Consider the following 68,145-nt stretch of genomic DNA (forward strand, 5'->3'; position numbering starts at 1 on the left):
CTTTGAAATGTTTTTGTGTTCTCGTGATATTTCTTAACTACACATAAAACTCGAGATCACTGGTATGGATGACATAACTATTTTTATTAAAATGTTTTCGGCATGAGCCCATTGAGTACAACAAGTACTCAGCCCTGTATGTGTTTTCCCTATGTGCAGGTTGAGCGGGATGTTGTGGTGGATGTTGAGTCGGCATAGGGAATATGGATGCGTTGTGTCTTCATACATAGGCGTCATCCTTGACTCTCTTTGAAACCTTATTTCCGCTGCTATATTTTTGAACTAAAATACTATTCTTTTAAGCTAATTGAGTCTTTCTTATGAACTGTTATTCTTAAATGTTTGTCCCTTGGTCACGATCGCCTCGTTTGTAACACCCCTAGTATGGGCGGTCGTGACAAATATAGTCCATTACACATATTCATTTGGTGCATTATTCGTACGACCTTTATTCAGTATACTATGTACATTGGACAATTACGTGGTTTATTTATAGGTCAAACACACACTACTCTTAAACGTTGTTATTACTGTTTACGTACTATACCCTAGCCCCTAGGATTATTAAACCCTTAGGGAAAACAAGAAACGTACGCCAAACATCGAAACGCAGAACAAAAATGTAGACCTTATACATTGCCGCTCACGAGTTATGCATTATATAGGCAGAAATATTCATTATACGTGATCAATTTGTGCATTACAAGCATCGTTGTACCCTAATACCGTAGATATGCCGAGAGCGAAACCCTGAAGGAAGGTTTCAAATTCGTCGCTGATTAATTACTTTATCCAGAACATTGCTGTTCATATATTATGCGGTATATAGTCTTAAAAATTCACAGCAAGCGACCATGCTATACCATGATAACACAATACACGAAATTCTTGCTGATTAACTATCAAATAATCAGAATGCTACAACTGGTAGTGAAACATCCGAAACATAAACAAAATAATGCTAATTCGGGATTACCTTCTTCCATTATTAAGAACAAAAACGGTTGCTACAACGCCAAGTAAACAAGCTTGAAATACCGAGAATTGATTAACTTCAAAATTGATAATTGTGCGAATTGAAACCTTGCTGCAAATTTTCGAAATAAAAAAACCTATAAGCCTGAGTAAAATCCCTTCCTTCTTCGACGTGAGATGAGAAAAGAAACGTGAATATCTTCCAAGGAGAGAATCATGGAATTTCCATAACTGCCAAATAATTAATTACCAATTCTGCCCTTTTTGTAGTTTTAATTGATTATAATTAAATGGGATCAGCGAAATTTTTCATCCATCGGATGGAAGAAATTGACGGTAGAGATTAAGAAGGAAAAAGGAGGAAAATTAGGAAAAGGATTTGAATACAACCCTATATATATATATATATATATATATATATATATATATAAAAGGATATGAATGCATCCCTATATATAAATACTCCATTCGTCCCATCTCAAGTGATTGACTGTTTTTCGGTATGTGGTTGAGGAAAATGATACTTCCTCCGTCCCACTTCATGTGAGGCAAAACTTTTGGGCATAGATGTTAGGAGCGAAAAAAAGTAGAGAGAAAAAAGTATGAGAGATGATAAAGTATGAGAGGGATAAAGTGTTGCTTTTTGCAATAAAAGGAAATGTTTCACTTATAGCAGGAACGTAGGATGGTCTAAAAAGGAATACGTCACACTTATAATAGTAAGAATGGAGTAATAAATAATTAAAGTAGTGAAAAAATAAAGTAAAAGAGAGAATAACGTAGATGAAGATCATCTAATTTTGACCCAAAACCGAGAAAAATAGGACATGGAAAACCATCCAAAAATTTACTGGAGTACAATTTATGAACCAGAACCATCATTTTCCTTTGTCTTAGTCGATTTCGATTCCAAATTTGGATTTAGCGGTTTGATCCGGCGACATCCCTAGTGTATGCGATTTTGTATGTGGTATCACTCCATGAAATAGTAAAATTGAGATATCATGATATCACCTTCTACAGGAATTTGTATACGTTGCAAATAATAGAGTATATTGAACCAATCACATTCTTAATCCATCTACATATATTCCAAACAAATATTTAAGTCTTATTATATTGTGATGTCAGACAAATAAGTTATGTATGTATAATCTAATTTTGAAAATCTCTAATAAGATGGGATTTATTATTCACTAACAATATTTTAATTATTATTTTTATTTCTATCTCTCTTACATTACTAATTATATATTAAAATCAGTGTTTAACTAAAAATACATATTCTTGTGGGATAGAAGAAATATATGTGAAAATAAAATGCTGGAGTACACAATTTTCTTTACTTTAATACACTACACCAATTCATCTATATTCCACTAACATCATTATATAAGCATTTGAATTTCGAATCGCGATATAATTTTTAAAAAATTTAATAAATAAAGTATTAAGATTTGAAGCCGAACACATAGATTTCGCATCTGTTATTTGTAGACGTTTTTCTAGATGAAGAATGGGTTTTCAAACTGCATTGAGTTTGCTTCGTAAAAATTGCTAAGTAGTCTCTTTCTCTACTTTTTTTCTCTATTAAGTTACTAGAATTATTTAATTCATCTAACAGATGAGGTATGTTCGTATATATGGAGCATGGACCACGACATATATAAGCAGCACTTAGGTATTTAATACGGAATAATTTATTGTTTTTATTTTTTAAGAGATACGGTAACATGTGCTTTTCCAACTTTGTAGGAGTAATAACCTTTTTTTATCCTAATAAAGTAATCATTTTTTAAGAGGAAAATCTAAGTTACCAACATTACCTAAAATTACTATTTATCCTAATAAGAAGTCGCTTTGTGCTTGTATAAAATGAGAAAAAAAATTCAGTGGTCAAGGCATACCATATGTCAGTGTGACGTGGTATGCCTCGCTAATAACTTTTTGACATGTGGATTTATAAAAGCCCCACTAAATACATTCATTTCTTTATAAAAATAGATATTATTATTAAATTTGGAAACTATTCAAAAATTTAGGAGTTCCTATAGTAACTTATACTCACTTCTAATTTTGCACTATGAGTTATAAATTGTTTCGTCCTTTTAGTTATATGAATTTAAAATAAAATACATGAAATATTAATATTTCCCGTATATTTGTTTTTAGAATTTACTCATTATATTAGACAGATGAGTGCCTAATATAAATAGTTTTCAGATCATTTACTAATTATTATATTAGCTACCTTTATATTTAATGGAGTATAATTATTCATATATGTAAAATGGTAGTAAAATAATACTACTATAAGAATGAATTTATATAATCACTCATAATTTCGCAAATCACTGCTATTTGACAAGGGAAAAAAAGAAAAAAAGAAATTTAAGTTATCAATAAAACAAAACATATTAACCATAAGTAAATCATAAATTACGTTAACTATGGGAAATTATGAATTACTCCTATATAGTTTCATTCTTATATTATTTTACCATTTCATATATATGAATAATTATACTACTCCGTATTAAATATAATCGTAGCTAATAATAGTAAGTAAATGACATGAAAATTAATCTTGTTATATTAAATCTTCGTCTGTCTATAAACAAAATATAATCTATATAAATTTCATGTACAGAGTATTTTATTTTGTTAAATTCATGTTCTTATTGATAGCTAAAAGGCTGAAACAATTTATAACTCACAGTGCAAGAAATTTGGTCATAAAAAACGTAAAGTATATTAAGTTATAGTAGTAGTATTAAATATAGGAACTCCTAAATATTTTTAGATAGTTAATAATACCTATTTTTGTAAAGAAATTAATGTATTTAGTGAGGTCTATATAAATCCACCATGTCAAAAAATTATTAGTGGGGCATACCACATCATACTGCTATTTGGTATGCCTTGACCACTGAATTTTTTCTTAGTATAAAAGATGAAGTTAGATGGATTTCTTTGTGCTTGTAAAATGGAAGTTTGTAAATTTATGGAATTTTCCCGTGATATGGAAATTCAATTTAGGATTAATCTTCGGCACTTATAATAATACGCTTTTTCTATAAATAAAAAGTTTGTCTGAAAAATATGATCTAACAATTTAAAAATAGAAAAGTTCATAGCCTAGCACAGCCCAAATCGGCATGCGTTTAATGCACCACAAAGATTAACAAATAACTAAAGGAGGACACACTCCTTCAAATGAAGCACACACAACATGTAACAAATTCACAAACCAAGCAAAACCAGGAAACAAAAACACTGAACAATAAAACAAAAGTCACTTTTTCAATGGTCACTGACTGCACACTTGGTCCTGTCCTTATCATCCGACCATCTTCTTCAACTCCTCATACATTTGCTTAAGTAATAGAAAAGAAAATCGTGGACTGGATACCACCTATCCATGATCCTAGCCTTCTGATACGGGCATTATTTAGTTAGTTAAATTAGATATTTGCGTATCTTTTCCACATTTTTGTTTATTTGCGTATCTTTTCCATATCTTTGTTTTCTTGTTAAGTAAGTTAGTTATTAACATTATAAATAGGAATTATTGTAATCATTTGAAAAATCAATCGAGAATATCAATATTATCGTTCATTATCTTCTCCGAGTGAGAAAACCGTCATGCTCGACGGGCACTCACCCGCGGCAAACATTTATCGATCGCCAATCTACGGACGCCGATCAGCCCGATAGGAGGTTTATCCTATCAAATTGGTGCTTTCATCGCGATCTCACCTTCCAACACGCCGATCGAATCACAGCTATGTCGCTGCCCGACGGGAATCCACCGCGCACAGCAACTAGCCACACCGATCGAATCATAGCTACGTCGCTGCCCGCAGGGAATCCACCCGCGCACAGCAACTAGTTATGCCTTCCCACCATCTCGAACCAAAGTTGCGCCGCTGCCCGACGGAAGATGTTCCGCGCACAGCACCAGATTTGGTTTCTGATGTTTTCGACTCTCTTCATTGTGTCGTAGTTCACACCTTGAGGACAAATTGAATTTCAACCGTGGGGAAGTTGATACGAGCATTATTTAGTTAGTTAAATTAGAGATTTGCGTATCTTTTCCACACCTTTGTTTATTTGCGTATTTTTTCCATATCTTTGTTTTCTTGTTAAGTAAGTTAGTTATTAGCATTATAAATAGAAGTTATTGTAATCATTTGAAAAATCAATCAAGAATATCAATATTATCGTTCATTCTCTTCTCCAAGTGAGAAAAACGTCGTGCTCGACGGGCATTCGCCCCATTTATCGATTGTCGATCTACGGACGCCGATCAGCCCGATAGGAGGTTTATCCTATCACCTTCAAAGTAGTAGCCTTTTCTCAACCTTCAAGTGGCAGATTTAGATGGAGTTGGGGTTGGGGTTGACTGACAAGTAATCTGGACAAAAATCTCCACAAAATTTTGTTTCACCGTCAATCTTACGGGGATTGTAATTAACTTCGGTTTTTCATTCGTCATCTATTGACAATGACGTCCGTTGCATTGTTGCCTTTCGACATCGACAACAATCTTGCAAATTTTGTTTCCTCACTTTGAACCAAGACTTGTCAAACCTATAGGCTAATACATGGAACTTACTATATACAAAGTCCTAATCAATTTTATTGGGCCATGAAAATCGAAGATCCATTAAAAGGATGTAATAAATTGGGCTTGAAGCCCAATTATCCATTATCAATGCAATCGAAATTTAGTTAGATCCAGTTTCTCGCATCGCCACCATCCGCCGCCGTGATCAGCTCGTACCACCGGTTAGGTCGAAAGCAGACTGTCGAGTGATTGCTGTGTTAAAAAAATTCTCATTCTCTCCGATTAATGGCTGCTTCTAATTCTTCTAAATTGTTTCGTGGTACGTATGTTTCAGTGAACTCGATTCGCTTTAACTCCGTGCGTTTTTTCTCAATTATTTTCCGTTTTATGTTATTTCCATTACGTTCTAGAGTGAGAAACGCCGTGGAACTTGAATTAAGAGTAGAAAATGAATTTCATTATACTTTGTTCTGCTTTTTCTGAAAGAGTTTACCTTCAGTTATGTGCAACCTGTTATCATGTTCTATTTTGTTGATTCCTTTCATGAGAATTGGCTATTGGAGGTGAAGATTTTTCCCGAAGTAGGTTTCGTATTTCCCTAATGACATGAATAAGCAAAACAGAAATGAGCTAGCTCAAAATTTAGTGTAAATCTGTCAATGGTGAGTTTAGATCGAAGCTATGTCGATAGGCCAAAAGATCAAATGAATATTAGTTCAGCACGAGTGACCTCCTTTAGGCACATTTTGATTGGAAACATCTGATTATTAGTTTAGACATTGATATTCTCTGGTAGATTTGGTGTGCAGACATCTGCTTAGCATTTGATCATGAGTTTCGAAGTTGCAATCTTGCCAAGCCCTAATATCTAATCTTCTTATCTCATGTGTTGATGAAACATCAGTTGGCCGTTCAATCCTGGGTGGTCTGAGCAACAATGCTCTTGGGGCGAGCAGGCCGTCTTCCAAATTGGCAGATATGGATTTCTTATCTCAAGTTAGTTTCGTTGTTCCCTTGTTTTTTTTCACATGAGTTTGGGATTTGTTCATGGTGCATTCATTATCTTTAGCTTAGAATCTTAGATCAGGTATCTATTTGCTAACGTGTTGAAGATTATAAGCCATGAGGTGAATGTAACCCCCGACACCTGTGACCGTGCTATTGCTAAGTATCATTACAACTTCTTGTTTTAAATCTTGTGGATGTTTGTTGGTTTCTGGCTAAACTAATGTGCCAGAAGGTGTTTTGGTTTAGCATGTGCATGTGCTATTAGTCTGTAGTCGAATGGGATATGTTTAATAAATCATGTCTTATAAGTTACAAGAATGATCATGTCTGGGAGATTGATTATGTGACTTTGAATATGTGATTCTCCAGCAAACAAGAACATTCATACAGATGAGGACAAACCTTAAAGTGGTGGACAATTCTGGGGCAAAAAGAGTGATGTGCATACAAGCATTGAAGGGAAAGAAAGGAGCTAGATTGGGGGACGTAATAGTAGCATCTGTCAAGGAAGCACACGTTGGTGGGAAAGTGAAGAAAGGAGATGTTCACTATGCTGTTGTAGTTCGCGCTGCAATGCCACGGGGCCGTTGTGATGGGAGTGAAGTCAAGTTTGACGACAATGCTGTTGTACTCATCAACAAGCAAGGCGAGCCAATTGGCACCAGAGTGTTTGGCCCTGTTCCTCATGAGTTGAGAAAGAAGAAACATCTCAAGATTCTAAGTCTTGCTGAGCAAATTGCCTAGAGCGTTATCACAGGCCTGCTTATATCTGTCGTTTTATTCTCCCTTTTAATGAGGTTATGAACTATTGTAGTGCTCGAATATATCAGTGCGATCTGTGTGAACTGCGTTTCATTATTATTATTGAATAGTAATTTGGTACTCCATTACAGACTTCGGAAAATCACTGAAAATATTTATGGAATTTTCCAGTCCTACTCCTGGACAAGCCTATCTTTTCATATTTGCAGGTTGTGCTTCGTTGAATCAGACCTTCTCGCCCAGAATTTCAACTGTAGAGCTCTCCCCTCCAGCATCTTTTCAACTTCCTCGATGGGAAGGCCCTTCGTTTCAGGCATGCAAACCAGCACAAAGAGCAGAGCTACAACTGAAATAACTCCAAACAAAAGGAATGTCCAAGAAGTGCCGATTGCTTCTGTTAAGGATAGAAAAAACTGCGCAACGATCAGGTTAGATATCCAGTTTGCTGTTGCAGCAATGCCTCCACAGATGCCACGAAATCGCAGAGGGTATATTTCGGAGTTGACAATCCACGGAACTGTGCCCATTCCAGGTGAGAAGAATAAGATGTACAGGGATAGTCCAACTAGGGCTAACCAGCCAAAGCTGCTCGGGCATCCCCTCGTGTACCATGCCTTGCCTTCTCCATGGCAGACATTGTCCCTGACCGTGTTGTTCGACAGCAAACATGCTCCGGGAAGCATCTGCAGGATTTAAAGTAATGAAGAGGTTAGAATAGTGACTCACTCACTCTACATTGTTTTCTTGGATGTTTTAATGAATGCTATCTCTACCTTGTCCTTAGCTGATCCACAGAACCCACAGCTTGGGGACTCTGCTTTCAAGCACTTCATGCAGTTCCACAAAGGTTCCGTCCCTGCTGACTGATAGTCGGGGCAGGTGTATGGAGCAAGGCTTGATGTCTCTGCTGCACTGACGGCTGGTGAATGTGATGCAGTCTCATGAAACACGGCTGATAGAAGGCCAAGTGACACGACAACGCCACATAAACTTATGATGAGCAGCTTCTTCCTTCCTGTTCTGTCGATGAAGTATATGCTGATGATGGAGCCAAACGCGTTCATCCCTGCAGTGACAAGCGACAGCAGGAGTGCTGTCCGGTTCGATGCAAAGCCAGCCAGCTGAACTATCGTGGGGCTGTAGTACATGACCGTGTTTATGCCCACAAACTGCTGGAACACCTGTAGCCCTACTCCGGCCACGAGCCCTCTTCGAACTGTTGTCGTCCGCAGCAGCTTCACCATGCTGATCTTCTCAGACGATGAATTCTCCACCGCCTCTTTCTCAATCGACTCCTTGAGATTTTCCATCTCAACAAGAACTTGTTCAGGCGAATATATCTTTTTTAATATTGCTTCAGCTTCGTCCTCTCTCCCCTGCTCTCAAAAGAGCATATTTCTCAACATAACACCAATCATACTCACAACAGAGATTTGGTTTGCATTGGACCAACCTTTCTGTAAAGCCAACGGGGCGATTCTGGGAGGAGCAGCATCAGTATGAACTGCAGGAGAGCCGGCAATCCAGCCACTCCGAGCATCCACCGCCATGTCCCGGGTGCCTGCTCCGTTTGAAATCAAACTGTTATTCAGAGCCAACAAACCTTAAACTAGCCGAAATGGCATTACCTTGGTGAAAGCAAGGTTGATTAGGTAAGAGAGGAACTGGCCGCCGGTGATGAGAAATCCGTTGGTGCTGACGAGGGCGCCTCTGATCTTTGCTGGAGACGCCTCGGAGATGTAGAGTGGCGAGGTCATGGAAGCTATCCCGACACCAAGGCCGACAAACACTCTCCCGAGTATCAGGACGGCAGGATTTGGGGCTGCAGCCATCAGAATGGCTCCGACGAAGAAGAGGAAGTCGGCGACGAGGAGAGCGGTCCGGCGGCCGTATTTGTCGTTCAACCAGCCGCCGGTGGCAGCGCCTATGATGGCTCCCGCTACAGCCATGCTGACTATTGATTCCTGTTTGATCTACCACATCAGAAACAGAAGTACATAATAAAAGTATGATGAATTAATAATGTGTAACCTGCAGCACTGTTTTTGTATCGACAGAGCTGAAGTCATCTCTGATATAGAGAAGAGCTCCTGATATCACACCTGCACATCCATCCAAAAAAACCATAGCAAAAAAATCATAAATGGCAGGCTCTCTGGTGAGAAAACAAAACCTGTGTCGTAGCCAAAGAGGAGGCCACCGATGCCGGCGGAGAAAGCGAGGCGGAGCACAAAGGGATTGTTGGATGCGAGGGAGAAGCAGTCTTTGAAAGCGGAGGTATCTGCTCCGCCGCCGTGTATAGCTTCTCCTTCCATTTCTACTAATAATTCTACAATTCAAGTCTCTGTCTATATATGTTTATGGTATATGTTTATGGTGGGAGAGATGATCACTAGAAACTCTGAGAGAGAGGAGATAAACAGTAGAACACTGGGAGATGAGATTTGATCATCAGACAAAATATTCATTGTGGTTTATCTTTTTCACTTAATTATGTTGAAGATAAATATTTTGTAGTATCATATTAATATGGCGGTTACTATTTCGGTTCAACCTGCCAGTTTTTAACGATTTTTTAAATACGGTTAACTATAGTTCACCCTATATTTTATTTTGTGACATTTGGTGGACAAAGTGAGTTTTCTTTTCCAATTACATGTATTATTATGAAAATCACTTCAATTTGTTATCTAAAAAATAGAGAACTGGTGAACTAAAAGGTTTTGTGTAACTTTAACATTATTAAGTTTAAGTCATGGATGTAATTATATATGTAGGCAGATCAGCACTTCCGTTGCCAAAAAAGGGTGAAATTAAGTCCAACTTTTATTGTTGATTTTATTGGCTGGTAATTAAGTGAATAAGAAAAACTAAGTTTGTAATAAATGTACAGATTTAGTATGTGCATATGAAAGAATCAAACTTAATTATGCACTCTAGCTGATTCTTTGATATATGTACGTACTAAATTTGTACATTTATTACAAACTAAATAAAGGATACATGTTCGTTTTTGCAAAATGACTACATAATTCAAAACTATGATGATGTTAGTTATGCCCACAGGGGCAGTGCAATTGGCAACGGAGGAGTAGATCTTGCTGTAATTAGTCTGAGTTCAAATCTCACTGCTGTCGTATAGTTGCTTCCATCTCCTTTAACGGGTTGTTGTGTAGTTGCTTACATCTTTCACGTATAAGTGTGAGGCCTTGGGAGATGGACTTCCGGCAGCTTGTGGATTAAGGCATCTCCCTTAATGGGCTATTACGTACCTCGATTGAAACCTCTCACATGATGTCGGGTCAAAGTGTGAGGGCCGCCAAGGCAACGAAATCGGCTTTTTGCTTCAATGATGATGTTAGTTATGACTCCTAGAATACTTGGCCCAATTATTTACTAAATCAATTATTTTGAAGAAACGTGACGTGTTTGTGCATTTCTGTTCAATTGAAATTTTGTGATTCATTCTTTTTATTATTCTATTGTTCTGACTCGCATTGCAATTTGGATAAATTATACTAGTACTGATAAATGGCAATATACATAGTAACTATTCCCATTAGTAAAACACTCAAACACACACATGTGTGTGTGGAAATGAACCTTTGCTTTAACACATTATGTAAATTATGTAATTACAATAACATTACTCTCCATTGATTTTCGGCATGTGAAATTATTCCAAGTTATAATTCATAGGTGGAAGTGATCGTCAACCCACTAAAGTCGGAAACTCAATTATAAAATCAGCATCTGAAAATATCACCTACTTATGAGTTCACTTAGATTCACCAATGTCTAATATCTATGCACAAACTCAATTAAATCCAGATTCATAACATTTTCATTCAATAATTAAACTTACCTAATTGCATGCTAACAACATGAAAGTTATCCCATAATTGATGATTTAAAACTTTATTCCTTTAAGTAGCGAAACCTTTCTCGGTTGGCAATGCCCATCATGCCTTGGAATAAATTAAGTAACACTTAATTAGATGAGAATATATGTTACGCCTAAACATACTTATTAATTAATCAAACAATGATAGAAGATTTTAGGTGTACACTTTTAGAAGACAAATGCATGTTGCATTTAACAAAAATGTTACAAGTGCTTAGTTGTGAGCAGTGGTCCAAGCAAAAAGGTATGCCTAATCCCACATTCACATAATCGTATCAATATTTGCTTCTACCATGTTTAATCAGAGTGTCCATAATAGAGCCGCCACCGCGGCCGCCCGTGTGGCGGTGGTGCCACAGCCGGGTGGGTGAGTGGCGGTCGCGCGGTTGTTCCGCGCCGGCCTATTGCACGTCCATAATAGAGCCGCAGCCGCCCGTGTGGCGGTGGTGCCACAGCCGGGTGGGTGAGTGGCGGTCGCGAGACTGGCGCGGCGGCTATTTTCCAAAGTTTTTTTATTTGTTAGTTTTTATCTATAAAATACATATTTCCAATTATTTTTTTCATTTCATTTCAATCTCACATCTCAAAATTTTCTCAAATCTATAAAACACCTATGAATGAATTACCTTTTTAAATTATTTTTATCCAATTAATTTTATTATAGTCCAATTAAAATATATCAACAATTGATGTGGTTGTGACGTTGTTGGACATGTTTTTTTTGTGATTGTGGCGTAGCTGTGGCACTATTGTGGACACTCTTAGAGTGTACATAATAAGGCGGAACAGCCATGCCATAACCATAAAAATTTGTCCGCTAGTCAGCACAGCCAAAAAAACTCTTCCACCACATCATCACAAAATAAATTAAGAAAATAAAAAAAACAAAAGAAAAAAACATGTACACATATAAATAAAAGTATGACTATTGTGGACACTCTTAAGTCTAATATTTTTATAATCACAAATAGTATGACTACATCTCATATGTACACAAATAAATAAAAGTATAATCTACAAATTTTCTATTATACTTTGATTTTCTATTTCATTAAGTTCTCATACAAATTTTTTGTTTTAATAACTGTACAATTTTAGGAAAGGTTTTACTTACAAATTTCTAGAGGAGATAAAAATGTGATTGTACGTACATGATACATATGATAAGTATTTTTAGTTGGGTGAAGAGGATGTCGAGGATTGAATTCTAGGTTATTTTTGTACTATCATTAAATGATTTGGATTTTGGAATATATCGCATTCGCATTGATATTAAAACATTGATATTCGCATTCGATTTGATGTAACATAAATAAGGAAATAAAATACTAACTTCTACATTATTCTCGTTAGACAAATGTCCCTGTCCTGAATCTCCCGTGACACCCATTCCTTCATCTTCTTTTACTATTTATTTTAATAATTGGCAGGCCCAAAAACCTATTACTGGGCCAGAATTGTGAAAGCTAGTGGGCTCAGATACGGGCCGGGCCTTTCCATTTAAACCTAGAAAAAAAGGACAGAAATTTGATCTTTGCAGAGAAAAAGGATATATGGTCAGACGGCGTTGGTGTCAGCTATGTCGTCGTCCTGCAATTAAACGACGGCGTTTAAGGCGGTTGCTGTCTGGTTGTCGGTGCTTTACTATTCAATCGCGGCCGTAACGACCGGTCTCCCCCTCTCTCTCTAGTCTATACACTACACTATTCATTTAATGCGTTTATTTATTACTCCCACTTCTTTTTTTTTTTTTATTATTCTTCATGTTTTTCTGTTGTAATTATGAGGATTATCTTGGACTGGTGGGCCCCGCTGTGAACCGGAGTTCTTATTGCTCCATGCTAAAACTGAATCAATTGTAGGGGGGTTTTGTTTGAATATAGTTTTTCGATTTTATTAATATTATCTCTACTGCAGCTATGCGGCATGCAGACGATGCCCGATGCATCGTCCGCGGACAATAGGTCTTGGAGCACGCATCGGGCGTGCTATCGTCGAGCGGACGATAGCACGCCCGATGCAACGCGTTTTACATTTTTGTTAATTCTTCAAAATTTATATGTATACATCACAATTCTATTTCTTCATTTCCCTCTTCCATTCACTCTTTCATCTCATTCTCTCTATTTCAATTTATAAAAAGAATCCCGGTGATTTCCCAAGTCCGAATAGTCCCGACGGATTTCTGATGTTCGGTGGTGGTGCACGGTGGCCGGATACAGACCCTGATGAATACCGGCCCTTCGACTCCAACACCCAGTACGATCACTATTTCAGCACGGATTCGTACGGCCTGTCAGACATGGAGTCGTCTCCTACCCGCACCCCCGCCCTACCCCGCGGCCGCGCCTCTGCCTCCGCCGCCGCCGCCTCGGGCTCCGCCACCAAGAAGAAGAGGAACAAGCAAAGAGCCCAGAAGTTGCCGCCTCCGGAGAAGAATGAAGAATTCGCCCCAGGGAGGACGAATTACAACCTGGATGAAACCATTGTCTTGACGAAGTGTTGGGTTGATATTTCAGAGGACCCGGTGTTTGCAAACAACCAAAAGCAAATCGCGTACTGGAAGCGCATCACTGATCGCTACAACGAGGCCAAGCAGGCGGCCGCCTACAAGCGCCATTGGGAGCAGCTCCGCAAGCACTGGGATCAGGTGAAGAAACATGTCAATTTGTTCTCGTTGGAGTACGAGAAGTGTTTGAGGGAGAAGGGCAGCGCGAGAGTTTGACGGATGTGCGCGATAAAGCGCTTGCGTCGTACATTTCATTGTACGGCTATTTCAAGCATTACAACTCCTGGCTCATCTTGAAGGACAAATAGAAGTTCCAAGTAGGGATTCTGCCCATATCGCTTGCGGTGAAGAGGACGAAGAACACCGCTGCCGGTGATTATACGAGCAGCGACAGCACCTCCGATGGACCTCAACCAGCATATATACGAGGATGAGAGTTCCGGCACACCAATGTCCTCCCAGCGTCCCATTGGCAACAAGGCTGCCAAGAACAAGGGCAAGGCGAAGGCAACATCCTCACAGAACCCGACCCCGATCGCGACCCTGACTTCGGTTGTGGGACATGCCTACGCGGAGTTGGTGGCGGCCGCCAACCAGAGGACGTTGTTGGACACGCATCACGTCCTCATGCAGTGCGAGGGCCCGGGCGAAGCCGAATACCTCAAGTGGATGATCGATGATCTGCGCCGCAAGTTGGGAATGATGTAGAGTATGCTTTTATATGTAGTGCACTTGTTTTTTTATCTCCACTCTTGTAACTTTTTTTTAATGAAGTAAATGTAGGATTTGCTTTAATTGTGGTGCTTTTTTTATTTATTTTGCTTGATATATTTGTAAACATAAAAATTTAATACAAAATTAAATTGTGATGTTATAGGGCGGACTATAAGGCATCCCACTGCAGGTGGATGGATAGGAGGATAAAATGTTGATGTGACGGAGGATAGGGCATCCTATAGGGTGCGTCCCACTATTGATGCTCTTAGTTTGGTTGCAGTTGGGTGACTGGTGAGTATACGAGAGTTATAAAGAAAAGAATGGGACGTGATGAAAATGCAAAAGAAGAATGAATATATGTTGTCACCTTCAAAAGCATATCCTAACAAATTTTGACAATACGAACAAAGAGTTGTACGTTTATCAATCCGTATGCAGTACTTTATTCATCCATACTGAATTTTTTTGGTGATTATTTTTGCCCCAATTCTGCTTCTTAATTTGTTTAGTTTAATCTTATTTGATTTGTTTAGGTTACCAAAATAAAATCTATTTTTTTTCATATAAATATAAAAGTATAAAACTACTGACGGATTTTAGAAGTCCCATACTTTGCAATTGGATTCCACCCTCATGAATAGGCATTGTGCTTGTTGGCACGGCTAGCTAGTCCTATTATGCCACTACCTTATGGGTCACCATTTCAATATAATTGTTGGTCATATGGCTAATTCTAACAAACCACCATTTCGATACACGGAACTGAACTTTTACCTCCGAGAGATAGTAAAAGAAATTCATTCCAAATTCCAAAATACTACTCTCTCTGTCCCACTCCCTTAATAGGTTAAAGTTGAACTGCCACATCATGGTCGGTGGTAGGTAGGAAGGTCGAATTTAATAGGATCACACCATTAAATATAATATAACTATTATCATCTCGGAACATTCGACCCGCTCAAAAGACCAACGTCCTCATTAATCACATCACAACTAGTCCTAGCAAATCATCAAACAGTTGGGTTGAAACTATGAGATTGGTGACACATATAATAAGTTTGTTTTTTTTTGGAAAAATGGTTAGCATGATAAACACAGATATTAAGGTGGTTGAAGCAAGCACAACAGAATTCTCGCATTTGGTTGTGATATAATGGTACAATTGTATAGTAATCCGCAAAATAGTTGAGAGATAAAGCTGAATGCAGAAAGCATGAGATTTCAAGGCCGCCAGACACTTCTCCTGTGCTACTGTACCACCTATATGCCTGCCTCCACTTCGTACGTACCCTTCTCTCTCCCTCCTCTCTTCTCTCTATATGTGTGTATATATATATATATATATGCAAGCCCTAGCTCTCAATTCATCTTCATCATCTGCTTTTCATTTCCAGATCTCTCTCCAAAACCTTCAATTACTTGCAATCCATACACATACCTGCATCCAATCGCAGATCACAGCAATGGAGGTAGCGAAAGGCGTCCGATCTGCGGTGAGGATCAACGGCGGCGCGGATCAGCACCGCGCGGCGGCGTCGGACTTGGAATCGGTGTGCGAGAAGGTGAGCGCGCTCGTCTCCGGCAACGCGGTGGTCGTCTTCACCATCAGCGGCTGCTGCATGTGCCACGTCGTCAAGCAGCTCCTCTTCGGCCTCGGCGTCGGACCTACCGTCGTCGAGCTCGACCGCGACGCCTCCGGCGGCCAGATCCTCTCGCTGCTGCACCGCCTCTCCGGCAGCGGCGGAGGAAAGGCCGTTCCGGCGGTCTTCGTCGGCGGAAAGTTCCTCGGCGGGATCGAGACGGTTATGGCCTGCCACATCAGCGGATCGCTCGTTCCGCTCCTCAAAAACGCCGGTGCTCTCTGGCTCTGATTTCTCCTCCTTACTTTAACTAACTGCTTTAACCTATTTCTGTTTCTGAGATATGCGAGCCCTACCTCTCAATGCAAGCCATACCTCTCAATTCATCATCACATACGCATGGAGAGATTTCATTTTCTGTTTCTGAGATTTGCGACATATTTCATGTACATAAATTATGCTATGTTACCAGAAACTCTATCATAAAAACTGAATTAATTATCATAGCTTTTCTCATCTTCCATCTTTTATCTTCATCTTCTTCACTTGAAATAAATTTAAAAAGCAATATTAAATTTACACTAATTGATTACATTTTTGTATTCATAACCATGTGCGATTAATTAACCAAAAACAGAAAATCTAGCTCCGCATGCCTATCTAGGGCTGAGTTTTTTGTGCCAATTATGCCCTTGATTAATGGTGGCTGACGAAAAGTGTAATGCAGTACAAAATTTCCAGAAAAATGCCTCTGAATAACCGACCACGGTCATGGAACATGATAAATTTGTCTCTTTATTTTCTGGTATAAGGAAATATATAAATTATGAAATGAAATTGTGTTCTATTTTTGAGGGCTGCTGCTGCGATCAGCGTGAGTTCTCTACATTTATTTTTATCCCATTTGCGTAGTCATACATGTTTGATTTCTCCATACAGAGAGAGGTTAGTTCACTGCCAAAAAATATGCAGTGATCTCACTGCGTTATTATATCTCCAGTACTATCAAAAAACATAAATTCTTTTAAGTGGTCTTTTCTGTTTAAAATGAAAAGTTAAAAAGACATTTGACGACAGAAAGAAACAGCCAAAATTTTATTCAATTCAGGTTGGAATTGGTTTGTATTGGCTGCGTTCTTGTCTGGAACAATAAGTGACAGATGGTCTTTGCTTCCTTGATAGTAAAATTGAAGACTGACTATTAGAGATGTAAAAACCAGCATAATCATAACTGGTCGGTTAAGTAAATTCACATCTCGATTTTGAACTGGTGGCTAGTTTTCTTTAAACAGTTTTCGACGATATGGGTTCCGCCTACGAGAAACGGATATGGTTCTAAAATTGGATCGCCGGTTTGGTTTCAAGTCGAACCAATGTTTTCAGCTAACTATGCATAGTAAAAGTGGATGAGTATTAACGAAAACATTTAAATATTAGTACCCGAACGAATAAAACATGACTTGTTTTCTGTAACCCTTCAATGCATTTGAGTTTCTTCTCTAAAATCTCACTCTAAAAGGGTAATCAACTAAATCAATATGCCAGCAAAAAAATTTATTGCTTATGAAAAGTGAAACATTGCATTATAACTTTATAAGTCGAGGTTCTTTTTTTAGACAGCCATTAACCACGTTTTCATCTCGACAATCTATAGCTGTGAAAATAAACTAACTTTAAGAAATCATTTACTTTCAGAGATTAACTTAGATAAAAATAATATGGACCAATCCATTATTGATTAAGATGAATTGAAACTTTAAGCTTTCCCAGATCTCTAGATAATTTCTATCATTTGAACTAACTTTGCTTGATATATTCCATCAAAAGGATAAGATTGCAGAAGTCCTAGTAATAACACATCAATTACCAACTCAAACCAAAACAAATGAAAGCTCATGAAACTTCTACAAGAACTAAGGACGGTCATTGCTAGAGAGCATGATGCACCTACCAAGTAGGACCAGAGTAAGAAAATATCAGCAATTTATTCAATGCCATCTTAAACTGTTATGTTCCTTTTTGAAATTGGTAATGGGATTGAGATGAAGAGACCTTGAACTCATATTGACACCTAGCGGGACTTCTTGACTCGTTTGGCAGGTTTTTGTACTTCTTTCCTTGGCTCCTCCGGAAGTTTTATGTCTGTAAATGGCTGCATTTATTTCAAAGAAGATATTAATCAAATGAGATAGGATGGGAGACTATTGAGCACTATGTCTTCCAAAGGCAGAGTGAATGGTTGGGAGATGTTCTTGCAAGATTCTCTCAATGTCCAAGTTTTCATACTCATTTTCATTGCGAGTGAATGCAGGCCAGAAAAATATTCGCTTCACTTTTTATATCCACAAAATATTGAGGTTTTAAGACTTGTTCACGGTTGAAGCGGCTTCTTTCACCTTGCTCATAATTCAGCCATTCTATCACAGCCGATGCACTTGGGTGTCAATACTTTTGACAAAGATTTCTGTTTAGTTATTCAAAAGAACCAACAGCCGAACATAGTTCCCTCTGCTAAAACTAACTAGTCCATCACTAGATACATATGCTTTTATAAATAGCATTGGAATCATCTTGGTGCCTGCTAGTCTTTCTTACTTTCCGGGTGGAGGTATTGAACTACAAGTGGTTGGTCAGAAACCCTTGGTTTACGTTGATAACAGTTATCGCACTTGGAACAGTTTACCGTATAAGCATCAAAAGGAATAAATTCATCTGCTAATGGTTCCTCTAGTGATAACTGTGGCATTACCCTTAGACACCCATCTATAGTAACATAAATAATGAAAAGAGCACACAATACAGAAAATAGCACGAGAACTGTGAAAACCACTTGCCTCGTCGATATTTTTCTGTAGTTCCAATAGTTCTTGGCAGTAGGTGAGGCACTCAGCATGATATGCAGCTGCCAATTCTTTGATCATGGCCTTCCTTTTGATGATCCCAATCACTTCAAGAACACAAAACAAGCTCATAGATAACAAAATGGGGTATGATTGCACCCAAACATAACCATAGCTTGATTCAAGGTGTTTCTGCAACCAAATTGCTCAGCAGAACTCCATACTACCCAAACAGTGTTCACACCTAAAATCTACAATGGCTTCCTAATAATATACACAAAATGCAAAACATTTAGGCAAAATTGCAAATTATTCATCATTAAGATCCGGTTATGATCCTACGCCAAAGAATTAGGTATCGATAATAGAAATTGAGCACAATTGATTTTACACAGAGCAGTTTAAGATCATAACAATACAATAATTCAAGAAAATCACAAGCCAGAATGTAGAGAGAGAGGGTTACTTCGGCTAGGATCGAAAGGAGGGGCAGGAGGAGGAGAATTGTCGTCCCGAGATGTGGGTTCAGGCGGAGCGGAGTCATCGCGTGAAGGAGACGGCGGAGGAAGAGGGGGCAGCGGCGGAGGTGGAAGAGAAAAGGGGTGTTGAATTTGGAGTTCCCCCATTTGCAATCGCGAAATTCAATGGTAATCAGAACTTCCTCAATTGAAGAATAGTGAATCTTAACAGAGACTTGATTCAGCTAAACAAATTTTGAAAAATGAAAATAAAAATGTTTGCTTTATTCATTTTCTACCCTTCCAGAATATGGTAGGGCCCTTCTTCATTGGGCCGTTTCTCAGCCCAGTTTATAATCCTAAACCCTGCTAAAAACCCTCATTCTCTCTCTTTCTCTCTCAACTGGTTTTCTCCAAAGATGAGTTTGGTGGCAGGGTCATACGAGCGTTTCATTTGGGGCTACAAACTGAACCGTTCACTAACCCTAACCCCACTCTTTTCCTTCCCCTCCCACCTCTCCACCATCAAAACCGTCGCCGTCGCCGGCACCGTCGCGGTCTCAGGCGGCAACGACGACTGCGTCAAAATCTACGACCTCGCCTCCTCTTCCGAGGTAGGATCCTTCCACCACTCCGCGTCCGTCACATCCGTCGCCTTCTACTCCCCACCTTCCCTCTCCTCCCTCCCGCGGAACCTCCTCGCAGCCGACGCCGATGGCTCGGTCTCCATCTATGACGCCGACCCCTTCGTGCTGCTCAAATCCGTCAAAATTCACAAAAAATCGATCAATTCGATGTCCGTGCATCCCTCGGGTAAGATAGCGCTGACCGTCGGCCACGACCAGTGCATGGCGCTGGTCAATTTGGTGCGAGGAAGGCGGAGCTTCTACTGCAAGATCGGCAAAGAAGCGTCGCTTGTGCAATTCGATGAAAGCGGCGATAGATTTTCGATGGTTGTCGACGAAAAAGTCAGTATTCATGAAGCGGAGGATGCAAAGTTGATTGTCGAGCTGGATAATACGAAGAAAGTCCTCTGTGCTGCTTCCGGCGCTGTGAGCTCTCTCTCTCTCTCCCTCATTTTTTTTCATTTCGATTAAAGAGAAAAATTGGTTATAATGTGAGGGGAATTTGGATTTTGATAAAGATAGATATATTATTTGTTTAGTTTAACTGTGTTTTTACTCAATCATATTTCATTCTTCTTAATTATGCAGACGGTTTGCTGTAAAATTTGTACAAAATACCCTAAAATCAGTCAATTACAACTTAATTTTTTTAATCAAGCCTTTAATCATATCTAATCTCTTAAGAATTACATGATCAATCATCAATTTTTGGCAGAATGGCATACTGTATACTGGTGGGGAAGATAGGAACATCTCTGCCTGGGACACAGCCAGCGGAAAATTGGCTTACAGTATTGAAAATGCTCACGCAGCTCGTGTCAAAGGCATTGTTGTGCTATCTAAGAGCAGTGCTGATTCAAGGGCGGATAATCCTTATATAGTGGCATCTGCGTCATCTGATGGTGTAATACGCGTCTGGGATGTGCGAAAGGCTGCTGATGGAAAGCCCTTGAGTGAGGTCCATACCAAATCAAGGCTCACTTGCCTCGCTGGATCATCTATTAGATGTGAGTCTGCATTTTGTTAGTTGGTTTTTTACGAATTCTGACGTTGGATGTTATGCTCTCATTCTAACTGCAGTTTAGTAGATAGCTTAGTGAGTAGAAATCATGGTTAGTCTGACTTGGTGCCACCGCGGCCCTGAATTTTGTTCGAAATAATTTGTTGAATCAAAAACCATATGCTTAATTCTTTAGAGTTGAACCTAAACTTGCACTGTTGTATACACTATATTAAGCAAGAAAGTAACCTTTTTAGCTTAAAAATGAGCTGCGTAATTCTAGGCTTAGATACCACCTACACCCATCAGTCTCGAATAGATCACACTATGTAGTTTCATAATGCATTTGATAATTGATAAATAGAAGTTCATAAGTTGTTATGTATTGATGTATAATATCTTAATAAGTCTCACCTTTTGAGCAGAAGAAATGGTAGTCTCTTTTTGTTGAATGCCACTATATGCTTACTGCTTTAGAGTTTTAAAACTTGCACCGCCGTATATTAAGTAAAAAAAGTACTCCCCTTTTTAGCTTAAAAAATGACCAGTGTAATTCTAGGCTTAGATACCAGCCTAAAACCATTGGTCTGGATTCTGGAATAGATCACACTCTGGAATATGCATTTGGCTTAATGAATAGAATTATAGAAGTAATAAATTGTTGTGTATTAATGTATAGTATAGCTTCGCAAGTCTCACCTTTTGAGCAGAAGAAAATGGTGGTCTCCTTTTGTTGCGTGCCACTATATGTTACTGCCATTTATAGCACCGAGGTCACATGCTTTGTTTTGTTGTGTTTTGTGTGACCCTTTCTTCCCCATTAACAACTAACAATAGCATATGGCCATCACTAATGGGTCACACATGGAGTACTCAATAATGTGAATAGTTAGTAGTTTTGGGAAGAACTCCAATTCCAAAAGAGTATTGCCATTCAACTTCAAGAACTCATCTAGATAAACAAAACTAATATGTAAAAGACAGTTAGCTTTAGGTGCTGCAATTTTGTGTTGAAATCAAAAGTTGAATCAATACATTATATTTTGACTGTGAATTAGGATTTGATATACTGAATTTTAGTGAAGTTGCATTATTAACATGGACGCCATATAAAACGGCTCAATGTTAGCTTAAAAAGAAAGCTTGTGACACTATTTAAGGTGTTTGATTTGGACAGAGTTTTTGTTGTTCAATTACTCTTCTGAACAGTTTATTCTGCTTAATTTTATTGGTTATATTGTGCTAATAATCCGTTATCTTTATTTCTTGTCTCAGCTTTGAAACTGCCGCCCAATGAAAAACCGAACACGGATGAAAATCTAGATGCAGCTGTAGAATCATAGTTGAATGTTTACTTTCATTTATGTTACCTCCTCTCTCTGGTATGATTGTATGGTTAGTTTTTAAGACAATCACAGGAACATGAGTACCTCAATTTTGCAGTTGAATTGGAATATTTGTGTATGTATTAGTACATCTTATGAAATGTGATGGTCAAGTGGTGCAAGGTAATTTCATATTCTTGATAACAATAGTGGGTTTTTACACATTTACTGCTGTAATAAAACTAAAAGCTTCACTATAGGAGGGATGAAATAAACACTCCCACCCCCTAATTGTATGTAAGAAACAGTTCTTTACAAATAACCTCAACCCTAATTCTTGATAATCCTATTGTGCCATCAATTATATATGGATAGCCAATTCTTGTTTCACCTCTTCTCACATGAAAAATCTCGAGGAAATGAATCTTTTTTCTGTTTTTGATTCATTGCAATTTCCCTACATTTCTCCACATTCCTTTCTTCAACAACATGCTTGAAAATCCCTTGATACATGCATTATTGTTGGTTGTTTCACCCCTTTCTTCCCTCTGTTATGGGATTCACAGCAGATAAAATGTGCCATTTCGTGTGAGTGGGTGATGGCTGTTTTGCTCGATGGGTTGTCAGACGACAGTGAGTCTGCTCATGAGCATGTAGGTGAGGAAGGAGAGGACGACGGGAAGGAGGTAGATGGCCTTGACTTTGGCCACGACCTCATTCTCCGGTCCAGCTTCTTCGAAGATGGTCTCGAGCATCGGGGAGTGCGACACCTTGTGGGGATGAATCACCGGTGAGGGCGCTACCGCAATCAAGTTCAAGTGGTGCATGTAGCTAATTTGCTTTCCCATGGTTGGTGGTGGGGAAAAGGAGTTATTTTTGTGAGAGAAAGAGAGAGATGATTTGAAATAGAATGTGATTGAGAAGTATATATAGTAATATGTATATTATGAAGATGATGTTTTCTATAATATTCGAAGCCATGCAGTATATATATAGACGACTTGGGAAGGGAAAATTAGGGGCTGAAATAAAACGCAGAAATTAATGGTAGAAGAAGAGGCCAAGTGTTTGGTTTTTTAAGAAAAAGGTTTGGCGTTAAATTAGCACTATATTTCTTAATGTTATTGTAGCCGGCCAGCCACTTTGATGGAATTAAAGTCAGATTAAGTTATTTTAAATAATATACTTATGTGAAAATTAAAACAGATTTTTGAGTCGTACAAATTATTTATAGAACTAAGCAGTTCCATACGACCAAAGATGAACATAATCCACATGTCATTCAACAAAAATCTCATTTTTTATTAGACCAAAGGTGTTTACCGGCCGACTCCATAATTATTTTCCGTACTAATTTATAGGCACTTTGAAAGATGACAACTAGTCCAAGGATCTAAAACTGTTCCATACTCAAATGCAGAAAACGATGCCCTACCATTTGGTTAAAGATGAATAAGTCTCATATCACTTAATGATACTCTTTAGATTAAATTCTCATTCTTAAATGTCGTTGTATATAAAATTATGTGTATATTTTTAGGGTTATTAAATAAAGGTTTTATGTTATTAATATTTTAAATTTTAACCAAATTTAATGCTCCCTATTTTTTAAATAAGAAGTCATATTGAGTAAATTGGAAAATATGAATTGAATTTTGCTTATGCTAACTTTAAGAGATCTGGGTTTTTTAGGCCCAGTACATTTAATAAATCAAGTTATCCAGTATTTCATTTAGACGCGATAGAATAATTTTGTATTACTCCTATAAGATTCAATTTTTTCAAAATGCAATTGTCTTTAATACTATATAATTTTTTTTAATCAAAGACGCCCTTGTGGGCGGGGGTTTAGGCAGACCCCCAACCCGTAAATAAGATCAAAATATAATATTCCAAAACATGATCATTAGCCCAAAAGTGACTAAGATCCAACACTAGAACATGGAAACGCAAATCAGAGGTCCCACAAGCCGGGATCCTCCGTGCTATCAAGGGAAAAAACAGGACTAAATAAACAAAAGGAAGAAAAATGAATACGATAAAACTAACTATCATGAGAACAAGAATAACCCACATCTCTACGTCGGAAACGGAAGTTAGGATATCCCAACTGGTATACTATGTAAATTTAGAATACAAATAGTGCACTCCATGTTAGTGTATTCAGTTATTGTAGGCTAATTTATATATTTGAATCGTCTTGCATGTATCTCCATTGTACAATATATACAAGAATGTTAAAATGAGAACACTTATTTTCACGGTGAATACATATACTTGATATGCATAAATGCAGTTTATCAGTTTGAATCTCAAATAAAGCAAAATTTGCATATGTTCTTGCGCACTTAAATTAATTAATAATATTACAATAACTTTATAATATTCTCACGTTCTCACGACAACTAATATATGCTTTTTATTTTAGCCGATCCACACATGCATGTGTATTATATGTTGTGCATATTTCATTATTTCTATTTGTAAATATTGATTTATCTTCGTGTTTAGGAGAATAATATACATGTATAAATTCTAAAATTTATCATTTTAAAATTATAATTTTATTTGTTCTATAAACATGGAAATTTTAACTTTGTTGGTTCATAACATCACATATACTCGTAAATTTCATTCATCGTGTTGTGACAGGATAGAGTGATTGTGTACTCGAGACAAACAGATAACGTAAAGAGACACAGATTTACGTGGTTTACCAACGTTGTGTTGGCTACGTCCTCGGACAGGAAAGGAGAATAGATTGTATTAAGATTGTTTTCAAGTTACAGAGTTATGCGCCCTACTTCTATATAAATAGATAGGCACATAGACGACAGGTTAGACCCAATAAAACAATTAAGGCCTAAAACAGAAACATAGACCTCGTTTAGCTAGCGGCAAACAATAGATTTAATGTATACTAACCTATTGTTTTAAACCTTGCGTGATAGATTCGATTTGGGGAGCTAAATTCCATATTAGTAATAACATATTTAATTTAATACTTAGAATATTAAATTCGAACGATATATAATAAATACGGTTATTTCAACATTTTCTTAAATATAATTATGTATGCCGTACGTTGCATATAGACACATTGGGTTTAATAATTTAATTGGATAAAAAGGTCCCTGGAATTGATATAAGTATGGAATTAAGAAGGACACAAACAGTTGAAACCTAGGATTAATTTATTAATCTAATCCTACTTGGTTCTAGTATATGCCAATGCCATAACATCGTTGATTAATTTAATATATCAATATTTTATTATGTTAAACGGAGCTTTCTCTTCATAATCATGTATTCACATGGTTTACCCCACTAATGTTTGTGTAGTTAATGGGTAATAATTCATTTTATTATTGTCGTGGACTATTTTTAAAATGAACAATAAAATAGTTTATAATTATACCGCCCAGTTGATAGTAGAACCATTAGAAAATAAGCCTAATACCAATTAAATATATATTATTAAAATTTTAACTAGACATCCATTTCCAATTTTTAAAATCGAAATCGAGCTTAACCAAAATCAACATATCGGCCCAATTCAGTTTTATTAAACCGATATTTTGCCCTAAAATCGATTTTTTTTATGACAAATTCGGTGAAAACCATTAAAAAAAATAAATGATTTTGAATCTGGTGGTTCTTGAATCAACGTCATCCCTACATTGAAAGTTGAAAATCAAATAGAAATAGTCGTAACTTCTTCCAAGCACTACTCGTATTATGCGAATCTTACTTATTTAATTATAAACATCAATAATGTCAAGATAAATTAAATAAACATAAAGTCATCGATTAATTTGACACGTAGTATTTCGCTAAGAAGGCGTGAAAGTTGACCACAATTTTCTATTTTTATAATTTCAACCTGATTTGCCAATCAGCTAATTGTGTGCGTTGAGGTGTGCAACTTTATAATGTGCTATTTATTTTTTTTAAAATTCCATGTAATGTTTATACATATGAACTATTTATAGCTAATATTTTGGTATTGAATTCAAAGCACATATATTAAATAGTACGTAGTAGTATTTTTGACATAGTCACGAGATACTACTCCTACTATATTCGGATAATAAGATCAGAGAGTAAAATGGAAAACCATCATATCAATGAAAATTGTTTGGTAAATTAAAATTACTAGAACATAAGAAGTATAACGTGAAATTGTATAAATAAATATAATCCCCGTGGAATAGAAAAAACTGGTACTTACATAACTCAATAACACATAAATTTAGGGATTAAACTTCACCATTTTCTCTTTTCAAATTAAAATGCTAGTAGTATCTATACATATATAAAAGAGGAGTTTTGGAGAAATTTACAAGAGTGATATTTGAATTAAAAAATATTTATTAAATGAAATTATTTTTTCTTAATAGACAATAATTTGAAAGGTCAAGACATTTATCATCAATTTAATTTATGAAATGATACAGAAGAAGGCCAACGAGCAGAATTCCAAGGGCTTCTAATATTATATGAATTTGGCTTTATGGTGATACTTTGGAGTTTTTGTATACATTTTTTTGGTGATTTTATCTTGAATTTGTATTTTTATAATTAATTCATATATTTAGTATTTATTTATTAGTTTAATTCTACCAGCTCAGTGCATTTTTATTCTGTTAACTTTTTTATTATATATCTTCAAACAAAATATTTATATGGTAAATTAATTGAAAATCTATATATACATACAAGTTTGGAAGAAATAACAATGTTATTGGAGTTATTATAAAATTGTTTCATAAATTTTGTTTTTTAATGCATAATATGAATTTTTGTTTTTATCTTTCCATATTAGTTATGACATTGTAACAAATGATAGATATAAAGTGATTTTTAGAAATTGTCACCTACGAATATCAAATTAATCACTAAATAATTATTGCAAACAAGTAAAAATCGTGTCAAGTACATTACCACTTTGAAAAGTTTTTAATGTTATTTATTACTATATTGAATTCACATTTTTTATAATAATTCTTGCGTATCTTTTAGCATGTAAAAGGTGTGTTTAACGTGTTTCGTGTATGAAGTTTTTAATAGCTAACATAAATTTTGAAGTGTTTTTTTATTCTTATGATAATCAGAGTAAGGGAATGTGTAACATCAAAATTCATGATCAAATATAATTGAAAATTGATAAGTCTCATTAATCTCATAATTATAATTAACAATACATTAAAAGATACTCCACTTAGGGTTGGCTATATATACCGAAATACCGCAGTTATCATACCGAAAAAATACTAAAAATACCGAATTTGTGGTATACCGCAAGTTGCGGTACGGTATGATACCTTACCGATAGATTTCGGTACGGTAATAACGGTATAGATTTTCCTATACCGCAGTATACCGCATTTACGATATTTGCCAAAAATTTGATATATATGTTGCCCCAAACCCCAAACACACTAACGTTGAGATGCAAATCATGTTCACTGTATAGATTTGATTGTGGCGTTGTTTTAATCTTTTGGACATTATTTAAATATGTGAAATTTTATTTTAAATATTTGGCTATAATAGAATTTTTTTGGTATCAAACACAGGTATAACGGTATGCCATACCTTATTTCGATATAACGTAAAAGTACGGTATACCGCAATACGGTATGGTATACCGCATAGACGGTAGGTAATGGTATCGAAAATAATCATATCGAAAAATTCGGTAAAGTATAGGTATGACATTTTCTCATACCGCAATTTGCGGTACGACATGTGGTATGACATTCTTGGTGCGGTATACCGTACCGTGCCACACCTAACTCGACTAACATAGTAGAGATCCGACCTTTAAAGTATATGTTGAGAATGTGCGTCTCATAAATCAATAATTCAAGATGCAATGCATGCATGAGTAAAGGTTGAGCCGAGGGTGCACGTAAGCGTACGAGAAGGACGCGTGCATGTGATCTAACTCACTCAAGATTCGGCTAGGAGTTGGGTATAAGAGGCATCACTTAGCTCATGTGGGATAACAGAATCAATTTTTGATACACAAGAAGAAAAAGTTCGAGACGTGAGATAAGAAAGAGTTTGAGATACAATTGTTCAATCCAAGTGAGAGATTGAGTGGGGATCTTTGTGATCAAGTTTGCAGTGTATACTCTGCTATTCTTCGTGGTGTTTCGTGGTCTTCTTGGGTGTGGATTGGCGAGTTGCGTTTCTTGTATGATCCATTAGAGAAGAGGTTAGTTCTTGTGGATTGATTCTTGTAGTTGTGAAGCTTGTATCTCTCGAATCCATAATCAATACAATCGCTTGAGTTCTCCTGTGGACGTAGGCTGATTTTGGCCGAACCACGTATATTGTTGTCGTTTTGTTCTTGTTTTCTTCGTTCACGTTTACAATCGGAGCTAGAATTACAAATTGGTGCCGTCTGTGGGAAATTGATTGAAGAAAGGCGTGAAGTTTGCGATGGCTGGAAACCGGTTTGATTTTGAGAAGTTTACGGGTAAGAATGATTTCGGATTATGGAAGGTGAGAATGAAGTCCATGCTCGTGCAGCAGGGTCTCTGGGAGGCTATCAACTTCGAGCTACCAGACAAGACCGCTGATCTTGAGGACAAAGAAATGGTCAAGAAGATCGACTTGATGGACAAAGCACATAGTACTCTGATGCTCATTCTTGGAGATCGGGTGTTGCGGGAGGTATGTAAGGAGAAGACTCCTAAGGCAGTCTGGAACAAGCTTGAGTCTATCTACATGACAAAATCACTTGCCAACCGATTGTTCTTGAAGCAAAGATTATATTCCATCAAATTTCTTGAAGGAAAGGGCATTATGGAGCAATTGGATGAGTTTGTAAAGGCGGTGGATGATCTTGAATGTGTGGATGGAGAAATAAAAGATGAGGACAAAGCAATTATGCTCCTCAATGCTCTTCCAAGAAGTTTTGATCAATTGAAGGATGCACTTCTATATGGAAGAAATACATCTCTCACATTTGAAGAGGTACTGACAGCTTTGAAGGCAAAGGAGTTTCAGAGAGTCTCCATCATCAAACCGATGGATCAAGCTGGAGAAGTTCACAACATAAAATCTGTTGATAAGAAGAATGGGAAGAAGAAATGGCCCAAGAAAGGAAAGACTGATAAAAGGGATGACAAAGAGACCAGATCATGCTTCCACTGCAAAAATCCAGGCCACATCAAGAAAAACTGCTATGCATTCAAAAGAAAAAAAGGAAGAAGAAAGTATTCTTGCTGGAACGGCAGATGTGGCTCAAGAAGTTGAGAATTCTCAAGTATTGAATGTAGCTGATGTGGATATTATAGAATCTTGGATTATGGATAGTGGATGCAGCTTTCATATGTGTCCCAAGATTGAATGGTTTGATAAGTTGGAGCAAGCATCAGGGTCAGTTTTCTTGGGCAATGATCACAAGTGTTCTATCAAGGGGATATGGGACATCAGACTGAGGATGAAAGATGGTTCACTGAAGATTTTATCCGAGGTCAGATTCATACCAGAAATTAAAAGGAACCTCATTTCCTTGGGAGCCCTGGAGAGGAAGGGATGTTCTTTTCTCTTATCTGGTGGAGTTATGAAGGTAATGAAGGAGTCTCCGATAGTGATGGAGGCAAATAGGATACATAGCCTATATTTCCTGGAAGCAGTGGTTGTGACTAATACTGTGAATGTATTAGAGCATCAAACTCCAGAATCATGGCATCTGAGACTCGGGCATGTGTCTTTGGATGGTGTCAACAGACTTATAAAGGAAGGCATCATCAAGGCAGAATCCACCATGAGTTCAAGGGATTGTGAAGTATGCATTCTTGGAAAAAGCAAGAAATTGGTGTACCCTGCTGGCAAACACACATCTTCTTCTGTGTTAGACTACGCTCATAGTAATATATGGGGGCCATCTCAAGTAGTTTCCATAGGTGGATGTAGATACTTCTTATCAATTATAGATGATTATTCCAGAAAACTGTGGCTATATGTTATGAAGAAAAAATCAGAAGCTTTCAGTAAGTTCAGGGATTGGTGTATCGAGGTTGAGGTGGAGAAATCTGCTGCACTCAAGTGTCTTCGAACAGACAATGGATTGGAATTTCTATCCCACGAATTTGATGATTTCTGCAAACTCAGAAAAATAAAGAGACACAGGACAATGCCCAACAATCCTCAACAGAATGGAGTTGCTGAGAGGGCAAATAGAACAATTCTTGAGAGGGTAAGATGTATGCTCATCTCCTCTGGTATGCCCTCCAAGTTTTGGGGTGAAGCAGCTGCTACAGCTGCTGTGTTAATGAACAAGTGCCCAGTGGCTTCCATTGAATACCAAACTCTAGATTTTAGATGGTATGGGAAACATGAAGATTACAATAGACTCAAGCCTTTTGGGTGTAGAGTTTACTCACATATCAAGCAAGGCAAGTTGCAGCCTAGAGCATTGAGATGTGTCATGCTTGGATACCAGAAAGGAGTTAAAGGGTATAGACTTTGGTCTATGGAGCCAGGTAATCAGAGAGTAATCATAAGCAGAGATGTGGTATTTAGAGAACAAGAAATGCCATATAAAGATCTTAAGAAAGCTGTGATTACAGAAAGAATGAATGATCAAGTGGAGGTGGAGCTTCAGAGTAAACCAGATAGTGATCAGAACAATGAAGATGAGAGTTCATCAGAATCAGAGTTGGAAACACATGAATTTAGTGCAGAGACAGAAGCTACTGATCAAGGTGTTGAGGATTCTGATAACCTCACAAATTACCAGCTGGCTAGAGATAGAAAAAGAAGAGAAGTTATCAGGAAGCCTGCCAGATACAACAATGCAAGTTTAGCATATTATACACTCTGTGTAGCAGATGAGGTGGAGGCAGGAGAGCCTGGCAATTATGTTAAAGCCATAAAAGGCAGAGACAAGGACAAGTGGATCAGAGCCATGCAGGATGAGATTGATTCCCTATTGAAGAATAAGACCTAGATTCTAGTTACCAGAAAGAAGTTGCAGAAGTTGATTGGCTGCAAATGGATTTTTAAGAAGAAAATAGAGGCATCAGAAGGAAATAGGATCAGATACAAAGCCAGGTTAGTGGCTAAGGGATACAATCAAAGAGAAGGCATTGATTTTAATGAGATCTTTTCTCCAGTAGTTAAGCACAGTTCCATCAGAATACTTATGGCCTTAGTTGCTCAGAATGATTGGGAATTACATCAAATGGATGTAAAAACAGCATTCCTTCATGGTGAGTTGGAAGAAAGAATATACATGGAGCAACCTGAGGGGTTTGTGAGGAATGGAGATGAGAACAAGGTGTGTTTATTGAAGAGAAGTATCTATGGGTTGAAACAATCCAGTAGGCAATGGAATATTCAATTTGATCAGCATATGAAGAGGATAGGATTTGAGAGCTTACAATATGATAGTTGTGTATACATAAAGAAGAAGGATGGGAAGCCTGTAGCTTTTCTATTATTGTATGTTGATGATATGCTTGTGACAGGATCTGATATAAATGAAATTCTAAAGGTGAAGCATGATCTGAGCAGCCGTTTTGAAATGAAAGACTTGGGTGAAGCCAAGAGGATCTTGGGCATAGACATCATTAGGGACAGAGAAAGAAGAACATTGTGGCTGAGTCAGGATCATTATGTGGAAAAACTACTCAAAAGATTCCAAATGAAGGAGTCAAGAACTGTGTCAACACCAATTGGACAGCAGTTCTTGCTTACTGCTGATCAATGTCCCAAAAGCAAGGAAGATGAAGCTCAGATGAAGAATATTCCATATGCCAACATCATTGGAAGTGTGATGTACTTAATGATCTGCACTAGGCCGGATTTGGCCCATGCAGTGAGTATAACTAGCAGATACATGAGCAACCCGGGGAAGGTGCATTGGCAAGCTTTAAAATGGATGTTATGGTATTTGGGAGGGACTTCAGACTATGGTATAATGTATAAGGGGTGTAATGATTCACTCAAGGAAAGTCTGGAGGGATTCTGTGATTCTGATTTTGCATCCAACAGAGACAACAGAAAGTCGCAAACCGGGTATGTTTTCACACTATTTGGTTCAGCTATAACCTGAAAGTCTGGTCTTCAATCTGTGGTGGCCTTGTCTACTACCGAGGCAGAGTATATTGCTCTTACAGAGGCAGTAAAAGAGAGCTTTTGGGTGAAAGGAATCCTAGATGACTTGGGATTGAAGCAAGGAAAGGTTGTTGTGAATTGTGATAGTAGTAGTGCGATTTGTCTATCAAAACACCAGATATTTCATGATAGAAGTAAGCACATAGATGTGCGGTTACATTTTATTCGAGATGAAGTGAAGAAATGAATGATAGAGGTGAGGAAGATCGCTACTGAGCACAATCCAGCCGATGCTTTGACTAAGGTGGTGCCAACATCCAAGTTCAACCATTGCTTGGAGTTGGTGAGAGTTCTGAAAAGATGAAGTTCAGAGAGATGGAGAACGAGGACAGTATGTTATTGATATAGGAGACGAGGTGGAGATTTGTTGAGAATGTGCGTCTCATAAATCAATAATTCAAGATGCAATGCATGCATGAGTAAAGGTTGAGCCGAGGGTGCACGTAAGCGTACGAGAAGGACGCGTGCATGTGATCTTACTCACTCAAGATTCGGCTAGGAGTTGGGTATAAGAGGCATCACTTAGCTCATGTGGGATAACAGAATCAATTTTTGATACACAAGAAGAAAAAGTTCGAGACGTGAGATAAGAAAGAGTTTGAGATACAATTGTTCAATCCAAGTGAGAGATTGAGTGGGGATCTTTGTGATCAAGTTTGCAGTGTATACTCTGCTCTTGTTCGTGGTGTTTCGTGGTCTTCTTGGGTGTGGATTGACGAGTTGCGTTTCTTGTATGATCCATTAGAGAAGAGGTTAGTTCTTGTGGATTGATTCTTGTAGTTGTGAAGCTTGTATCTCTCGAATCCATAATCAATACAATCGCTTGAGTTTTCCAGTGGACGTAGGCTGATTTTGGCCGAACCACGTATATTGTTGTCGTTTTGTTCTTGTTTTCTTCGTTCACGTTTACAATCGAAGCTAGAATTACAGTATATGCATGTGCACAAGTTCATGAGATTATAGTAGAATTGACATTAAAAATAAAATTATACCTACATAACTATTGTTCAAAATTTGTTTAACTTATTATGTCATAAATCACCCAAGTGCATAAATTGCTAAATTAGAAAAAATGTATATTAGAAAAATAATTTATATCATTATAATTTTAAATTTCATTAAATTATCATTATACTATAATATAATAGAGGTGACTTACTATTAAGTGTATCTTTCGGTATATAAATTCATGAGATTATAGAAAAATAACTTTAATAACCAACCCATGCAGATAATCAAACTTATGAGTAAATACTTTTTTGTTTAATTTGTTATTGTAAAAGATTTTTATCTTATAATATTATTTAACATTGGAATATTATATTTTGTGAGTAATTGTTTCATAGTTATTAGGGTACGTTTTTATTTACAATTTCGTATAATGATATTGTTTTTAATTTCATTTAATTAGTTTACAATCAAAAATCAATATTTCAAAATCTTTTATTCTGCACAGGTGTATACTAGTTTAAAAGTAAAACAAAGCGTTGGTCTAAGGCCATCTCCAACCATTTACACTAAACTCAAACACATTTTTCCAGTTCTATCACATCAAATAGTAATTCTACTCCAACCATTTTTACACCAAACTCAGACCCAAAAGAATATTCCATATTCACCTACTTTTTTTACTTTTTCAATCTTACCAACATATTTATTTAAATTACACATTAACCCCACAACACTTTGTCAAAATAATTTTCCAAATATAATTAAATAATTTAATACAATTATTTATATTAATATAAAATATATTATACATTCAATAAAAAATACGTTAGTAGTAACTATTAATATTACGATTATATATGTATCAAAAGTTCAGTGTATTACTAACTATTAATATTACGATTTAATCAAAACTTTTATTTCAACTAATTATTTCAAAATTTGCAATTTCATAGCGTAAATTCTTATTGGATTATGACTTGTACAAAAAACAAATACTATTAGCCCAGCCCATCAATATATTATACTACTAATTGAATTTTAAACCTAATTTTATCTTCCCCTGCGCCGCAATCTTCTTCGTCTTCTCTATTTTTTCGTTCCCTTCTCTGGTTCTTTCTGCATCTCAAAATTTTCTGCCCAAGCTCTTCAACCATCAACAATCCTCCATAAACCAGGTAAGCCCTTGCTTCCATTCGAAAATACAAAAGCACGAGGGAGCCAAGTGCAATTTCCAGGAACTTCAAAAGTTGGAATGCAGTAGCTACAGTGCTACTACATCTTTGGAGTGATACTGTTCAAAAACGCAAAAAAAAAGACGATTTGGAATGCCTTTTGGAGTATGATTGGAGGCGTTTTTCACTGCAAAGATGCGTTTTGCCGCATCGTTGGAGATGCCCTAACAGGTTCGCCAACCATTTCACGGGTAACACAAAAGTAAGCTCGTAATTAATGCTTAATCTAATAAATTAATGTATAATCTATTAAATTAATGCATATAATAAACACTTAATTCCATAATTAATGCCATCAATATTGTGAACAGAGGTAAAAAATTGATATGAATATCATTGCATCTATATTCAAATGCTCAAATTTTTAATTAACAGATCAATACACCAGAATTCAGTCACGATTCAGTGATTTTAAACAATCTCTAATCCAATTGATAATAATAATTATGTGTAATTTTCCATATACTAAGGGTCAACAAGAATAGTGGTAAAAGAAAGTGAATATTGTGGCATGATTATATTTTTCAAATAAAGAAAGATAAATATCATCCTAATATACTACTCCCTTTATCTCATTAAAAGTAAAACATTTTTTAAAATAAATAATATTATCTTTAATTTTTCTTTTCTTCTTTAATTAACAAAATAATATTACATAAAATTTTATATGAAGAAGCAAACATTTATTGGACGAAGGGATTATTGGGACGAGCCACAAAGACAAAACGTGCACCGACTTTCCATTGTTTGACTTTGGGCTCCCCATAATTAACTGTGCGACCCACCGTACCCTATACATTTCAGACATCGCCTTCCTCAGTTGCCAACTCTTCCTCGTATCACATCGAAACACCAAAAACTTTTACTTAATTAAATAGTACTATTTTTAATCCTAATTTCTTGTTAACTATTTTATAACTAGAAATTTCGAAATAAGGGATTAAATTCGCTGATCTTTCGTAATTAGGTATTCAATTCGCTGACCTTTCGTAATTTGAGATCGAGACATGCGTATTCTTCCGAATAAGGGATTTCTGATATTTTATCTTATTTATGTTCTTTTTTAATATTATTTCCCTCTAATCATTTATCAATTACCTAAATTACCCCCTTCAAATTTTTAATGGAGAACCTACAAAATTTGTCATCCTTGCTTGAGCTATGGCTTGGGCGCAATCGTATCCGATCCATTGACCTTTGTGGACTAAAATGCATTAAGAAGCTCAGCCTTCAAAGCAATTGCTTAGAGTAACCACAATAGGGGAGCCGCAGCTCGTGGCTCGCGTGTGGCTAGGCTGCGGCTCCCTATAACGAGCGCCACCAAAGCCCGTGGTGGGGGGGGGGGGGGTGCCCAGGGGATAGCCACGCCGGCGGCTCGGTCGCGGTGCTTGGGCACGAGCCGCGGTTCCCCTATTTTCGATTTTTTTAAATACCTCATTCCACCCTTTTTTACCTCACACATTTTACACCATTCTCTACAATTTTTTATAAAATTTTCGAAAAATGCATTTTTTTTTATAATTATTATAGTCCGATAATTTTTATTCTACTTAAATTAAAATATACTACAAAAATGAAAAAAAATAATTCATTTGGTGGCTTGAGCTTGTCCACTATAGTGTGAACAAGTATTTTTGGTGGCTCGGCCAAGTTTTGTGGCTTGGCTCAGGGCCATGGGCTCTACTATTGTGGATAACATCCATGGCAGGACTTGAGGTAGCTACGTGGAGTTAATAATGCTACATTTTACAGAAACTCTTTAAATTCAACTTCTTTAAGGAAGGGTTTCCGCATTACTAGAGATGAATTCACATGTCCTGATTTGGAGGAATGTACTGCATTGGAAGAATTGTACCTGAGCCATAATGGTATTACAAAAATGGAAGGTTATCAACTCTAGTCAACCTCCGGGTCTTGGATGTGGCATCAAATAAGCTCACAGAAATAACTGACATTGCCAATTTGACAAGGTGTGGAAATCAATCCATTATATTCCAACACTTTGTTACTTTCTGATGTTTGTTTACCACCAGGTTGGAAGAAGCGTAAAAATTTGAAGGGGGTAATTTAGGCAATTGATAAATGGTTAGAGAGAAATAATATTAAAAAAGAACATAAATAAGATAGAATATCAGAAATCCCTTATTTTGAAGAATACGCATGCCTCGATACCAAATTATAAAAGTCAGCGAATTGAATCCATAATTACGAAAGGTGAGTGAAAGTAATCCTTTATTCCGAAATTTCTCCTTTGTAATTGTTAATCTCACACCCCTCAGTTAAGCCCTAATTGACCCGACACTACTGAGCCAGCCCCACGCTATGAATAAGTAAAGGCGATCGCAACAGCTCTATTTCGTCGATTCTTTCCAATTCCATTCCTTTTTCTTCTTTCCATTTTTGGCCCATGCCCTTTTTCTTCTCCTACTATTCAATTTCAAACTCTCTCACATGGCGTTTGCATTAGTCACTTGGATTTCCGCATGCTCTTCCGTAAAAATGCAATCTTGATCTGATTTAACTACTGTGTGAAATCTTGGCGTGTGAGTGTGTTTCTTGGCCTGATTGAATATGAAGGTGGGGAAGTCTCAAGTGTGGCAGCCTTGCAAGAAGAAGAGGTTGTAGTAGTTTGTGATTCAAGAATCCCATTTAGGGAACTTGTGGAGAGAGATAGAGAGAGAGGGAAAGGGAAAGGGGGAGTGGAATGTGTATAATCTGTATTAGGTAAGTGAGGCAAAAAAGGGGAAGATTATATCCAAAAAGGGGGGAATTTTGGGATTGATTCATTACATATCGATATATATAGATAACGGATAAGGGCAGTGGAGATGGTGATGGCATCGAAATCGGGCGTTGGTGGCAGTAGCAGCGGCGGCGGTGGTGGCAGTGGGCGGACTCGCGTGGGGAGGTATGAACTTGGGAGGACTTTGGGAGAGGGGACTTTTGCCAAAGTGAAGTTTGCTAGGAATCTTGAGACAGATGAGAACGTGGCCATCAAGATTCTTGATAAGGAGAAGGTTCTCAAGCACAAGATGATTGGCCAGGTTGCTGTTTTATTGCCCTTCTTATATTCAGAATCTCTTCATTTTCTTGAACTGGATTATGTGATGTTCTTGCACTAGATTATGGGTTGACTTTTCTTGTTCATGTTGTCTTTGTTCAATCCTTTTTTTTTCTCTACAATCAAAGGTCTCTCTAGTGATCTTTTTGCTGTGTAGATGAGCAATTTGTGGGGCTAATGTTTTATAAAAACAAATTATTTATGTTTCTGATGATTTGAGTTGGAGCTGATCCGGCTACTATTGATCGGAATATGCTTGATGTGTATATTTAACAACATCTTTTTATTCATACTTTGATTTGTCTATGATTATTATGTAAAGATTTTTGGGAACTTTGACCTGATCTGTGCATTCACATCGTTCCAACACTTATCTTCGTGTTTGCAGATCAAGCGCGAAATTTCAACTATGAAACTGATAAGGCATCCTAATGTCATCCGGATGTTTGAGGTTTGTCCTTTAAACACTTTATCGTAGTGTGATATGGACGTGGGACCTATGATATGTGTGCGTACTAATGGGCTTCTTCTCGTGTAGGTTATGGCCAGCAAGACAAAGATATACATTGTTATGGAATTTGTAACCGGTGGTGAACTCTTTGACAAGATTGTATGTCTCGCTCATCTTCACTCTGTGATCAAAAGCAATATGTAATGAAGTGCAATATTATTGTTGCTTCTCTTGTTGGCAGGCTAGTCGAGGCATACTGAGAGAAGACGAAACAAGGAATTATTTTCAGCAGCTCATTAACGCGGTTGATTATTGCCACAGCAGGGGTGTTTACCACAGGGATCTTAAGGTGATTATGCAATTTCCTTTTCGTCCTCTTTAGCTCCATGTCGCCCCATTTATCTAGTTTTATTGAATATGAAAAGCTCATTGTTTATTGTATTGGTTTCTTGGTTTATAGCCGGAGAATTTGCTGCTTGATGCCAAGGGCATTCTCAAAGTCTCCGATTTTGGTTTAAGCGCCCTACCACAGCAAGTTCGGGTACTATGATTTGTTCATACCTTCACTCGTTGAACTTTGCATTCCAGAAAAATGAATCAGATGATATAACTCATTTTCTTAATCCTTTATCAGGAAGATGGATTGCTTCACACGACATGTGGAACGCCAAATTATGTTGCCCCAGAGGTATGCAGCCATTTCTGTTAGCTCAATCAGTGATGTTTTATTTCTTCTTGAATAGTTCGGTTGTCTGAATAACTGCTCTCATTTCCCTCGTTTCACAGGTAATTAACAATAAGGGCTACGATGGAGCTAAGGCAGACATATGGTCTTGTGGTGTTATACTTTTTGTACTTATGGCTGGATTTCTTCCCTTTGAGGAGCCGAATCTTGTGGCATTGTACAAAAAGGTATACGTCATATTTCATGGTGGACAGTATGGAGTGATGTTTGGAGCACGAAACATAGGCATGAACGCTACGTGCTACCTTGACAATGTTTGTTGATTTTGCATTTTCAGATATTCAAGGCGGACTTCAAGTGCCCTAGATGGTTTTCAACAAGTGTAACGAAACTAATCAAAAGAATTCTGGATCCCAACCCATCCACAGTATGATCCCAACTGCAGCTTTAATTTAGTCAAAGAAATCTGGTTTCTTGCAGCTTTACTTTTTATTATTCAGTCACAAGCCTTAATGCTTTGTTATCTACCTGTTGCAGCGTATAACGATCAGTGAGATCCTCGAAAACGAGTGGTTCAAGAAGGGATACCAGGCACCTGAATTCGAACAAGAGGATGTTACCCTGGATGATGTGAATTCAATCTTTAATGAATCAGAAGTATGGATTTTAGTTTGGCTCCAGTTTTTGTCTTTCGATTTAATTACTATGATATTTCCGCACTCACAATAAAGTTCATTTTTGCAATCAGGACTCTCCAAACCTTGTTGTGGAGAAGCGGCACGAACGCCCTCCTGCGGCTGCTCCAGTGACTATGAATGCCTTTGAGCTCATCTCCACCTCACAGGGTCTCAATCTCGGTTCGCTCTTTGACAGGCAGATGGTATGCTGACTATCGATTGGTAAAAAGTGAGACTCACAATTTTGATCAATTTAGTTAACGTGCTTCAAATCTCCTCCGACTCCAGGGTCTTGTCAAGCGAGAAACGAGATTTACATCAAAATGCCCTGCCAGTGAGATTATGTCGAAAATCGAGACAGCTGCCGGGCCTATGGGGTTTGATGTGAAGAAAAACAACTACAAGGTTTGATTACATCAAAATTATGTAGCTATTTCTTTACAGTGTTGGAAAAGGACTTCTTTATTTCAATCTTAACCTCTGATTCCTTCCATTTAGATGAAACTTTATGGGGAAAAATCCGGGCGGAAGGGTCACTTATCCATTGCTACAGAGGTATCTTTACCTAAAGATTTTCGACTCCTCACTCGACTACAGAGAGAACGAGATGTTTTGACATTATGTAACATTGTTATAAATTGCTCTTGCAGATTTTTGAAGTAGCTCCATCACTTCACATGGTTGAGCTTCGCAAGGCGGGAGGAGATACATTTGAATTCCACAAGGTATCGTTACATTAGCCTTATTTTGCGTAATGTCTTGGACGATCTCAAATATCAGATCTTACTTATAGAAACACGAAAGAGGAGCTGAGTTCACAAACGTATTAGTTCTTAGCAATTCAAAATTGTTGCAGTGTTTTGAAAATGAAATAGAGTTAGATAATGAGCCCTTTCTCTTATCCTTTGTATGCAGTTTTACAAGAACCTTTCGACCGGGTTGAAAGATATCGTATGGACAGCAGGCGAAGAAGTACAACAGGAAGAGACCAGCCGTAAGTAGACTGTTTTTTTCTTTTATTTTTTTAGTTCATAGGAAACCGTGGTCTACATAATCATTGATGTGTCGTGCATCATGTCATTACCCTTGTTGCAGGTTCTGCTCACCCGAGGCCTTAATCGTAACGTCGTCTTGCTATGTTGGACCCATACTTGCATGTTAGTGTTGATCTGTAGTATTTGGTATGCTTACATAATATGGAACATCGCCCTTTATATTTTTGATTTATTTGTAACATTAGCATATCCTATTTGATGTCTATAAATGTATGATTGAGGATTTTCATGTTGTCGCAATGTACCCTACTATAATAATCGACCCTTATTACAAATGAAATGTACGATTGCAACTTTTTTTGCTTTTTTCTAACGTATCTTTAAAATATGTGTTTGCTTTGATGTATAACGAACAAATAAGCTTTATTATGAAAAACTTGGGCAAGTTTATTAAATTTTTGGATGACATATTTTCTTTTGGATAAGGGGTATATTATATTATGGATATATCATATTATATGAATATTGCTGATGTATACCTATAATTAATTTTTATTAAAATAACAACTATGGATATTATTAAATGGGTGGTACAATACTCAATCAAATACTAGAAATGTCAAGGTTTTGTTTTTACATGTAGAGTGGCTACTATTTATATTAGTAGTAAACGGCGTATTTTGTTATGAAGGAACATAAATTTATACTATGTCACGTCTAGAACTTGAGATCTTTGGTATCATGAACTATTCTACGTACACAAAAAAACACACAATTTGGTTTGGTATGGAACGAGGAAGCCAGACATTGAGATTTAAGAAGCTACTATTTAACAATAAGAGTTTTTAAAATCAATACAAATATTTAAAATAAATAGAATGACAACTATAGATAAATGAATTACTGAATTAGTAGAATCAAAACTCCAACACGAAGCAACTTCTTTCACTACAAAAAAATCGCCAATTAGTGACGGATATTTACAGTGAAATTTCCGCACTTAATATATTAGTGACAGATCAATTTTTGGCAGATCCGAATCAATAATAAACTTGCCAGTAAAAAGTTTTAGTGACGGAATTTCCGTCACTAAAGTTATTGTGACGGAAATCATAGGCGGCTGTTTCGGTTTAGTGACGGAGTACTCTGTCACTAATTAGTGACATAAACGCTTCAGTCACTAATTCTGTCACTAGTTGTTAAGCTATTGAAATCCGTCACTATTTTGTGTTTTTTTGTAGTGTTTACTTTAAAGTTTGAATTATTAAATAATAATAATGATATTTGTAAATGCTAATTTGAATACACTACTATAAAACTAATAAAATACTCTTAGAAAAGTTTAAAACTATCGGGGAGCCTGGACCTCACCCAACCACCTCTGCCAATGTTAATTATATTATGATAAATAGTGTACTACAATTATTTTTTATCTTCAATCCTATCAACTTTTATCTTATTTAAAAACAAAGAATATAATTATGGATTCCCACCTCTCTACATAGCTACGTCAGTGTATATATATGTGTGTGTCTATACATTATGAAAATAGTGTACTATCATTAGTTTGATTTCTAGTTTAGTCCTATTAACTTTAATCCCTTTTAGTAAAAATATTTTTTTTAATGAACATGAACATGAACATGATCATATGAAAGCCTAGTCAATTAATGGGCTTTATATTGGGCCAAATGAAGCCCAATAACAATTTCACGGCTGCCATGAAAACACATAGATAGGTCTGTCAATTTTCGTAATTTCTCGCACAAAAATTTAATGTCGGCTTATGATTCCTTTATCATCACCGATCACCGATCAATAAATTTCCCCTCACCAACTGTTCCGATCCAACCAGCAAATACGCAGTGAGATGATGCGGGTCAGAGGGCTCGCCCGGTTAGCGAGGTCGGGCTACGCCCGTGGTCAATGGGTCTACTCGTCTTTGGGAAGTGGCGAGAGCGCGCCGCTGCTGCTCGAGCATTCCTCCCACTTTCACAACCCTCTTCAGTCTTCTCGAGAGGTGAACTCACGCCCTCGTATTTGATCTCAAAATGGATTAGTGCCAGTCTGGATTTTGTGTGTTTTTGCGTCGTGTGCTTAGGTGGAGCTGTTTTCCTATTAATTAGTTTCAGCTCTGGATTTTGAAATTCGCGGTTATTAGTGAAGCTTGTTTCGGAGCTATTATTAATTTCTGTTTATGGTCATTTGATCGAACAGTTGGTAGGTGTAAATGAGTTCATACTAAATGGAGCTTTCTTATGGGTTAAGCAAGCTTTATTAATAAGTGGGTTGTGAAAGTTACTTTTTTTTGCCTTCCTAATAATTTTTTTATCAAGTTTTGTTACAGTGATGTTTAGGATTTAAGAAATAGAGGAACCTAGCTTATTCTCTGATTCCGGATCTTAACCTGAAAAATTATGTTCGGATAAATGGAAAATGCTTTGTAGCTCGGGGCTGCTAGCTGTTGTTGTTGGTGACATTTGTTTTAACTAGGGCAATGCATATGCAACCATTCACTGGTCTTGATGTATGAGTTTGTGCCGTCTTTAGTTTTGTAATTAACACTTTTTTATCATTACATTGTATTATATTTCTTTTTTTACTGTTTATTAGTAGGTTTTGGGTTGCAGAGTTATTTATTCATGGGTGTCAAATGCCATTAGTACGGTTGGGCAACAGGTTCAACTTCAGAGTAGCTCTGCAGTTGAGGTCAGTACTTCTAAAGAAAGCCTATTCAGTTCAGATTATAATTCGAACAGTTGGAGTGGAGAAAACTGCGATTTTGATGGTTTCGACGAGTCTGGTGAAGAAGTAGAAGAGGGGAAGAGTGAAGAAGGCAGCTACGGGGAATTTAGGGTATTGAGTGCCTTTGATGGGAACAGAGCGCGAATCCAAGCTTCTAGAAGAATTGAGGTGGACGAAGGTGATTTGAGGCATCCTTTAGTGAGGGAGATATGTAGGTTGATTGATCGCAGGGCAGCATGGTCTCCGAAGCTTGAATCGGAGTTGAAGCGATTACTGCGCAGCCTGAAACCTAGCCAAGTGTGCGCTGTGCTTCGAGCTCAGTCTGATGAAAGAAATGCTTTGAATTTCTTCTACTGGGCTGACAGGCAATGGCGATACAGGCATTACGCTGTTGTGTATCATGATATGCTGAGAATTCTGAGTAAGACGAAGCTATGCCAAGGGGCTAAGCGAGTTCTTCATCTTATGATTAGGAGGAAGATTGAGCTCTGGCCCGAAGATTTTGGTTGTGTAATGGTGTCTTTCAGTAGAGCTGGTCATCTCAGTAAAGCATTGCAGATGTTGAATGTAATGCAGAGAGCGGGAGTCGAGCTTGATATCTCCGTTTGCAACACTGCTGTTAATGTTTTGGTGGAGGGGGAGAAGTTGGAGAAAGCATTGAGGTTTTCGGAGAGGATGCAGATGGTTGGGATTGAACCTAATGTTGTCACGTATAACTGTCTTGTTAAGGGCTATTGTGAAAGGAAACAGTTGGATGATGCAGTGAAGCTGATCGAAGAAATGCCTCTGAAAGGTTGTGCTCCAGATAAAGTTAGTTATTATACTGTGATGGGAGTTTTATGCAAGGAGAAAAGGATTGATGAACTGAAAGGGCTTTTGAAGAAGATGTTGGAAGAGAGTAAATTGCAGCCAGATCAAGTCACTTATAATACTCTTATTCACATGCTTTGCAAGCATTGTCATGGAGATGAGGCACTGGGGTTCCTACGGGTAGCAGAGGAAAGAGGGTTTCGTATCGACAAAGTCGGGCACACTGCGGTAGTGCATTGCTTTTGTCAGGAAGGACAAATAGATAGGGCTAAAGGTATCATTGATGAAATGCTATTGAAAGGATGCAGCCCTGATGTTGTGACATATACTGCTGTTTTGAATGGATTTTGTCGCGTGGGGAAAGTTGACCAAGCTAAGAAATTGCTGCAGGAGATGTACAAGCATGGTTGCAAGCCTAACTGTGTGTCTTACACAACCTTGTTAAACGGGCTTTGTAGGGGTGGGAACTCTTCGGAGGCGAGAGAGATGATGGACATGAGCGAGGGATGGTGGACTCCGAACTCTGTGACGTACAGTGTAATCTTGCATGGGTTTCGTCGTGAAGGGAAGCTGTCTGAGGCCTGTGATATTGTGATGGAGATGATCAGAAAAGGGTTTTATCCTTCCCCTATCGACATCAACCTATTGATTCAATCATTATGTCGAGTTGGCAAGACAGAGCAAGCTAGGAAGTTAATGGAGGAGTGCCTTAAAAAGGGGTGTGCTGTCAATGTTGTGAACTACACCTCTGTAATTCAAGGATTTTGCCAAAACGATGACTTAGCCTCAGCTCTATCTGTGTTTGATGACATGTACTTGAATAACAAACACCCCGATGCAGTGACATTTACAACGGTGGTAGATACGCTAGGAAGAAAAGGTAGAATTGACGAGGCTACTGAAATGGTAAAGAAAATGCTCCATCGCGGTTTGCTTCCTACACCCGTCACGTATAGATCACTTATCCATAATTTCTGCCAGCATGGGAGGGTAGATGATTTGTTGAAGCTGATGGACAAGCTGCTGCCTCGACAAAGCTTCAAAACAGCCTACAACCAAATCATTGAAAAGCTTTGTTGTTTTGGGCACACTGATGAGGCTTACAAGCTCTTGGGAAGGGTTCTGAGAACTGCTTCCAAAATTGATGTGGATACTTACCACATTCTTATGAGAACTTTCTTAAGGAATGAGAATCCTCTTGGATCATATCAAGTGGCTTCTAGAATGTTCAATCGGAATTTGGTTCCTGATTTGAAGTTGTGTGAGGAAGTGAGTAAGAAGTTGATTTCACAGAAGAAGCTAGAGGAGGCTGATAAGCTTATGCTGCGATTTGTGGAACGCGGGCATTTTTCGCCTAACAGAAAACAGGCTCTCCATAGTTGAACTGCAAAGTTCAGCCATTCTTCGAGATACATACTGGTACAATGATCTCAAAGAAGATAGGTAAATGCAGGCATTAAGGAAACTGGTGAGATTGATTTCCCTTGGATGGTTTATTTATTAATTCAATCACAACACTGTATTAGGTTATGTAAAGTGATGTTCTCTTTTTCTTAGAACTAGTTTCTGAATTCGATGTCTCAATTACTTTTTCGATCTTAGGTTAGTGATTTGGAAATCCTTTTTCGATGGAGATGGCATCGAAATCGAGCGCTGGTGGCAGTAGCAGCGGCGGTGGCAGTGGTGGCCGGATTCGCGTCGGGAGGTATGAACTTGGGAGGACTTTGGGAGAGGGGACTTTTGCCAAAGTGAAGTTTGCTAGGAATCTTGAGACAAATGATAATGTGGCCATCAAGATTCTTGATAAGGAGAAGGTTCTCAAACACAAGATGATTGGCCAGGTAGCTGTTTTATTGTTCTTCTTATATATTCAGAATCTTTTCATTTTGATCAACTCGATTATGTCATGTTCTTGCACTAGATTATGGGTTGACTTTTCTTGTTCATGTTGTCTTTGTTCAATCCTTTTTTCTCTACAATCAAAGGTCTCTCTATTGATCCTTTTGCTGTGTAGATGAGCAATTACCATTCTGTCATTTCATAATTAATTAATCTAAAAATATTTTCCATGTGGTAAATTCTGGACCACTTATTTAATAAAAATAAGTGGTTAGGCTAAAAATCTCAATTAATCACGACCTTATATCATATTATATAAATATTGCTAATGTATATCTGTAATTAATTTTTGTTAAAACAATAACTACGGATAGGTGGTACAAAACAATCAAATGGAAATGTCAAGGTTTTGTCTTTACATGAAAAGTGGCTACTACTATATTAGTATTAAACGGCGAATTTTGTTATTATTATGAACGAACATAAATTTATATGTCGCGTCTCCAACTAACTATTCTACATACACAAAAAACAAACAATAACAATTTGGTTGGCTATGAAACGAGCCGAGGCATTGAGATTTAAGACCTGAGGTATCATTTATGTGCGAAAGTGAAAGAGCATGTACTATTTATGTAGTTCACTCATTATATTATGAAAAATAGTGTACTACAATTAGTTTTTTCTTCAATCCTTTCAACTTTTATCTTATTTAAAACAAAGAATATAGCTAAAATTATGGATATATGTATATGCGTGTCTAGGGGTGCATTATGATCAATAAGTGATACTCTGTCAAAAATCAAAGCAGATTTCAGCCATTGGATCCTTAGATTGGATGGTTGGGATAATAATATCCGAGCTACATTATTACACGAAAAGTGTTACATTATTAGCTGATCTACATTATTAGACTACACAATCTACATAATTAGACTAAAACGCGTTACATTATTAGCCGAGCTACATTATTAGGCTACACAATCTACACTATTAGACGACACGTGACATTAATCTAACGGTTACATTGCAAGATCCAATGACTGAGATTTGCTTTGATTTTTGACAGAATTTCACTTATTAATTTGATCACATCCTTGTGTGTCTATACATCATGAAATTAGGGTAACTTTAATCTCTTTTAGTACAAGTAACTAAAAATGTTTTTTGTAATGAACATGAATAATATGAAAGCCGACTCTACTAATGGGCTTTTCATTGGGCCAATATGAAGCTAACAATTTCATGGCTGCCATGAAAACACATAGATAGGTCATGTGGTTTCGGAGCAAGTAGCCGTCTGTCAATTTTCGTAATTTCTTGCACAAAAATTTAATGTCGGCTTATGATTCCTTTATCACCACCGATCACCGATCAATAAATTTCCCCTCACCAATTGTTCCGATCCGAGAAAATTGAAGAACCAGCAAATACGCAGTGAGAAGCTGAGATGATGCGGGTCAGAGGGCTCGCCCGGTTAGCGAGGTCGGGCTACGCCCGTGGTCAATGGGTCTACTCGTCTTTGGGAAGTGGCGAGAGCGCGCCGCTGCTGCTCGAGCATTCCTCCCACTTTCGCAACCCTCTCCAGTCTTCTCGAGAGGTGAACTCACGCCCTCGTATTTGATCTTAGAATGGATTAGTGGCAGTCTGGATTTTGTGTGTTTTTGCGTCGTGTGCTTGAGTGGGAGCTGTTTCCTGTTAGTTTCAGCTCTGGATTTTGAAATTCGCGGTTATTAGTGAAGCTTGTTTCGGAGCTATTATTGTTTCTGTTTATGGTTATTTGATCGAACAGTTGGTAGGTGTAAATGATTTCATAATTAATGGAGCTTGCTTATGGGTTAAGCAAGCTTTATTAATAAGTAGGCTGTGAAAGATTACTTTTTTTTTGCATTTTTCTTTTTATGATTTCAGAGATTGAGGAACCTATCTTATTATTTGATTCCGTTTCTTAATCTGAAAAATTATGTTCTGCTAAATGGGAAATGCTCTCTAGCTCGGGGCTTCCAGCATTTGTTATTGGTGACATTTGTTTAACTGTGGCAATGAATATGCAACCATCACATATTTCACTGCTCTTGATGTATGAATTATGCCATGTTTATTTTTTCAATGAACATATTTTTACCGCTACATTGTATCATATTTTCTTTGTTACTGTTTATTAGTAGGTTTTGAGTTGCAGAGTTATTTATTCTTGGGTGTCATATGCCATTAGTACCGTGGGGGAACAGGTTCAACTTCAGAGTAGCTCTGCAATTGAGGTCAGTGCCTAACTTAACTAAACTGCAATCACTTTTCAAATACTCCAATTGTTGCCAGCTTGTTTAGATGTGCTTTATTGTGTGGCCAACCTTCTTGTTCATACTGAAGGAGCAAGTAGACCCCTTTTCTCTTGTTGCTGATGAACTATCGATTCTCGCGGATCGCTTGAGGTCCATGGTAGTTGCGGAGGTATGACATGTACAATGTTGATTATGTTTTCCAACAGATGGATGTGTAATGAAGGTAATTAACACTTATTTAATACTCATATAGGTTCCCAAGCTTGCCTCAGCTGCAGAGTATTTTTTCAAATTGGGAGTTGAAGGAAAAAGATTCAGACCCACTGTAAGATTACCATTCCAATCTGATTTCTGCGGCCCCATTTGTTACACCACTAATTTCCCCTCTCTTTTGCGCTCCTGTGCAAAAAATGAAGGAATGCGTTGTAATTTTGTTAATTGATTTACTTATGCAGGTCCTTTTATTGATGGCAACGGCTCTAGACTTACCAATCCAAAGGCAGACAACAGAGGCTGCAGTCAATGCCCTGTCTTCAGAGTTGCGTACAAGACAACAGTGCATTGCTGAGATTACAGAGATGATCCATGTCAGTGATTATCTCTTCCTAGAATGTCGTTTACACATTTCTCCACTTCATGTCTCGTTCTTATACATTACTATTAGTTATGCCAAAATTATGTGGAGAACCATATTTTGTAGCTTTATGGTGTCTTACCTTCTCACTGTGTTCGATATACTTTCTTATTTTAGTTATTTGGTATGGATTGGCCAGTTGAATCTTCATTTAGTAATATCCATGTAATATAATAGGTTGCTAGCCTCCTCCATGATGATGTGTTGGATGATGCTGATACAAGGCGGGGTATTGGCTCTTTGAACTTTGTTATGGGAAATAAGGTATGTGATTTATATCCTTTTGAACTCCCTCGGCTATAAGCAAAAAGTGGCAAGGAACTTGAATTTCAAATTTCAAACAAAGATCATCTTAGTCTGGTCGACCTTTTGACTTAGGTTATTTGTCTACCGAGTCACGTTTTCTTTGTTTAAATTACAGTTGGCTGTGTTGGCTGGAGATTTTTTGCTATCTAGAGCTTGTGTTGCTCTTGCTTCCTTGAAAAACACAGAGGTACCTTTAAGCCTTTACATGTTGAGGATAAGCATTTCTTTATGCACTTACATCACAAGCATAGAGTGACTATGGAAGGCTGATCATACACATGCTCAAGAATCATGCTAGAGATATCATTTATGTTTCTTGTAATTGTTACAGGTTGTTTCTCTCCTGGCTAAAGTCGTGGAACATCTAGTCACTGGTGAGACCATGCAAATGACTATTACATCTGATCAGCGCTGCAGGTATGCTGCTAGCTGGGCTTATGACTTCTTTTTTGTTTTGCTGTTTTCTCTGTAGTGGTAACATGCAGAACTATATCACATGATATAAGCAACTGTTCTCCTTTGACCTTTCACACACTTTTCTTGTCTTATCATATGTTTGTTCTTCCTAAAATATTGTATGTGTTGCTTTTGTTCAGCATGGAATACTATATGGAAAAGACATACTACAAAACTGCGTCATTGATATCCAATAGTTGTAAGGCTATTGCCCTTCTTGCTGGACAAACGTCAGATGTTTCAAATTTGGCTTTTGAGTACGGCAAGAACTTGGTTTGTATTTTTTCTGTTGTCTTTCTTTCTTTTAGTACAATTAAACTGGGAGTGTGAGCTGTGTTTTTAGTGGACTACATGCTGTCTTAATGTGCTGTATTTTAGGCTAGGGTTGTAAGGTGGTGTTACGCGAGGTGATGGAGGGTGGGGATTTAATTCTCTGATGTTATAGTTTTATCCTAGTTTGTCTGTATCTGTGTATATTCTGTGTGCATATTAGATGCCTCAAATATTGGTTGCAATATGTTATTGTAAATGTTTTAATGTCATGTTCTCGTCCCTGATTTCTTTATAAAATAGTAGTAATAATACTATTATTATGACTTCAATTTTAATAATCTTTTCCTGCTGTTTCTGTTACCTGCAATATAGTTCTATGTTGAAATCTTGCTTGCATGTGTGTTTGCAGGGGTTGGCATTTCAGTTAATTGATGATGTTCTTGATTTCACCGGCACATCAACTTCCCTCGGGAAGGGGTCCTTGTCCGACATTCGCCATGTAAGTTCTCCATTTCATTTGAACTGTACACAATTGCCTAAACAATGAATGGCTATAAAATGACATGCCAAAAATTTCAAATAATTTTTTCCAGGGGATTGTCACCGCTCCTATATTGTTCGCTATTGAGGAATTTCCTGAACTTCGGGTGATTGTCAACCAAGGATTTGAAAAGTCTTCAAATGTGGACCGGGTAAGTTTGCTTTATTACTTGATCATCTGTCAACACGTCTATTTGATTTTTCTTTTCCTCATGTGCCTTTTTGAAAAAAGAGAAATGTATGGTAATCATCTCTCCAAACTATTGAGCTCTCTCCCTCTATGTCTCTCTATATAGGCTCTAGAATATCTCTCAATGAGTAGTGGAATCCAAAGAACTAGAGAGCTAGCAGCAAAGCATGCTAGCCTTGCATCAGCTGCAATCGACGCCCTTCCAGAAAACGGGGACGAGGTTGTTCAGAGGTCGAGGCGGGCGCTTGTAGAATTAACGCATATAGTCATCACCAGAACAAAGTAGAACAGATATACAAATATGATTTAGATCATTCTGGCAGTCACAAGATCGTATCTAGGACAGTTTTCCCTCTCCTATTTTCGGTTGCACAAGACAAGTGCTAATTCGATCCATCATTTCCCCGAATAAAAATGTCTTCCACATGAAATTTTCTCCTGTGAGAATGAGAAGGGGTCCTCTTTAGCTTGAATTCTTTGTTGCAATCGATCAATTAGATACTTGCAACATTTTGTATTTGGTGGTTTGATTCTTTTCTCAATTGTTTTTGCAATAATTTTGCTTTTTGAATCGAGTCATCATGCGATAAAAATTTCTGATCTTACTTTCTGCTGCAGTAAACTGATTGTATATTTCATATGATCATATAAAGTGAATTTGCTACCATTATTACTTTATTGCATTTACCGAAAACAACACACTGAGTCAAAACACACTCTTCACATATCTACTCAGCCTTCCTGCATACATAGTTTGCATCTTTCTACCCTCGTCGATGACCTGTTGAAATATCGAAACCAGTATTCCATTGTTTAAAACACATCCATAGAGATGAATGCAGCCCAAGCATCCTACAATCAAGTCATAAGTTAAGACAAGAACCCTCTGGCCAACTCTCAACTTGTGCAGTAACTCAAACTCACCTGTAGAATCGAAAAGGCTTTATCTGCAGCATACTTCTGTTGGGGCGTTGCGCCTCTTTGTTGGAGCTTGTCTGGGTGCAGGCACAGCCGCGCCTTTTGATACGATTTTTTCACTTGTGAGGATTCGATTATGCTTGCTAAAGGCACTGGTAACCAGCCACTGTTCGGCCATAAGATCTGAGTGCCAAGCAAAGAGAGATATATATTTGGTGTAATCCAACATTTACATCATCTGGATTTCTTTATATTAAAAGATCATCTCACATGATGCAATGAAGAAAGCAGAAGTCGAATGTCAGCATCCTTGCCACTTGACCATAATCTGATCTTCTCATCCTGAATATCCATTTCTGTTTGTACCTGCTTCGTTTAGAGATAGTTAGTCGACTGTCATAAGTCGAAGCGAAAGTCCAAGGCGAGTTATGAGATCACAACGCCATTCCAACCAAGGCCTCAACTATGATGTGATTGCAGTAGAACTAAAGGCCTCAACTATCAATAACTAGTTTTATGTATGATTGCAGTAGAACTAAAGCTTTATACCGTGCATTCGAGTTGTTGTTCGTCTTCTACTATTTCCCACTTGACCTGCTGCTTATCCTGCAAATGAACAACAGAAATAACTATCACAACCATATGATGATCCTAAGCAATACCAATGATCAACATGATGATCCATAACAATACCAATGATCCGAAACTGTCTGTATGTCCCTCGGAAACCTGCTGTCCACTCAAAACATCTGCAAAAAGGCACAATCAACATCCAATCAACAGAATTAAAGAAAGAAGCAATGAGAGAAGAGAAAAACTCACACAAACCTTGTGTGGTTTTCTCTGCCTCACACTCCGAATTGTGTGTTTGAGACTTCTCCTTCGCCCACGCTATGGCCTCATCAACGCCATTGGATTCACAAGTCCCTTCCCTGTTCTCGGAGTTGATCTCAATCACATAGGAGCTCATGACCTCATCCTCCTCCTCCTGCTCCACCTCGTCCGGCCTCAAAACCTTGCCCTCCACCTCAGCCTCACGCCATACCGAGTGGCAGACAGAGGAAACTGCAGATGATGGTGAGTTGTTGAGCTCCATGTCATCTGCAGACACTCTGAAGCTGCTATTGGAAATCGGCTCAAGGTTGATCGTCTCCGGGGAGGCGTTTCTTCGACTTAATCCGAAAGTGTAGCTCCTCAGATTGTCTGTGCCATGGCTTTCACCATTGTGGCAGTGATGACTGCCTGAAAATGGCGGCATCATGCTTTTCTGATCTTCATTCTCCATCCTTGTTGAATTCCACCTACTCCTCACATTAATCGGCCTAAAACGAATCGAAATTTCAGTTTCAACTCTCCTAATTTACACACTCCAACCCTAATTTCTTCCAATTACATGATTTTTCAAAATTAGGATCCAATCTTAGGTAAAAAGAGGCGAACTCAGTTGCTAAGTAAAGGAATGAAAAAATTACCTAAGTTTCGAAGCGAAAGAGGACACGTCATCGCCGCCGCCGTCAGCGAAGAAGGCCGGCCGGAGAGGGCTGAGCTCCTCCGAGCTGAGCACCGACGAAGAGCTCGTTTTCGATCTCGATCGAGACCTCACCACCCTCTCATCATCCCACCCAAAGATATCGCTGTAGAAACCGTTTTTCTCTCGTTTCTGATGGCCGGGGATCCTGAACTCCGGCAAGCTCCGTCCACTCTTCCCCGCCGGAGGTACCTTCTCCGGTTGCCGGAAAATCTCCTCGTAGAAGTAGGTCGTAGAAGAGGTGGAAGATCGCGGGAAGCCGGAGGAGAACTGGCGGGAGAGGATCGTGCGAGGGGGCCCACCGAAGACGTCGCTGAAGTCTTCAGGGTCGGAGGTAGGCTCCCGGCGGTGGGAGGCGGAGGGTCGCCGGAGATGGTGGTTTGGTGGCGGAGACGGCATTCCGATCCTCATTCGCCAAGATTCGTCCATCGTTGGTGAATCGCCGGCGGCGGAGGGAGCGTCGTGATTACTGATTATGAGCCTACTTGCATGTGTGAGCTATTTATACATGAAGCTTTTCAATGGAATTTTTCTTTTTCTTTTTAAATTTTTTGCTTTTATTTCCTACATTTTTTTGAAATGGCAAAGAATTTTTATAACCAATATCTTTTGCTGTATTTATTACTAGAGTATAAATTCGGAGAGATGAGATACTTATTTTTTCTAGTTTAACAATTTCTTTCACTCTAATAATAATATGTTTGATCTTTTTTGTTATAAATGTCTATATAGCCTAGGGTCCTTAAAAAATGAATAAAATTCATATTAAATTTTTTTATATATATAAATTTAATAAGTACACATACTATACGGTATACCTCATAAAAATGGACGAATTCTCAATTCTATCAAAACTTCAAATTATTGATACATGAGAATTCTCATCTCATAGGAAAGTTAATAAAACCAAAATTCGAATCACTTAACCATCTTGCAATTTAAAATTGGGATATAAATTGCGTGCATAATCAGTCAAAGCATCTATCTATACATATATAAAGGGGGAGTTTTGGGAACTTTAGTATAACTATTTTATGAAAAGGATGTAAATGCAATTAACAAAAATTATTAAATTAGTTAATTGATTACAATCATGATCATATATATAATTGGACCGGTTATATATGGTGATGGGAATTCATGATGAGAATTTATTCCTATGCAACAACCATTAGACAATTTCCTTCATCTTTCTTGAGTTTTGGAGAAAATAACAAGAATGTCATTATAAAATTTTTAATAAAATTCGAAAAATAAAAAGGTTGTATTTATTGTGAGATAATTAGAGAAATGAAAAGATTTTATCTATTTAATAATCTATTTTCACTATAGTAAATATTACTACCCCATAAAACATATATCGTACATACATGATACATGGTAAAAAAAACCAATCTATTTAGCAATAATAGTATGAAACTATGGCTTTGAATAATTTAATAGTAATTTAATTTAAATATTATTGGATTTAACATGTGATTGAAATAATTTAATATTATGATCCATCACTAATTTTATGTCTCAATTCAATCATGCATATCAAGTCTCGTACGTTAAATTACATCTAACTAATTGTGCAAAGAAATTAAGAAAAAATAAAATAAAAAGAGAGATCTCTTATGAGAATAATGGCTTGAGTAGTGGAGGATGAATGGATGATAATGGAGAGACATTTATTTGGGTTTTTCATTTCTTGTAACCTTCATTGCTTTGACTCTGTGGTTTAAGGCGACTTAATTACATAACCTCTCGCATTCTTATTTTGTACCTATAAAAAGCATTGATTTGTAGATTGATTACACATCAACAATAGCATTCTTCCTCCTTTCTGAAGTTTTCTATATTTTAGTTGCATTTTAGGAGCATTATATTGCTTGATTCCCGAAGTTTCATCAAGTTCATCAGTGTCTAACAGTTTGATGTGTTTCTACATATTAGGAGGAAGTTATTTTATCTATGAGAACAATATGTCAATCCGAGAGCAAATAGCTGGAAGTAATTTGTCTTGAGGGCTGGAAAGAGGGTTTTTCTCGACTCAACTTATAGTTCGATTTGTTTTTTTATTTTCATTGTAATTTCTATTCTACTTATTGTTGTTCATTTTTTATTGTAAATTTGTACTATAGTTAGAATACTACCTACTACGGTTCAAGAATTTTATCACTGTATTTCTAATTATGATAGTAATCTAATTTTAAATATTTAAATGAATACTCCTACAAAATTATCAATTTGATAATCTTAGTATATTATTGTAGTACAATAGACAGTTTGAACTATAATTTATAGTATTTTAAATTGTCTATAAATGGACAATTTAAAATACTATAAATTATAGTTTAATTGTCCACTCACTTTTACATGTTTATGTGAATGTTATTTTTATTATAAATATTTCTAATATTTATATAAATACTTTAATTTTAATTTTAGATTTATCATCACAAATAGTAGGGAGAATTTATTCAATTTTTAAATTATTTTGTACAATGCTAAATTTTTGAATTGGGACGGAGGGAGAATTTTATTGATATTTGGCTCATTTGTTGGTCATGATGAGTATATTTTAAAGTTAAGGGTTTAGGATTTAGGTTTCAAGGTTTGGGTTTTTAGTGTATAGGGTCACTATAGTGCAATAAAATGAAGCTCGACTAGGAAGTGTCTCACCAGTGCAATATTAAATTATAGCTTTTGATAAACAACATCTTAAATCTCATTAGGGGAAGTGGTAATTATACATTCTTTAGGTTTTTTTGGTTTGTGTGATGTAAATTTGCTTTATTTTTTAGTCTCACGGTCAGAGTCATTTTTCCATTTTACAAAAATAATGTACAATATTATTTTCCACGTATTTATATTTTAGCGGAATCCTAACTTCCTTCGTTTGATTTTACTAAGCGGGTCATATTAAAACTTAAACTAAAAACAACCGTTTTTCTGAAAAAATGGAGTAATATATAGAGAGAGTTTAAATGATTCATTTTTCAATTTTAAATGCAAAATGGCTAATTCATATTTTCACATAATTAAATGTATCAGTTTCAAATCCGTTATTGTGTATTAGTTTCAAATCCGTTATTGTTTGTGTTGTCTCTATGCTGGATTAATTGCTTAGTTTTTCTTGTGTTGTGTGCATTCATCTTGGTGATAATTAAAATTGTGATTTACTAATGAATTTGAATCTTTTACAAGAAAATAATAAATGTACACATCCATTTAGAATTCTTTTACTACAATTGATTGCATATTAATTAGTGAAAATAAGTTTCCATCATTATAGTGCAATTGTACACAAACCGGCAGCAGCAATACAAAATCAATTGATTCAAATTCTTTTTTATTACTAATAGATTATAACGTGAAAGATCAAACAATTTGTAACTCATTTGTTATTAATTTAATTTATAACAAATAATATTGGATTAAATTCACTAAGAATACAAAAAGCTACTCGTTTTCTATAAATTTGACTTGTACAAGGATGATTTACTGAAACGGAAATACGAAATTTGATTCGACTTTATTCTACAAAATAATTGAGTTCTACCAAGCAAAAAAGCTTGAAGAATTGATGGAAATTCATTCTTGGTAGAAGCAATTTAAACAATACTTAAACTCATTTTTGAGATTGAACCAGCTCCAACCATTCTGCAAAAGGTATCCTATTTCATTTTTTTGCTATTGTTGTACAATGTCTATATTTATTATGTTGAACTATAGCACTAATCTCAAATGAGTAGTTTGTTTTTTTTCTAATGTTGCAAATTTCATTTACACTCTATTGCTTCTGTGTTTGTTGAATAGAGAAAGGGAGATAAGTACCTGATTGAGCTGGCAGACGAGTAAAGCTTGGGTAGGAAGATGTTTGTTGTCCAGAAAAAAAAGCCACATAAATATTTGGCGAAGAAGATGAGAATGGAAAATTTTTTTGCTAGGTTATATCGGCAAATAAAGTTATCAAATGTTAAACCCTAAAAATTTACATGAAAAATATTTGTGCATCAAATAATAAATCAATTGATGATATACTTTGCATTATACAAAGTAATAAAACATCTAATAATAAGTTAATTGAAGATATATCATGCAAAATACAGTCAAATGATTTAAATATTTACATGAAAAATATTTGTGCATCAAATAATAAATCAATTGATGATATACATTTCAAAATTAATCTTATCACATTTTAAATATTCAGATCCTAAGAGACTCACCTCACCTCATCACATCCCATCCTTTATATTTTGTACTAATAGTATTAGTAAATAAGGAGTATAAAATTAATTAAAATACATATTCAGAATGTAATCAAATAAAATATACTCCCTCCGTCTCAAGATAAGTGACTCACATTCCTTTTTGGGACTTCCCAAGATAAGTGAACCATTTCCTTTTTTGTTATTCTCTCTCTTACTTTTTCTCTCTACTTTATTAACTCTCTTACTTTATTCACTTTCAACTTACTAACAAAACCTCATTTCCTTAAATCCCGTGCCGAAAAGTTTGTGCTCACTTATCTTGGGACAGAGGGAGTATATAATTAAATAAATATATAAGAAAAATATTCCTAAAATCTGCAAATCTTACAATTTGATATGTAATCATTCAATTCCAAAATTTAACAGACTGAGAGTATAATTAATGTTTTTAAATTTATGACTGTTTTAACTGGTTTTGTAAATGTCAGTTTACGTGTGTGTTTATATACAAAGTATATTATTCAACATTTAATAATTTTCATTGTAAGTTTTTAATTGTTTTTTTAATTTATTGGTAATAGTGTTTCATTATTGAATTATATATATTTGTAATTATATATTGTTGATGTGCGTATGCGGTTGAGTTTTTGTAGTATTAGATACGGAAAATATTTTTATTACTAATATTTATGGATTAATTATAATAAAAGATATTTCATTTAATATTTGTGCTACATAATTATTTGGATTTATATAAATTTTGGATGAAAATATAATGTGCCGTGCTATGGTGAGATACTAGTTCTTTTTAAACACACACTCAGTTGGGCGTTGCCCTTGGGTATAAAAGTGATATACTAATAATTGTACAAATAATATAGAAAATCTATAAATTTATACATTATTTATATATATTTCGATTTACTATACAGCTCCAATCTCAATAGTCTACATTTAGAAATGACATATAATAATTTAAAAATATAAAATTGGTCCCAGATGATGCACTAGATCCAAACGGTTTATTTAATTTCGAACTATATAATAATGATTTCTCAATATATATTACTGCCCTACTTAATCATCACTCCTTATCTGGAAAGCTTCTTTATGCTGGATTTACCCAAAAAGACGAAAATATAATTAAGATCTCGAGTTTTCAGTTTGACCACTTAAACAAATGATTTAATTTCGTTTTTTTCCCTAACTTTGAAACTATGCAGTATCTAATCACAAATTATAGTTAAGAAAATATTGTTATTCATACTAAGAAAACGTAATTAGGTGAAAAACAAATAACGTGATTAAGTATGGAAAGAGGTATATTAAGTGTAGTTTGTAATTGTATTACTACTATAATACTAGAAAACTCCATACCATTTAAATATAATACTATATTATCCCCTTCATCTATAATTCGTCCCCGTAGACTTTCATGCTGAAAAAGAGGATAATCATAAGATGAAATAAAGAAAACCATAGTCAATGGAAATGGAAAAGTGGTCGAAATAATATGTAACGGCTATAAATTCTATATTTCGAGATAAAAATATCCATATATCTTAGTATTACTATGATAATAATTTTTGCATAATAAAAAGTTGATGAGATTATACAAATTATTAAAAAAAGATTTTTTTAGCTTAGTATAGGTTTTAAGGTTTATATACACTTCTAACCAATGTGAGTGATTCTATTTTTCTACAGACAACAATAAGTTATAAGTGTAGAATAACACAATGGTAATCGACTTCTTTTGTGCTTCACTATATACTTGAAGTATTTCAATATCGAAAAAAATAAGTTTTCTGGTTAAGAATGAAGATGGACAATTTTTCTTTTTAATCTATTCAACTAAAATGATCTCATTTTATTTTTAGAGTAAACTTTTTCTCTTCTCTCTCCTCATAAAGTATTTAGAGCATCCACAATGGTTTTCGCTCAGCCACAGCCCAGCCATAGCCTATCCACAAACTCCTCCTGCCACATCATCAGCACTAAAAATCCTCCTGCCACATCATCAAAACAAGCAAATAGCTCAGTCATAGCCCAGCCACATCACTCAAAATTATATAAAACAAATAATGAACAATCACACAAAATACGGAATTAAATTTACGCCACAGATACGGGAAAATGCAACAATTTTATTTAAATTTTAAATAAATTACATTTTAAAAAATTACATAAATTTAAATAAAAACTAACGTCTTACAATCCTCCGCGCCCACAACTCTTCAATTAAATCCTTTTGGAGTCGAATATGAGCACCCGTATGACGCATGTCGGCATGTGCTTGGAGGAGGGCTTCTTCATCGTGAGGTACTCCACCTCGTACGTTGGCGGCGGCGACGTCGTGGCTTGGACCGGCTTCATTATCGTCGTTGGCCTAATCAGTCAGTTGTACACCTTCATCTTCGACAATCATGTTGTGCATGATAATACAAGCGTACATTATATCAGCAATGCAGTCGACATGCCACAAACGCGTTGGACCCCTAACCGCCGCCCATCGAGACTGGAGCACACCAAATGCGCGCTCCACGTCCTTGCGCGCCGACTCCTAAAACGTCGCCTGAAAAGGTTGGCGTTGAACCGCAGCTCATCTGCGAAGTAGTCTTCGTATAGGCGCTGATGTGTAGCTACATGATCACGATCAATCGCTTGTCGGCGATGGACAACTGGCCGAGGTCGAGGTACCGCCGGCTGCAAGGCGCTTTGCATCCATTGGTCTATCCCGCGCTTCGGCCATTCGACGTTCGTACTCCTCAACATCCCCCCACTACCTCCACTACTATCACCCGCGTTACTCATTTTTTGGTGTTGATCTTGTATAGAAATTAAGATAGAGAGAGTACTCGTTAATACAAGTGATGCGAATGAAAATGAAGTGCAAATCACGTATATATAGTGTTTCGAAAATTAAAAAAAAAACCGCAGGGCTATGCGCTGGGCGATCCGGGCGCTGCAATGGCGCCGAGCGGATCGCCCAGCGCATAGCCCAGCGGTTTTTGACCGCCTAGCGCTAGGCGAAATTCATTTCCGAAAAACCGCTCGGTGGTTTTCGGCTTCTGCAATGGTTCGCCTAGCGACCGCCTAGCGCCGGCGCTCGGCTAGGCGGTGCGCTAGGCACCATTGTGGATGCTCTTAATTATTATTTTTTCTTTCTATTTTTATCACATTCAAATATTCAATCTAAAATCTTTTAGTATCATTCAAGAAAATGCCCTAATCTTGATTTCCACAAAAATTAGGGCGGCAATGACAAAAATTAGGGAAGCATTCATTAAATACATTGCTCATATTGATCTCGCTGCCGCCAATCGCCCCTTAAAACTAATAGCAGCAGCCTCAAGGAAGCACTAATATATAATTTGCATAATTTTAAGAGACGGATTAAAATGAAAATAATTGATAATACTTTTAAAGAAGGGAGGTAGTATAGAAAGATCCCAATGGTTGATTGTTCCCAATCAAGAATAAAAATAATTGTAATAATTGTTACGCAACTGAACTCTTTGTTCATGAACATTAATAATTGAGCACATCAAATTTCTGAATTATAGTGGCCAGATGCATAGCAGCAAGACCCAGCTTATTTTCCACGAGGCAGAAAATTATATAAAAATTAATTCTATTTAAAAAAAGTTTGATTTACGGTTCTAAACAAAATATGTGGAAACTCCAAAATAAAATTGAATAAAAAGTGGGAGAAAAAGGAAAGCTTTGATAAAAAAGAGGCAGGTGAAGTAAAGGATAGTTGGCACTAATGAAGGAGACAATGCATGCTGTATTGTTACATTCAAATCAAGCTTTATGATGAAAAGAAATCCCCCTTTATTTATTTATTTATTTTCTATATCCACTTTTATCTAGTCATCTTTGCTTGCAAAACAATTGTAATCATTAATCTTCCTAAAGCAAATATCATACAATAAATGAGGTGTGACATCCTCCTTTTGCTCCACTTGGATCCTAATTTGCTAATATTACCCTCCATTATTCAAACGTCGTATTAAAATAAAATAAAATAAAATAAAATAAAATGTTAGTACTACATAGAATAAAAGATCTTGTCCCAAAAAAGAGAATTTATCGCCTTTAAAGTTTAAAGTGTAACTAAAGATTTAATTTTTTAATCGACATGACCCAGAATTCGAGGCAGTTTCCAGGTTTCAGTTTTTAACTTTTGAGTGCACTCTATCATAAATTTATTGAAATGGAGTATATAAAATTGTTGAGTTTAGAATTTGGCATATTGAGACTATTTTATCAATAATATCATAAACTAGGTATAATATATGCCTACCTTTGCAGTAGCATTACATGTAATACATGATGTTCAAGTCATAATGACAGGTTGCAGCACAAGTGCATTTAATCTAGGAAATACAAATATATATTAAAATAATTAAATTGATAGGTTTTGTAGCACAAGTGCATTCAATCTGGGGGAGGCAACAACCAAAACTACTATTGAAATAATTACAGAAATCAAAGATACATAGCGTATGTCTGTATTTTTTTTCTTTAAAGAAAGCCATCATTTTCAAGCTTTGCACCAACATAGTAGGATTATTGACTTGCTATTGTAGGAAGATCAGATTTGATCACACATAAATTTTTACATTTTTAGCAGTGTAGTATAGGGTTGGTTGGCCACCTTCCCGACATCACCCGCTGAAGTATCGACATCATACACATGACGTGCACGGATGAACAAGTACATGAGATGAAATCGAACGAGAATGAACAGTCCTACTCGAATCAATACCTTGGAGCTACGACTTGAGCTAGTGTGTATCCTAATGAGTCCAAACCACTGACAAGGAGGTCATATCTTTTCGTACAAAGTAATATGCATGACCGATGAATTACATACGAGACAAAGTCGAACCAGAGCATATGGGCTCGGATTTACCCCACTTGTACCAAGCAATATACGTGTACGCGGAACCATTATCACTCGTTCACGTGGCAAAGAAAAGACGGTCGCGAAGACTATGTTTTAAATCACAATGATATTTGAAGGAATTTAAGAAAGAGCAGAAAAGACATCTGAATGAATCCTTTGCCAGTATAAAGGAGTTTGGATCCACTACCTAGTCATTCTGGACAATCTGTCGACAGATGGAGTCGTGTCCTAGACTTCTATGATCAAAATTCTAGTCATGTTGTTTTCAACTCTCTCTCTCTGTCTCTCTCTCTCTCATGACCAACAACTGTGTCCATCACACATTTAGATATTATGGAGATTGGTGGGCAACATAGGAACTAAAATGCAGTCACAAAGATACCAGCAAGTAAAGTTTTTCTACATTAGAGAATATGACCTAAACCAAGAAGCTAAAGTTACGATTTTCTCAGACTAACGGTGACAAGAAAGTTTTCGGCATAAAGGTTAAACGAAGTTGGATAACTATACCATTTCCTCAAATCGGGAAAATAAGAACAATATGAACCGCAGAAACATCAAGACCCTCGAATGCATTTGGGAGAAGGAGCATAGCAACTACGACCAAGCAAAAAACCATGAAGTCGACTTAATCAGCATTCCAAGTAAATATTCAAAAAACTTATTTCACAAGTGTAACTTGGTTGAAAGCAGAGTTAGAACAATAGATATATGAGGGAGGGAAACATACTGGCCCAGTCTGCTTATGGAAGGTTTAGAGCCTTGACTTGAGAACAGCAGCTGTATAATCACAAACCTTCAAACATGATCAAACAGAATCAGCTCCTAAGAAGCAAAGCTTACTAATGGAGTAACCAGAAATATTATGGTTGAAGAGCAGATATACTTATTTCACACATAACGAACAATGATAACATGTCACCGACATCAAGAAAGAGCTAGTTTTCAATGTCACAAAGAGATGAGGTCACTTATTATATTATCAACACCGGCAGTTTTGGGGGTGCAAACATTGAGTGGTAAGTATGAGCACTAAATGGATGCATCCAGCTACCAGTAATTCTCTCCTCCAGGATAGCATCATCAATTGCAAAGTTAAGAAACTTTCTCAACCTTGACTTGTTTTTTCAAACATCTCATCAAGCTGGATTAAGAAACTCATGCCATAAGGTAAGATCATGATTGATGTAAGCAAACAAAAAAAAGAGGCATTAAAAGTAGTTGACCTTTTTGTGCTTGGAGCCTTGGAAAACTGTCTTAGGATCCCAACAATCAAATCATCGGACACAAGTTCTCCCTGTAGAATCACAAGAGTCTCATTCAGAAATTCTTAGTCTTTTCAGGAGTTGATATAACATGTCACGAGTATACCTTTTCCCGATCCATGGGCCTGAAAATTAACGTGAACGATACAAAGCATCAAAACAACCATTAAGTAGAACGCCTGTGGAATGTAACAACTGCTTGAATGAGCCTCTGAGGAAATTACATGCTTTTACTTTCATTCACTGTCAAGAACCCAGGGATCCGAGATCTATAAATGCAGATATACCATACGATACTTTTGAAATTATGTCTTGATCTTGGTGAATATTTTATTTAATTAAGAATTAACCTAATCATCCCCATTATTAATTTCCAGGAACCCCTACTAGAGTCTGATTTTGCACAATTTCCAATTGATATATATCTGCTAGCACCTCTTGGAGTGAACTTAATCCAAAATAAACAAAGAATCAAGTACATCATAACTAGCCAGTTGCAAATTTTCCTTTCACTTTTTTTTCTGTCCCACAATGATACCCATATTTGCTGACATTGCATGCTATTTGAAACAAGGCAAGCTGATGAATTCAATGTCCTATTAAATGGACAAACAAATAGCTGTGTTCAATCCTAATGTTATATCACTGATTCACCCCCCCCCCCCCAAACAACAAAAAAAACATAAAAATGCATACAAGTATGAAACTACTGGGATCTATTGCCAAGAGGAAAACTATGAATATCATTTTGTGAACTAGCGGTATAATAAGATTATAAAAAGGACTTCCAAATCACAAACCTAAGATCAAAAAAAGTAATTGAGACATCCAGGGGAAATTCAGAAACTAGTTCTAAGAAATGAGAGCAGCACTTTCCATAACCTAATATACAGTGGTTGTGATTGAATTAATTACAACAAATCATCCAAGGGAAATCAATCTCACCAGTTCCATTACTGCCTGCATTTACCTATCTTCTTTGAGATCATTGTACCAGTATGTATATCGAAGAATGGCTGAACTTTGCAGTTCAACTATGGAGAGCCTGTTTTCTGTTAGGCGAAGAATGCCCACGTTCTACAAATCGCAGCATAAGCTTATCAGCCTCCTCTAGCTTCTTCTGTGAAATCAACTTCTTACTCACTTCCTCACACAACTTCAAATCAGGAACCAAATTCCGATTGAACATTCTAGAAGCCACTTGATATGATCCAAGAGGATTCTCATTCCTTAAGAAAGTTCTCATAAGAATGTGGCAAGTATCCACATCAATTTTGGAAGCAGTTCTCAGAACCCTTCCCAAGAGCTTGTAAGCCTCATCGGTGTGCCCAAAACAACAAAGCTTTTCAATGATTTGGTTGTAGGCTGTTTTGAAGCTTTGTCGAGGCAGCAGCTTGTCCATCAGCTTCAACAAATCATCTACCCTCCCATGCTGGCAGAAATTATGGATAAGTGATCTATACGTGACGGCTGTAGGAAGCAAACCGCGATGGAGCATTTTCTTTACCATTTCAGTAGCCTCGTCAATTCTACCTTTTCTTCCTAGCGTATCTACTACCGTTGTAAATGTCACTGCATCGGGGTGTTTGTTATTCAAGTACATGTCATCAAACACAGATAGAGCTGAGGCTAAGTCATCGTTTTGGCAAAATCCATGAATTACAGAGGTATAGTTCACAACATTGACAGCACACCCCTTTTTAAGGCACTCCTCCATTAACTTCCTAGCTTGCTCTGTCTTGCCAACTCGACATAATGATTGAATCAATAGGTTGATGTCGACAGGGGAAGGATAAAACCCTTTTCTGATCATCTCCATCATTATGTCACAGGCATCAGACAGCTTCCCTTCACGACGAAACCCATGCAAGATTACACTGTATGTCACAGAGTTCGGAGTCCACCATCCCTCGCTCATGTCCATCATCTCTCTTGCCTCCAAAGAGTTCCCATCCCTACAAAGCCCGTTTAACAAGGCTGTGTATGATACACAGTTAGGCTTGCAACCATGCTTGTACATCTCCTGCAGCAAATTCTTAGCTTGGTCAACTTTCCCCATGCGACAAAATCCATTCAAAACAGCAGTATATGTCACAACATCAGGGCTGCATCCCTTCAATAGCATTTCATCAATGATACCTTTAGCCCTATCTATTTGTCCTTCCTGACAAAAGCAATGCACTACCGCAGTGTGCCCAACTTTGTCGATACGAAACCCTCTTTCCTCTGCTTCCCGTAGGAACCCCAGCGCCTCATCTCCATGACCATGCTTGCAAAGGATGTGAATAAGAGTATTATAAGTGACTTGATCTGGCTGCAATTTACTCTCTTCCAACATCTTCTTCAAAAGCCCTTTCAGTTCATCAATCCTTTTCTCCTTGCATAAAACTCCCATCACAGTATAATAACTAACTTTGTCTGGAGCACAACCTTTCAGAGGCATTTCTTCAATCAGCTTCACTGCATCATCCAACTGTTTCCTTTCACAATAGCCCTTAACCAGACAGTTATACGTAACAACATTAGGTTCAATCCCAACCATCAGCATCCTCTCCGAAAACCTCAATGCTTTCTCCAACTTCTCCCCCTCCACCAAAACATTAACAGCAGTGTTGCAAACGGAGATATCAAGCTCGACTCCCGCTCTCTGCATTACATTCAACATCTGCAAGGCTTTACTGAGATGACCAGCTCTACTGAAAGAGACCATCACACAACCAAAATCTTCGGGCCAGAGCTCAATCTTCCTCCTAATCATAAGATGAAGAACTCGCTTAGCCCCTTGGCATAGCTTCGTCTTACTCAGAATTCTCAGCATATCATGATAAACAACAGGGTAATGCCTGTATCGCCATTGCCTGTCAGCCCAGTAGAAGAAATTCAAAGCATTTCTTTCATCAGACTGAGCTCGAAGCACAGCGCACACTTGGCTCGGTTTCAGGCTGCGCAGTAATCGCTTCAACTCCGATTCAAGCTTCGGAGACCATGCTGCCCTGCGATCAATTAACCTACATATCTCTCTCACTAAAGGATGCCTCAAATCACCTTCGTCCACCTCAATTCTTCTAGAAGCTTCGATTCGCGCTCTGTTCCCATCAAAGGCACTCAATACCCTAAATTCGTCGTCGCTGCCTTCTTCACTCTTCCCCTCTTCTACTTCTTCATCAGACTCGTCGAAACCATCAATATCGCAGTTTTCTCCACCCCAACTGTTCGAATTGTAATCTGAATTCAATAGGCTTTCTTTGGAAACCGTTTCCGCTGTCCTATCATAAAAACGTTTGCTATCGTCGTTACTATCGCTTTTCACGCATTCGTCGCGAATTTCGGGATTGTCAGCTGAATACGATGAGAAGAAATGTGGAATAGCTCCAATGCTAGCGGAAAACCGTTCATGGAAGTAATTGTGCCCGATATAATCAGAACAAGAACACGTATGTGACGCAAAAATCTCACTCAATCGGTGAGTGATAGCTGAAGTGTCCCGAATTTTCTTAAATTTTCTGAAATTCAACGACATTTCCAGTTATATATAGAGCAGATTGGAGTCTATGAACTATGAAGTTAGAAATAGGGTTTTGAGAATTCACATTTGAAAACTGAAGTGAGCTGCAATTGGATTTTCACTAATTTAAAAAAGGGCAAAAACAATTCGAAAAGTCTGCAGTTAAGGAAGTACCCTGAATCAGAATATTAATATATGAATAATTTAAAAACATTTTTTTAAATCTTAAAATATGTATATCATTAATTATTCATAAATCATCAAATAGTTAGTTTAACTAATTTAATAGTGGTGTTTTGAAGAGAATAAAGTACTAACAGATAGATAGGGAAAAAATAGAAAGAGTGATATTTCTATTTTTAGAAATGTGTCATTTAGAGCGGGATATTTTAAAGAGGAAAATGATTCACTTAGAATGAGACTGAAAAGAATACCTACTAAAATGAGCATCAACAATGGATCCGAAACACAAACTCAATTCGTAGTGAAGAGACTTTTCAGCGGGGGTTGTGGATAAGGGTAGCTCGCATGTGATGATGGGCAGGTTGCACGAAAGGAAAAGTGAGTAACTCTATTTTTCTTTTTCTTTTTTATTTTTAAGAATTTAAGATATGGTGCGTTTTGGAATGAGATAAGGGTTCGAAAAAAATATAAATCCAAATATGAGAATGAAGAACAAATAGGGCCCCACAAAGTTTGATCAAATTTTAGTATATCCCATAACTTTAAAAAACGATCGATGAAATTATTAACTTTGACAATTTTCTAAATTGTCACATGAATTTAAATTTGGGGAGAATGGAACATGATGTGGATGCCAGGAGCATATTATTTGACAATTTTCTAAATTGTCACATGAATTTAAATTTGGGGAGAATGGAACATGATGTGGATGCCAGGAGCATATTATTCCACGCCATGCTCAATTCTCCCCTGACGTTCTCAACGTCCACATCTTACGTTCTTGGCGTCCACATTATGTTTAATTCTTCCTAAATTCAAATTCATAGGTTGAACAATTTAGAAAATCATCAAAGTTATAATTGGTTATTTTTTATTAAGTTATGGGATAGCTGTTTTTTTAACGCTATTTACCCGAACAAATATAATGAAACAGATTTATATATAATCCAATTCCTATCATAAGATGTTGGGCCATGTGAATTTTAGCCCTTATTTTGATACTGGGCTTCTGAACTTCAGCCCATATTCTGATGTTGGCCTTCTGAATTTCAGCACATAAAGCTGTTATATTTGTTACCGAATATTTTTAC

At 36.9% G+C, this 68,145-nt stretch overlaps 11 protein-coding genes across 22 annotated transcripts in view; 7 read left to right on the plus strand and 4 right to left on the minus strand.

The window, feature by feature from the left end:
- Positions 1–5,703: 5,703 nt before the first annotated feature.
- On the plus strand, positions 5,704–7,440 carry LOC121742249 (50S ribosomal protein HLP, mitochondrial-like). The gene is made up of 3 exons (XM_042135338.1): positions 5,704–5,864; positions 6,450–6,541; positions 6,923–7,440. Exons 1-3 carry the CDS (start codon positions 5,831–5,833, stop codon positions 7,295–7,297), a joined length of 501 nt encoding a protein of 166 aa, XP_041991272.1. The 5' UTR covers positions 5,704–5,830; the 3' UTR covers positions 7,298–7,440.
- LOC121742248 (probable inositol transporter 2) lies at positions 7,391–9,862 on the minus strand. The gene is made up of 6 exons (XM_042135336.1): positions 9,489–9,862; positions 9,347–9,417; positions 8,944–9,279; positions 8,769–8,876; positions 8,089–8,691; positions 7,391–7,998 (listed from the first exon to the last, which is right to left on the minus strand). The coding sequence occupies exons 1-6, from the start codon at positions 9,628–9,630 to the stop codon at positions 7,513–7,515; spliced, it is 1,746 nt and encodes a 581-aa protein (XP_041991270.1). The 5' UTR covers positions 9,631–9,862; the 3' UTR covers positions 7,391–7,512.
- A 5,681-nt stretch (positions 9,863–15,543) lies between these two features.
- On the plus strand, positions 15,544–16,531 carry LOC121741866 (glutaredoxin-C1-like). Its single transcript, XM_042134792.1, has 2 exons — positions 15,544–15,726; positions 15,840–16,531. Exon 2 carries the CDS (start codon positions 15,909–15,911, stop codon positions 16,314–16,316), a length of 408 nt encoding a protein of 135 aa, XP_041990726.1. The 5' UTR covers positions 15,544–15,726; positions 15,840–15,908; the 3' UTR covers positions 16,317–16,531.
- A 1,267-nt stretch (positions 16,532–17,798) lies between these two features.
- Positions 17,799–19,587, minus strand: LOC121741867 (filamin-binding LIM protein 1-like). The gene is made up of 3 exons (XM_042134793.1): positions 19,332–19,587; positions 18,860–18,972; positions 17,799–18,177 (listed from the first exon to the last, which is right to left on the minus strand). The coding sequence occupies exons 1-3, from the start codon at positions 19,489–19,491 to the stop codon at positions 18,097–18,099; spliced, it is 354 nt and encodes a 117-aa protein (XP_041990727.1). The 5' UTR covers positions 19,492–19,587; the 3' UTR covers positions 17,799–18,096.
- A 115-nt stretch (positions 19,588–19,702) lies between these two features.
- LOC121741865 (p21-activated protein kinase-interacting protein 1-like) lies at positions 19,703–22,461 on the plus strand. Its single transcript, XM_042134791.1, has 3 exons — positions 19,703–20,375; positions 20,665–20,956; positions 22,225–22,461. Exons 1-3 carry the CDS (start codon positions 19,743–19,745, stop codon positions 22,290–22,292), a joined length of 993 nt encoding a protein of 330 aa, XP_041990725.1. The 5' UTR covers positions 19,703–19,742; the 3' UTR covers positions 22,293–22,461.
- A 14,424-nt stretch (positions 22,462–36,885) lies between these two features.
- Positions 36,886–40,818, plus strand: LOC121741652 (CBL-interacting protein kinase 23-like). The gene is made up of 15 exons (XM_042134505.1): positions 36,886–37,638; positions 38,044–38,106; positions 38,194–38,265; positions 38,348–38,455; positions 38,567–38,647; positions 38,741–38,794; positions 38,893–39,018; positions 39,129–39,218; positions 39,329–39,448; positions 39,540–39,671; positions 39,757–39,873; positions 39,967–40,023; positions 40,119–40,193; positions 40,384–40,462; positions 40,564–40,818. The coding sequence occupies exons 1-15, from the start codon at positions 37,423–37,425 to the stop codon at positions 40,584–40,586; spliced, it is 1,413 nt and encodes a 470-aa protein (XP_041990439.1). The 5' UTR covers positions 36,886–37,422; the 3' UTR covers positions 40,587–40,818.
- Positions 40,819–42,235: 1,417 nt separating this feature from the next.
- Positions 42,236–46,019, plus strand: LOC121741968 (pentatricopeptide repeat-containing protein At1g09900-like). Of its 2 annotated transcripts, none has more exons than XM_042134960.1 (3): positions 42,236–42,483; positions 43,080–45,486; positions 45,621–46,019. In XM_042134960.1, the coding sequence occupies exons 1-2, from the start codon at positions 42,334–42,336 to the stop codon at positions 45,399–45,401; spliced, it is 2,472 nt and encodes an 823-aa protein (XP_041990894.1). In that variant the 5' UTR covers positions 42,236–42,333; the 3' UTR covers positions 45,402–45,486; positions 45,621–46,019. The 2 variants fall into 2 exon arrangements, with proteins under 2 accessions (XP_041990894.1, XP_041990895.1); XM_042134961.1 differs by having other exon boundaries at positions 43,080–45,461.
- Positions 46,020–47,101: 1,082 nt separating this feature from the next.
- LOC121741970 (solanesyl diphosphate synthase 3, chloroplastic/mitochondrial-like) lies at positions 47,102–51,109 on the plus strand. Of its 3 annotated transcripts, none has more exons than XM_042134963.1 (12): positions 47,102–47,457; positions 48,026–48,118; positions 48,228–48,308; positions 48,393–48,464; positions 48,595–48,726; positions 48,951–49,037; positions 49,195–49,266; positions 49,411–49,496; positions 49,676–49,808; positions 50,218–50,307; positions 50,402–50,500; positions 50,645–51,109. In XM_042134963.1, the coding sequence occupies exons 1-12, from the start codon at positions 47,308–47,310 to the stop codon at positions 50,822–50,824; spliced, it is 1,275 nt and encodes a 424-aa protein (XP_041990897.1). In that variant the 5' UTR covers positions 47,102–47,307; the 3' UTR covers positions 50,825–51,109. The 3 variants fall into 3 exon arrangements, with proteins under 3 accessions (XP_041990897.1, XP_041990899.1, XP_041990898.1); XM_042134965.1 differs by having other exon boundaries at positions 47,322–47,937; positions 48,023–48,118; XM_042134964.1 differs by having other exon boundaries at positions 47,322–47,457; positions 48,023–48,118.
- A 77-nt stretch (positions 51,110–51,186) lies between these two features.
- LOC121741969 (auxilin-related protein 2-like) lies at positions 51,187–53,476 on the minus strand. The gene is made up of 7 exons (XM_042134962.1): positions 52,929–53,476; positions 52,285–52,778; positions 52,150–52,205; positions 52,006–52,062; positions 51,727–51,822; positions 51,463–51,639; positions 51,187–51,390 (listed from the first exon to the last, which is right to left on the minus strand). Exons 1-7 carry the CDS (start codon positions 53,411–53,413, stop codon positions 51,352–51,354), a joined length of 1,404 nt encoding a protein of 467 aa, XP_041990896.1. The 5' UTR covers positions 53,414–53,476; the 3' UTR covers positions 51,187–51,351.
- An 8,086-nt stretch (positions 53,477–61,562) lies between these two features.
- Positions 61,563–67,014, minus strand: LOC121742674 (pentatricopeptide repeat-containing protein At5g16640, mitochondrial-like). Of its 8 annotated transcripts, XM_042135885.1 has the most exons (5): positions 64,312–67,014; positions 63,473–63,545; positions 63,328–63,398; positions 62,832–62,897; positions 61,563–62,698 (listed from the first exon to the last, which is right to left on the minus strand). In XM_042135885.1, exon 1 carries the CDS (start codon positions 66,884–66,886, stop codon positions 64,397–64,399), a length of 2,490 nt encoding a protein of 829 aa, XP_041991819.1. In that variant the 5' UTR covers positions 66,887–67,014; the 3' UTR covers positions 61,563–62,698; positions 62,832–62,897; positions 63,328–63,398; positions 63,473–63,545; positions 64,312–64,396. The 8 variants fall into 8 exon arrangements, with proteins under 8 accessions (XP_041991819.1, XP_041991820.1, XP_041991817.1 ...); XM_042135886.1 differs by having other exon boundaries at positions 61,563–62,897; positions 63,473–63,491; XM_042135883.1 differs by having other exon boundaries at positions 61,563–62,897.
- A 1,126-nt stretch (positions 67,015–68,140) lies between these two features.
- LOC121742676 (putative hydrolase C777.06c) overlaps positions 68,141–68,145 on the plus strand; it is a 4,908-nt gene continuing 4,903 nt past the window's right edge. For both annotated transcript variants that reach the window (XM_042135887.1, XM_042135888.1), the window contains exon 1: positions 68,141–68,145. This exon is cut by the window's right edge and continues 280 nt beyond it. The gene's annotated coding sequence lies outside the window, so the exon portion shown is untranslated.

The sequence above is a fragment of the Salvia splendens genome, chromosome 7 (genome assembly GCF_004379255.2).
Source record: "Salvia splendens isolate huo1 chromosome 7, SspV2, whole genome shotgun sequence".
In the NCBI taxonomy this organism is placed as follows: Eukaryota; Viridiplantae; Streptophyta; class Magnoliopsida; order Lamiales; family Lamiaceae; genus Salvia; species Salvia splendens.

What these genes read in the sequence shown, in the direction of transcription:
- LOC121741866 (XM_042134792.1), top strand. Translation starts at nt 15,909, where the DNA reads ATGGAGGTAGCGAAAGGCGTCCGATCTGCGGTGAGGATCAACGGCGGC.
- LOC121741865 (XM_042134791.1), top strand. Translation starts at nt 19,743, where the DNA reads ATGAGTTTGGTGGCAGGGTCATACGAGCGTTTCATTTGGGGCTACAAA. An exon ending in TCTGTGCTGCTTCCGGCGCT is followed by an intron (nt 20,376 to 20,664) that starts GTGAGCTCTCTC and finishes AATTTTTGGCAG; the next exon opens with AATGGCATACTGTATACTGG. An exon ending in CGCTGGATCATCTATTAGAT is followed by an intron (nt 20,957 to 22,224) that starts GTGAGTCTGCAT and finishes TTCTTGTCTCAG; the next exon opens with CTTTGAAACTGCCGCCCAAT.
- LOC121741652 (XM_042134505.1), top strand. Translation starts at nt 37,423, where the DNA reads ATGGTGATGGCATCGAAATCGGGCGTTGGTGGCAGTAGCAGCGGCGGC. An exon ending in TTTACCACAGGGATCTTAAG is followed by an intron (nt 38,456 to 38,566) that starts GTGATTATGCAA and finishes CTTGGTTTATAG; the next exon opens with CCGGAGAATTTGCTGCTTGA. An exon ending in TTGTGGCATTGTACAAAAAG is followed by an intron (nt 39,019 to 39,128) that starts GTATACGTCATA and finishes TTGCATTTTCAG; the next exon opens with ATATTCAAGGCGGACTTCAA.
- LOC121741968 (XM_042134960.1), top strand. Translation starts at nt 42,334, where the DNA reads ATGATGCGGGTCAGAGGGCTCGCCCGGTTAGCGAGGTCGGGCTACGCC. An exon ending in CTCTTCAGTCTTCTCGAGAG is followed by an intron (nt 42,484 to 43,079) that starts GTGAACTCACGC and finishes GTTTATTAGTAG; the next exon opens with GTTTTGGGTTGCAGAGTTAT.
- LOC121741970 (XM_042134963.1), top strand. Translation starts at nt 47,308, where the DNA reads ATGATGCGGGTCAGAGGGCTCGCCCGGTTAGCGAGGTCGGGCTACGCC. An exon ending in GGTCCATGGTAGTTGCGGAG is followed by an intron (nt 48,309 to 48,392) that starts GTATGACATGTA and finishes ATACTCATATAG; the next exon opens with GTTCCCAAGCTTGCCTCAGC. An exon ending in GAAAAAGATTCAGACCCACT is followed by an intron (nt 48,465 to 48,594) that starts GTAAGATTACCA and finishes TTACTTATGCAG; the next exon opens with GTCCTTTTATTGATGGCAAC.
- LOC121742249 (XM_042135338.1), top strand. Translation starts at nt 5,831, where the DNA reads ATGGCTGCTTCTAATTCTTCTAAATTGTTTCGTG. An exon ending in TTCTTCTAAATTGTTTCGTG is followed by an intron (nt 5,865 to 6,449) that starts GTACGTATGTTT and finishes ATGAAACATCAG; the next exon opens with TTGGCCGTTCAATCCTGGGT. An exon ending in ATATGGATTTCTTATCTCAA is followed by an intron (nt 6,542 to 6,922) that starts GTTAGTTTCGTT and finishes GTGATTCTCCAG; the next exon opens with CAAACAAGAACATTCATACA.
- LOC121741969 (XM_042134962.1), bottom strand. Translation starts at nt 53,413, where the DNA reads ATGGACGAATCTTGGCGAATGAGGATCGGAATGCCGTCTCCGCCACCA. An exon ending in CAGACAGTTTCGGATCATTG is followed by an intron (nt 52,063 to 52,149) that starts GTATTGTTATGG and finishes GTTCATTTGCAG; the next exon opens with GATAAGCAGCAGGTCAAGTG. An exon ending in AACAACAACTCGAATGCACG is followed by an intron (nt 51,823 to 52,005) that starts GTATAAAGCTTT and finishes TAAACGAAGCAG; the next exon opens with GTACAAACAGAAATGGATAT.
- LOC121741867 (XM_042134793.1), bottom strand. Translation starts at nt 19,491, where the DNA reads ATGGGGGAACTCCAAATTCAACACCCCTTTTCTCTTCCACCTCCGCCG. An exon ending in TCCTTTCGATCCTAGCCGAA is followed by an intron (nt 18,973 to 19,331) that starts GTAACCCTCTCT and finishes GTGTTCTTGAAG; the next exon opens with TGATTGGGATCATCAAAAGG. An exon ending in TACAGAAAAATATCGACGAG is followed by an intron (nt 18,178 to 18,859) that starts GCAAGTGGTTTT and finishes AAATAAATGCAG; the next exon opens with CCATTTACAGACATAAAACT.
- LOC121742248 (XM_042135336.1), bottom strand. Translation starts at nt 9,630, where the DNA reads ATGGAAGGAGAAGCTATACACGGCGGCGGAGCAGATACCTCCGCTTTC. An exon ending in TCAACCTTGCTTTCACCAAG is followed by an intron (nt 8,877 to 8,943) that starts GTAATGCCATTT and finishes CAAACGGAGCAG; the next exon opens with GCACCCGGGACATGGCGGTG. An exon ending in GTGGATCAGCTAAGGACAAG is followed by an intron (nt 7,999 to 8,088) that starts GTAGAGATAGCA and finishes TAAATCCTGCAG; the next exon opens with ATGCTTCCCGGAGCATGTTT.
- LOC121742674 (XM_042135886.1), bottom strand. Translation starts at nt 66,886, where the DNA reads ATGTCGTTGAATTTCAGAAAATTTAAGAAAATTCGGGACACTTCAGCT.